This window comes from Hibiscus syriacus, unplaced genomic scaffold (genome assembly GCF_006381635.1).
Source record: "Hibiscus syriacus cultivar Baekdansim isolate YM2019G1 unplaced genomic scaffold, ASM638163v2 tig00000913_pilon, whole genome shotgun sequence".
NCBI classification, from domain to species: Eukaryota; Viridiplantae; Streptophyta; class Magnoliopsida; order Malvales; family Malvaceae; genus Hibiscus; species Hibiscus syriacus.
Window position 1 is genome coordinate 43891 of NW_024061832.1, and position 72089 is coordinate 115979.

At 32.5% G+C, this 72089-nt stretch overlaps 6 protein-coding genes across 6 annotated transcripts; 2 read left to right on the forward strand and 4 right to left on the reverse strand.

Moving 5' to 3' along the window:
* The first annotated feature begins 15458 nt into the window (after positions 1 to 15458).
* Positions 15459 to 18111, forward strand: LOC120116205 (F-box protein At2g26850-like). Its single transcript, XM_039136744.1, has 5 exons — positions 15459 to 16167; positions 16887 to 16966; positions 17078 to 17250; positions 17373 to 17447; positions 17675 to 18111. Exons 1-5 carry the CDS (start codon positions 15520 to 15522, stop codon positions 17860 to 17862), a joined length of 1164 nt encoding a protein of 387 aa, XP_038992675.1. The 5' UTR covers positions 15459 to 15519; the 3' UTR covers positions 17863 to 18111.
* A 2-nt stretch (positions 18112 to 18113) lies between these two features.
* On the reverse strand, positions 18114 to 22988 carry LOC120116214 (dual specificity protein phosphatase 12-like). The gene is made up of 7 exons (XM_039136756.1): positions 22904 to 22988; positions 20348 to 20845; positions 19729 to 19781; positions 19451 to 19515; positions 19263 to 19341; positions 18596 to 18898; positions 18114 to 18469 (listed from the first exon to the last, which is right to left on the reverse strand). Exons 2-7 carry the CDS (start codon positions 20782 to 20784, stop codon positions 18315 to 18317), a joined length of 1092 nt encoding a protein of 363 aa, XP_038992687.1. The 5' UTR covers positions 20785 to 20845; positions 22904 to 22988; the 3' UTR covers positions 18114 to 18314.
* Positions 22989 to 27909: 4921 nt separating this feature from the next.
* Positions 27910 to 31638, forward strand: LOC120116103 (agamous-like MADS-box protein AGL18). Its single transcript, XM_039136654.1, has 8 exons — positions 27910 to 28285; positions 28752 to 28839; positions 29134 to 29198; positions 29508 to 29607; positions 29830 to 29871; positions 30124 to 30165; positions 30251 to 30393; positions 31446 to 31638. The coding sequence occupies exons 1-8, from the start codon at positions 28104 to 28106 to the stop codon at positions 31525 to 31527; spliced, it is 744 nt and encodes a 247-aa protein (XP_038992585.1). The 5' UTR covers positions 27910 to 28103; the 3' UTR covers positions 31528 to 31638.
* An 11076-nt stretch (positions 31639 to 42714) lies between these two features.
* On the reverse strand, positions 42715 to 49232 carry LOC120116222 (villin-3-like). The gene is made up of 23 exons (XM_039136765.1): positions 49111 to 49232; positions 47948 to 48024; positions 47598 to 47697; positions 47444 to 47512; positions 47109 to 47342; positions 46849 to 47026; positions 46615 to 46747; positions 46334 to 46493; positions 46090 to 46240; positions 45894 to 46003; positions 45640 to 45798; positions 45495 to 45563; positions 45358 to 45426; positions 45137 to 45274; positions 44735 to 44863; positions 44494 to 44641; positions 44385 to 44395; positions 44168 to 44308; positions 43965 to 44090; positions 43789 to 43875; positions 43572 to 43673; positions 42948 to 43305; positions 42715 to 42860 (listed from the first exon to the last, which is right to left on the reverse strand). The coding sequence occupies exons 2-23, from the start codon at positions 48001 to 48003 to the stop codon at positions 42730 to 42732; spliced, it is 2859 nt and encodes a 952-aa protein (XP_038992696.1). The 5' UTR covers positions 48004 to 48024; positions 49111 to 49232; the 3' UTR covers positions 42715 to 42729.
* A 5022-nt stretch (positions 49233 to 54254) lies between these two features.
* Positions 54255 to 60067, reverse strand: LOC120116230 (protein SEMI-ROLLED LEAF 2-like). Its single transcript, XM_039136775.1, has 19 exons — positions 59906 to 60067; positions 59592 to 59666; positions 59374 to 59489; positions 58809 to 58923; positions 58587 to 58715; positions 58464 to 58511; positions 58165 to 58355; positions 57877 to 58076; positions 57500 to 57792; positions 57278 to 57427; positions 56791 to 57210; positions 56333 to 56482; positions 56146 to 56221; positions 55857 to 55984; positions 55533 to 55733; positions 55283 to 55420; positions 55063 to 55212; positions 54775 to 54972; positions 54255 to 54641 (listed from the first exon to the last, which is right to left on the reverse strand). The coding sequence occupies exons 1-19, from the start codon at positions 60050 to 60052 to the stop codon at positions 54480 to 54482; spliced, it is 3087 nt and encodes a 1028-aa protein (XP_038992706.1). The 5' UTR covers positions 60053 to 60067; the 3' UTR covers positions 54255 to 54479.
* A 3204-nt stretch (positions 60068 to 63271) lies between these two features.
* On the reverse strand, positions 63272 to 65396 carry LOC120116112 (polygalacturonase-like). The gene is made up of 8 exons (XM_039136665.1): positions 64992 to 65396; positions 64727 to 64897; positions 64589 to 64609; positions 64241 to 64448; positions 64070 to 64151; positions 63873 to 63981; positions 63669 to 63785; positions 63272 to 63574 (listed from the first exon to the last, which is right to left on the reverse strand). Exons 1-8 carry the CDS (start codon positions 65394 to 65396, stop codon positions 63359 to 63361), a joined length of 1329 nt encoding a protein of 442 aa, XP_038992596.1. The 3' UTR covers positions 63272 to 63358.
* Between the last annotated feature and the right edge of the window lie 6693 nt (positions 65397 to 72089).

The window sequence follows — 72089 nt, forward strand, 5'->3', positions numbered from 1 at the left end:
TCTCATCATGAACTTATTGAATTTAAGTGTTTAAAAATGAAAGAATAAAAATTAAAATAATTATTTAATTGAATATTAGATACATTTTGCGAGAAAAAAAAAAGGGAAAGTGTATACAACGCTCTTATTCAAGGCGGTGAAGATTGAACACGAAGGAAGGAGCTAGGGTTATCAGTGTATCAATAATTCCACCACGTGGCCTCCAATGGTAGCCCGGTTAGATGTCCTGACGTCACTGCTTGCCCAACGATTGACGTCATCATACCAATTTTCGGCCAATGGGATTCGAGATGGCACGTCCCGACCGGTTTGGCTCGGCGGAGTCGAATCGACCCGGCTCGGGTGGCTTTAATGAACCGGGTGGATGACCACATTTTGGGTGTACTATGAAATTAAATTCGACAGTTGGCACAACCCTTTGTGTGCTAACTACAATAATAATTTTACCCTTAAATAAAAAAAAATAGTTGACCCTATTTCCATATGTAATGAAATGAGAGAAAGGCAGAATAGTAGGCTGTCCTCAATGTCAGGTTGAGTGCAGCTTCCGTGGAAGACCTCCGACAATCAGAATTATGAATTGCTTACCGTGGGACTCGATCCCACGACCACAAGATTAAAAGCCTTACGCTCTACCAACTGAGCTGGATGAGCAATTTATATCGGTGAAGAAAGACTTCCAATGATGTGATTTGTAAGGTGTTTATAATAATATATTTATATGAAATGACGATAATGTGTTAAAATTTAAAACAATATTACTCCATCTCTCTCTCATTAAATTTGTGGGTAAAGAACGTAAATGGTTTTCAAATATAGGATACTACTCTATTAAGTTTATCGATTGTTAAAAATTATAAAATGGTCATTCGACTATGGAGTGTTGTTTTGTTGAGTCACTCGAATATTAAAAGTTACAAAATGATCGTCAAACTATTCATTATGTTCCAAACTCGTCATTTTCCGTTAAAATTTGACGATATTTTGAGTTGAACGTTAATTTATTGATCGTGAAATAATAAAATTTGGTCTCAAAATCTCAAGCAATCTCAGTCATCATGCTAACATCCAACTTAAAGAATCATCAATTTTTAACGAAAATTGACGAGTCTGGAATATAATGAGTAGTCGGGTGACCATTTTATAACTTTTAATAGTCGAGGGACTCAATAAAATAACACTTCATAGTCGAAGGATCATTTTGTAACTTTAATAGTCAAGAGACTTAATAAAGTAGTACCCAATAGTCGAGGGACCATTTGTTTTCTTTACCCTAAATTTTTCCATTTTAAGTTTTAAAATTATCTCATTCAAAAATATCATATCGAAAAAATCGACAAATAACAACACTTACATTTCTTATTTATCATTATTCTTTTACTCCTATAAAAAAATAAATATATCAAATCTATCTATCACATTTTGAGGAAGATTTTTATCATTTCTCCTATTTTATATATGGTCAAATTTACCTCCTAAAAATTACATGTTTTGTCAACATGAGACATAATAATGGGATAGAGAGAGAAAATTTTTATTCAAAAATAGTGTATATGGTACGTGTTAAAGACATGTATATGTATGAGTTGGGTGATAACATTAACACACATGTATAGTTCTTGACTCTTATCTTATGTCTTAACTAAGGGAGTGTCATTTTTCTAGATATATTAAATTATTTGGGTGCCATTTACTTAAGTAAATACAAATTGTATATTATTCTCACACTATTGCCAATTTACACAAAATGCACACAAAGTTTAAATTAACATGCATTTGACAATTGTAATATATATATATATATTTTAAAAAAAATAAGCCTCTAATATTATTAAAAAAGTGAAAATATTTAAAATTATAATAAGATTTTACGACTATTATTATAAACTAAATATATAATTTGGACATTTTTCCTATAACAATAAAATTAATCACTTTAGATCATATAAGGTTAAAATCAAATCAAAATAATCGAATAAAATATAGATACGAACAAATCCGATTATATCGGCAAATGAACCACAAAAGGAGATTAAGCTATTGAAAGACCACTAAGAACCGCAAATCATAATCGAGTGTCGTGAGAAACTATCCACGAACGCAAAATCGCATATCTAGATTCAATCTAATGATCCATAGCAGAGAAGATCAACAAGATTGCAAATAAACGTCATCACGATCAATCGAGGCGTCGTCAAATCTCACCAAGACCAAGAAATAAAATAAAAAATGTGCCACAAAAACATAATTGTTCGTATTAAAAAGCTTGAAAGAGAAACAAAGAGAAAAGAGAACTGGTGGACAATAATCAATATCGAAACCTGTACTACCGCTGAGCTGAGTAAACAAAATCAAATAAGAAAAAATCAATTCGGTTTGTAAAAAAAAACAACAACAAAAACTCTAAAAGAAAAAGAGGAAAGAGGAAAAAAAACTAGGGTTTTAGTTTTCTCCTAAATTTTTTATAAGATATAAACCTATGCGAGGGAAATTGATTTGCGAATCATTTGACAATTGCAATATTTCAATTTATGGAAGTGTGATATTTTATGTTGGACCGTTTGCATGCATATCATGTTCTTACTTCCAAATACATATATTTTGATATCGGTTTGAAACTTCTAGTCCAGGTGTTTGAAATTCAATATGGAACACAATTTTCCATTGATTTTTGGGGAAAAAGAACAAATAATAATAAGTGTAAGTACATGCATAGTAATGTGTATGCGTGAACGACCAGACCAGCTTGTGTTTTCTATATTTGACTTTTTGCGTTTTTCTTAATAATAATTAGATATATTTTTTTTATCGATAATTGAAGTTCATGTAAATTAAACAATGCTCCACATTAGTTTTTGATTTTTCGGCTTTCTTATCTAATTCAATGGAAAATACCTCTTGAGAGGAAGAAGAAAAGAAAAATGAAATTGTGAGGAAAAATGAAATTAGTATAAATTATGCATTTAATACCTAAATTATCAGTTTTGGTCTATTTTAGTACCTAAACTTTTAGCTTTTTTAAAATCTTACCTAAAGTTCAGTTTTTGTTTCATTTTAGTACATGTTCAAAAATTTAACGATAAGTTTTGAAAAAAATTGAAAATTTAGGTACTAAACCAGACCAAAATTGATAGTTTAAGTACTAAATGCATAAAGTTTTTAACGGTGGGGTATTAAAACAAAACAAAAACTAAATGTTAGATATGTTTTTGAAAAAATTGAAAGTTTAGGTACTAAAATGGATCATAATTGATAGTTTAAGTATTAAATGTGTAGTTTACCCTTAAAAATAACAATGCATGCTAGTTTATGATTTCATTCTTTGAAATTATTATTATTTATATAAATATTAGTATCTCGCTCATTGATCTAATTGATCCATATCAAGTATGGGTGTAGAATTATTACGTGGATGTCCCTCTTAATCTAATTTATTTCATTCATAATATTACGATTCAAATCGTAAATCTTACTCAAGGGATTCATAATGTGAGCGGCACTCTCAACATGTCATTTTTAAAATTACAAACAAGTCATTCAATTAAAATATTGTTACAAACAAATCATTGTTCATCAAAAATTAGATATAAATAGTTATGGGGTTTGATATGGTAATAACTTGTATTCTCAAAACTTACACAAGTTATTAATTTAGTTTTAATTCGAAATAATTCAATAAATTTAGTTCTTCATATTTAAAATTTTTATTATTTTAATCCGTAATAACAGTTTAACCCTTCATATTTTTTTCTCAAATCACTAATTGTAAAATATTTTCTTGATACAATAACAATTTAGCAATAACTTTTTATTACTTTATGACAAAATACAATTATTCAGTCCTTAATAAAAGAAACTCCTAATATTTTGTCATACCACCAACTCTTTGAACCAATGGAGAATTTGCAGGACAATCTTTGGTATGAAATATAAATCTCATTAAACTCGATAAACAATTCAAGTGATAGGCTTCACTTATAGCCTTTTTTTTTTTAAGTTATTGCTTACTAATTGAGTTTTGGTATGAAATGACTCCCTCAATCCTTTTCCGTAAATTAATAATCCAGCTATATTCTAACATTATCATATTTATATATTTTATTATATCATAAATAATTTAATTTTGATGATTTTTAAGTATTTATTTGTGTCAAAATAATATTAATAAGTGTTAAATATAGAAACGGATCCAATAATATTTTTGACGGTGAATATATATATATATTAACAACATACATATTTTATATGGGATATAAATAAAATTTCATGACCAGTACAATAAATAAAATAAATCGATAACTAAAGAAAATCTAGATTTTATAATGAACACATGTTCATCCTAAACATGCAGTAGATTCATACTATTTTGTTCACAACCGATCAAGAAGCCACTTATTTGTTATCATGCTGATATTTCCTGCTATGAATCCTTATATTAGATTTAGATACGTCATTTATGTTCGTGACTATTTTGTTCACTTCGCTACATTCAAAGTTACAATTTGTCATTGGTCTTTCATTAACTTTATCTACTTCGATGGTTTATTTGTCGATGTATTCAGATCTGTTTGTATCTATATTTTATTCAATTATTTAGTTAAAGTTTTAACATTTTTCTTATATGGAGCTTGAGTTATTCGCTCAATTATTTATATCTTATTCTATTTTTTTATAAGTTTATTATATTATATTAATTGTAACTACCAGCATCAATACCACATAAAAAGGTATGGGGGAATAGAAAAAATCTCAATTGCCCTGGGAAGGAGGGCAATAATTCAATGGCAGAAAAGTTGTGACAGCCTGAATACATAGTACATATTGTAAGGAAAGAGTTACTGTCTTTATTTATTTATGGATATTATTAATCATATTGTATAAAAATATTTTAAGGTGTCTTTTTTGGCTTTTGTCGGATTGTTATGTTCCTTTCAATATATTTTATAAATTTTAGTAAAAAATTGTCAGTTCTTGTACATTTTTTAAAAAATAATATGATTTTCGTATTATTTTTTTAATTAAAAAAATAAAACTAATATATCTTTTAATCAATATTTTTTATCTTTGATCATTAGAATGTTAATATGACAATTTATAATGTTAATGTGACGGTCTTTGCTATTGGCATGACAATCCACAATTGTTGATAACGTGGCGGATAACATGACATATGAACTAAATTGATAACTCAAATATGATAGATGGACTATCACATTAGTATCGTGAACCGCTACGTCAGCATCACGAACTGTCACGTCAGCACAATAACGGTCAAATGACGAAAAACGTTGGTCAAAATGACACATTAAGTTTGTTTTTTGAGTTAGAAGGTCACATTAAGAAAACATATAATACGAGAGTTACATTATTTTTTTTCTTCAAAAATACAGAGACCTCTGATGATTTTTTACTTTAAATTTTACAGGCCAAATACTTAAATATTAGTGCAATATTTTAGGAGTAATTTACATGAAAATTTAATTTTTAAAATTGTTGATTGAATATCTGATATTTTTAAATATGATTACATAAATGTTTGATTTTTAAAAACTTTTGAATGAAGGGCTTAACAATTTTGAAAATTCTAAATCTTTATTGAATTGTTTTAAAAGATTTGATTCTTATTTTAATATATTTAGGGAAAAAAATGTAATGGTGCTGTTAAAATATTTTCAGATTCTTTTAAGAGAAATCTATGAAGAGTTATCCGTTGGATAATCAATTAGGAGGGCCTCGTATACTTAACAAAATGTAGGCTTATCGAGAAACATATCCAAGCTTATCCTAAAAGATATAAAGGTATCGTGTTATTTTCTAAATTGATATTTTTAGTTTATATATAAAATAAAATTATAAAATATTATAATTTATAATATTATGATTATTTCTTATAAAATAAAATAAATTAAACATATGAAACTAAGATAATATAACAAAACAACTTTAAAATTGCAACATTTTATTTAAAAATTATCATCCTTCAAACGCTTATAGATGTAAAATCATACTAATATTTTTTTTAAAGTGTAGACCTATCAAATTTTAAGATCTTGCATGACGTATCACATGTTATACTTACCGATAGATGGGCCTGAACATATCATGTACATAGGTTTAAATCTCACCATACGCAACTCTTTGATTTTATCTTTTTATGGATTCGATTATTCAACAAATGATATTTCACGTATTTCTCTCAATTAAATTACTAACTTTGATATACTTATTGTGGTAGGATCTAATTACACCATGTAAAACTCTTTTAGTTTTATATTTTTAAGACCATTGGGTGAAAGAATTAAAGGTTGTGATTAATAGTAAAAAATAAGAAAATATTCATTGAAAAATAAATAAGTAGTTAATCTCAGTATTTGATTTCGCTCAATTCAATAGTCCTAGAAAGAATTTTACACATTGTAAGTGGACCTATATATATATATATATATATATATATATATAAAAGTTTATACTCTTCACTCATTCTTATTCTAGGATGAGTCTACAGGGCATGCCACACTTCGATGTCCACCACTATTAAACAAGGTAAAATCTAGAAATAGTCATTAAACTATGATAAAATTATCTTTTTAGTCATTTAGCTTTTAAAAGTTATAAACTAAATATTAAATTTTAGATTTTGTTAAAAATATAAGCATTGATACATAAATATCATAATATTTAATCATATTTGGTACTCAGTTGTGACTAAAATTTTATTTTGATATTTTTTTTAAATATTTTTAACTAATAATTTAAAAAATTTAAAAATATATTGAATGTGTTCATTTATTTTTGAAATTTTAAATATATTTTTGAAATTATATTTAAACTTATTTAAAAAATTAAATTATTGAATCTAAAAAATTGTCAATTATAAATTTCACAGATTTAATCATAAAAGAATATTTACAAATTAATTTGATGAATTAACAAATTCATAAAGTTATAATTTTAGAAAAATATTTTTATAATTTTAAAAATAAATTGTGAATTTCTACATATTTTTTAAAAAAATGATTTTTAAAATTATTATTTAAAATATTGAAAAATATAGAAAATAAAAATTTATTCAAAATTGATGGGTTAAATGATATTTGTTTTATTAATTTAGTATGGCATATCATTCCTTTAATAATATTTAAGTATGTAGTATTTATTTTATAAAAAAATTTAAATTTAGTGCATGTTATATAACTTTTTTGAAAGTTTAATATCTAAAATAATTATTTTAATATAATTTAATGACCATTTATTGCTTTGTGGCTTCATTTCATTGAGCCAAGTGAGAATCTTCCAAGGCATTTGTTATAGACTTTGTAGCAAGACAACGGGCTACAGTAGCTTTACACTATGATTGATCTACCTTTTATTTATGATAATATGTTTTTAAAAAATAAAAGATATTTATGATAATATGAAAAAAATATACTTTTTTAATAGTACGAGAATATTTTAAGATAGTATCTATTAGGATGGATTCATAAATATTTTTAAGATAGACACATTTATATTAATAACATGATTTTTCGTATGAGGTAGATACAAATAAAATTTCAAGGTTTACAGCATCTGTAAAATGAACTAATAACATAAAGAATTTCAGATTTTAGTGTGAGCACGTGCTCACCATGAGCAAAACCTACCTCCGCCGTTTGTATCTCTCATAATATTTTTTTTAATCATTGACAATGCATACACATCTTACAAACGTAACTAAATTGAATTCATGACCTAAATAGAGAACACCACTCCCGTGGTCACTCACATCAATCAACATGTTGAAAAAACTTATATCAAAATCATCCTAAGTTGATAAAATTATATCATGGTAGAAATTTTATGTTTTAGTTGTCAGTAAAATAATAACATCTTATCAATTTTTTAGGAGATAAAAATTGGAGTTGTTTAATTTTCTGTATCTCTTTTTAAAAGATTGGTAGATTTTAACAAATTTAGCTTTTTTTTTCATCGTGTGTAACTCATTTTTTTCATCTTTGTTGATCGGTGACAACATCAATTTAATATTGATTGTCGACCGTTGGTATTTTTTATTGCTATTTTCTTTTCTGATATTGTATCTCTATTTTTTTATTTTTAATAAGTCTGCCTGTATGACACATTTTCATATGTTTTTATGGCACGCTTTCATATGTCTTTATGACACGTTATCTTATGTCTTTTAGCATGTTTTTCGGTCGTTTACCCTTTTTATTTATCTTTTTAGGGTTGATTTGACATCACCGTGATTGATCAGGATGACGCTTATATAATATATTGTTGATCTTCCCTACTTTGGATCTTCGGATTGTATTTGGATTTCCGTTTTACTTATGTGGATAACTTTTCACGTCGCTTGAGTCTGATTTACGATTTTGTCGGAGATCTTTCATTTTGGTCCACGAAATTTTAATTTCATATCTAACCCAATTCCAATATATAGATATTACAACTCACAATGAGTTATCTTGTATCGTGATGTCCCACCTCATCCCAATTTATATTAATCTCCCATAGAAATTACGCATTGACGAGGCTCCTCTCGACCACGAAAAGCTTATCATGGTCGAGATAAGCCTCGTAAATCCACCGACCTCGCTTCCACTTATCAGTGATAATCTCTATATTATCTGCACAACATTTTAAATCAAGATTGATTTATGAGGTCGTAAGAATAGATCCGCATATAAGGGTGGATATAAGGTGACAATGCAAAAATTTGCAGAAAAGCCTTATCAACCATCTCCGCAAGAAGTTGGACTGACTTTGAAGTAGAGCTGTTTCGGAAAAACCTTTGGATCATTACATTACGAGAGATGCTATCGGATAAACAATCATTACATTGTTTACAATAGCTTAATCCATGCTATGTGTAATTTGCAGCTATTATAAGTGAAAATATCAAGTGAAATATTGTTCTCCCTCATTTTATTCAAAGGCCTTGTTATCTCTTTTCGCTGGCCTGAATTACACATAGCATGGATTGAGAAATTGTAAACAACGATACCGTTCTCATGATGACGGTCAATGGCGGTGTGATATGCTACAATATCGGGTTCGAAACCTCCTCCTTCCATCATCCTTAAAAACATAACAGCTCAATTGGTATCGTCGATCCTAAACAACCCATTTAAGTATAGTACTGTAAGAAATTAAATTAGGTTGAGAACTCACAGCTTGAAGAAACTATTTTGCAAAACTTTGCAGAAAAGCCCCTATCGACCATTTTGCAAGAAGTTGGACTGCTTTTGAAGGTAGACCTGTTCAGAAAAAACATGTATCATTACAATATAAGAGATGCTATCCGGTAAACAATTATTACATTATTTACAATTGTTTAATCCATTTTCTGTGTAATTTGCAGATATTATAAGTGAAAATATCAAGTGGGATACTAAATATATTGCCCTTAACTTTCATTTTAGTGCCATGTCCAAACTTAATATAAGTTTTGAAAAAAATTGAAAGTTTGGGTACAAAAACGGACCAAAGCTGATAGTTTAAGTACTAAACGCGTTAAGTTTTTAAAAGTGTGTACTAAAATGAAACAAAAACTAAATATTATGTATAATTTTGAAAAAATTAAAAGTTAAGAGACTAACACCGGACTAATACTAAACACGTAGTTTACCCTTAAATATACAACTGTAAGCAATTAAGTTAGGTTAATACCCTTTTCAAGCATTTCATCAAACAAACTCACAGCCTGAGAAAACTTAATTTGTTTGCAAGATTCATTAATCAAAGTGGAAAAAAGTTAAAACATATGGTTCAACATATTTGATCTAATTATTATTTAAAATAAGATTATAAAAATAATATAATTAATTTTTTATTTTAAATAATTTATGTTTAGATTTTTAATTAATTTACAATTACACGGTGAATATTTATAATTTTGAAGTTTTATAAATAGTTCAGTTTCTTTTAAGTAAATTTATTTTTAATTAAAAAACATAAAAATATCTATTTATCAATTCACAAATTAGTAGTTCAATTAGGGTTCTTTTTTTGGAAATTAATTAGGATCTGAAGAGTTTATATATAAACGGCAAATGCCATCCTCTGATACCATCTTTGGCATTCTCCCTCTCCGCTTCTCTGGTCTTAGGTGCTCTGTTAATCGTGGTTTCGTTTCAAGCTCAGCTCTTCCTCTTCCATTTTGCTCGATTTCACGGTATGAGCGATCTTAATTCTTTTTCTAGTTCTTCCATTTTGCTACCCAGATCGATGCTTTAAGCAAGAATTCGACTTCCGTCAGGGAAAACCCAAAAATGTAGGATCGGCATTGATATTGTTGATGATGCTTTGGCTTTGTTCAGTAAGATGATTGAGAAATACCCAAAGCCTTCGATTTTAGAATTCACTAAACTATTGGTAGCCATTGCTAGAATGAAACATTTGATTAATGAATTTTGGGTCGAATTCACTAAATTAGGTGGAATTGATTTTAGAATTCACTGAATTTTGTGGCGATGACACAGCGGTGGCGACGACGACAGCAATAGGGACAACAACAGTAGCAACAATGACGACAATAACAACACCAGCGATGATAACATCAGTATCGATGATGACAACGACAATTTCAAAGCAAAAAAAAGAATCATCTATGCTCGTCGAGCGTGATAGAATCATCCATTGTTCTATCATATAATAAGTTAATATGAGAAAAGAAATTAGCTTATTGAGTGACCTACTAATTAAAGAGATAATTAATTATTTTAGAGGTTTTAAGTTTAATTAGTTATATTTACAGTATATGCGTCAATGACAAAAAAAAATTATAAATATATATTATATTATAATTATCATAAATTATAAATATTATATTTTTTGAATTTAATTAAAAAGTGTATAAAACATAACCGAAAGTGATATGTAATTTATCCTAATCAAAATTAGGATTGTCTTCCCAAATCCTATACGTTTTGGGATAGAACATATATGAATTGTTTGTGTAAAAATAAATTAATTTTACGTTTAGCTTATCTTAAAGGTATGGATTTTTAGGAAATTATATTAAAATTTTAAGAAAACTAAAATTAGGTCATAAATAAAAATATTTAAATTATATATGAGTTTATAAATTTTAAAAGGTGTGATCTTCCCAACACATCTCGATCTATCGTGTATATATATATATATAAAATTTTTAAAAAAAATCATATGAGGAATAGATAAAAATTAAAAGTTACAAATACACGATCCATACAGAAAAAATAGAGATTTGAAGTTAGTTTTAAGAATAAATATTTAGATATATATATATATATATATATATATATATATATTAAAATTTATTTCTAAAAGAAAACATTAAAAAAATATTAATATCAATCATGTTTTTTTTCCGAATCTCATATTGGCAAATTAATAAAAAAAATTGAAACTTAAAAGTACATAATACAAGCCTAAGAAAAATTTAGAATTTTAAATTTAATTTTAAGGTAGAAATATTAAGGAACCTAAAATAAAAATTAGAATTAAAGCTATATATATATATATATATATATATAAAAACTACCGGGTTGAATCGGATATCCGGTTATAAAAAATTTTGATCCAGACTCGATCCAACTATCCAAGGAAAATCATAGGTCGGGTACTTGAGTGGGTCAAGTAATTTTTTTTAGAAAATTACCCATTTTTTAGGTTTAGATTGGCAGATTGAGGGCCAGATCAACTCGATCTAATATTTTTAGCACCCCTAATATATATATTATAACGTGAATAAACAATAAAAAATGAGAAGTTGCTTATTAGAAAAACATAAAAAAAAATTATCTCAATCGTCTATTTTCAATTGTTCAATAACCATAAATCTATATAAGACTAATAATTAGTGAATTCAAACATATATATATATATATATATATATATATATGGGAAAGAATTATCATTTTTTTAGGTTCAGATCAGTAGATCGACAAGTTGGATTAATTTGGTCTACTATTTTTTAGCACCCCTAATATATATTATAATGTGAATAAATAGTGAAAAATGAGAAGATGTTTATTAAGAAAAAATAAAATATTAATCTAGATTGTCTATTTTAACTTGTTCAATAACCCTAGATCAATATAAAATTAATGATGAGTGAATTCAAACCTATATGTATTCTTCCTCATATATATGAGTGGACACATGATAATCACATGCAAGTGCATGAACTCGAAAATAGGTATTCTCCACCTGAACCCGACCAGACCTAAAAAATATATATCCTCCACCCGACTCTGATTCGACCTGATTTTTTAGAGTATAAATACGATCCAATATAAAATAAAGATTTAATTTAAAAATAATAAAAATTTAAGAAAATTACATTATTATCATCTGCTTTGACCCGAAAATAGGTATCCTCCACCCGAACCCAAACCAACCTCACTCTTTAAAAAATATGGTCAGACCCGACCCGAATCTGATTTTTTAAAAAAAAATCCAACCCTAACGGATCGACCTGATCGAAACTCGTTAGATTTAGGTAAAGTTGTCATCCCCACTCCCTATAGTCGAGAGATCATTTTATAACTTTTAATAGTCAAGAGATTCAATAAAATAGTATTCTATAGTTAGATGACCACTTATGTACTTTACCCAAAATTTTAACTTCGCAAGTCGAATTAACAAAACTATCAAATACTCCAATTTTTTTTACATATTTTATTTATATACTATATATTAAATGATTTTATAGAAGTAAAAGTATAGAACAACACATTCACATGCATTGCAAGGAGTTTCAATGAAGAATTTGTGGTGTAGGGAGGGTTTGGCGCGGGAGGTTAGCCCAACATAATGAGCGGTTTGGCTTTTATTAATGACATTCTCACCAACCAACCCCCCTTCATGTAATCTTCATTCATTGCGCCCTCTTTAATGGTTAACCATCCACTTCAATAGGCCATTAATTGGCACCAATTCACTTTGGACCCACAAAAAATATGGGTAAACTACACATTCAGTACTTAAACTATCATTTTTGATCCGTTCTACTATATAAACTTTTAACTTTTTCAAAATCATACCTAACCTTTAATTTTCATTTCATTTTAGTATCCCGCTGTTAAAAACTTAACGCGTTTAGTATCTAAACTATCAAATTTAGTCCGTATTAGTACCTAAATTTTCAATTTTTTCAAAACTTAATGTTAAATTTTGAATGGGGTACTAAAATGAAACAAATTAAAGTTTTTAACGGCGGGTACTAAAATGAAACAAAAACTAAACTTTAGACGTGATTTTGAAAAAAAATTAAAAGTTTAGATATTAAAATGAACCAAAAATAAAAGTTTAGGTATAATAATGAAAAAAATAAAAATTTAGGTATTAAAATGAATCAAAACTGATAATTTAAATACTAAACACGTAATTTACCCAAAAGTAATTTCCAAACTCATAAATCAATTAATAATTTCATAAATCTAATCGGCTCATACTTTTTAGAAGGTAGATTGATTAGATTTTGTTAACAACCTATAAACTAAGTGGCTCGGTTGACATGTCCCATTTCTTTGAATTGTGGGTTTAATAAATATATTTTTTGACGTGACTTAATTTTTAATTGAAATTCCAGATTATATTAAAAAAAATGTTTTGCAAAGCATATATGAGATATTATTTTAATAAATAAATTATTAAAACCCAAAGGTTTGGGTAAGCTTAAATCTTGCATGACCATTCGAGATTAATATTTGGTAATCTAATTTTGAGCTAACTTAGATCCCATTTTGAAGCAACCCACCATTATTTGTCAAAGCACCTTTTTTTTCTAGCTTTACAAGACCAAATTCCTAGGTTTTGGACATGTGGGTTCTCACCTTATGTAATTCTTACACAGACACTTGTCTACATTTTATCCTTACATTATTATTAATTTTATATAAATTTTAAACTGTTAGATGAAATAAAAATAAATAACCGGTATAAAAATTGTACACATACAATAACTTTAGTTAAATAAATCTCTTATCACATATTCTATTATAAATCTTTTTATTTCTTCATCAAATGAGATAGAGTTCGATCATTGCCCATATGTTGTACGAGGGAAAAACAATACAACTTTATATCTTTTTAGGATGGTTGGATGAGAGTAAATCGAAGAATAAGATCAATAGTAAAAAATGATAAGATATTCATTGGGGGGAAAAATAAAGAATTAATCACACCATTTGATTTATCCTCATCCAATTGTCATAAATCTGCGTAAAACTAAAACTTTTACATTAGAGGTAAATGGATTAGGATCCACTTATACAATGTAAAACTCTTCAGTTTTACACGGATTAAGGCTAATTAGGTGAATGAAAATGAACGTCTGAAATTGACTCATTTTCCTCGGTAAATATCTTCGCATTTCATACTTTTAATCCCAATCATCTATTTTCACTCATCTAGTAATTTTAAATCTGTATAAATTAAAAGAATTTTATATTATTTAAGTGAATCATGATTCGTGTATATATATATATATATAATTTGGAAACCAAAATTCCAACCGAGCTAACCCCTAAAATTCAACGACCAAGTTAGATGCAATCAACGTTTTATTTCATGGTATTGTCGGCTATCTATGGTGTCGACACTCAAAATATGTCTCGCATTTATTTTATTTATTTAAACTATGTGCTTTGAGAAGTCCACTTTGTTTTTTCACTTGACAACTCCGACCATTTCACTTTCTTTATTTCTATAACAACTTTAAATTGATCAACATAATTATCATGATTAATAAAAAGATAATTATCGATGTTAACTAGGAACGGTAAAAAAGTTAAAAACGGGCATTTTGATATGTTTCAATATGATAAAATTATATTTTTTTAAAGTAAAATTTAACACGGATAATACCATGTTTGTTCAAAAATAATTCTTTAAGTACTTATATTTCTTAAATTTACGGTGTTTGATCTTAAGACCTTACGAAGCAATAATAATTTTTGGATAAACTATACAAATAGTCTCTTTTGTTTAGGGTATGTCTGACTTTAGTCACAAATTTAAAAATTAAGGGTAAATAGTCCCTAACATTATCGGTCCGTACGATTTAAGTCCCTTCGCTGTTAATCCTTAACGAATATGTGACATAGCTGAGGGACTAAAATCGAATGAGAGTTAATGGTTGAGGGACTAAAATCGAACGAATCGATAACGTTAGAGACTAAAATCGAACGAATCAATAACGTTATAGACCATGTACCCTCAATTTTTAAATTAGTGACTAGAGTCGGTCAGGAAAAAAAAACAAAAGAGGCTCTTCACATAGTTTACCTATAATTTTTTTATCATCAAAATCGCTTGGTTGGTGAAGATTATGTCAAATTAAAATATATTAAGAATAAAAATAACCATAATAAAGGGACTAAAACACAATTTAACCAATAATCAAGAAAAGCAAAACACACACACAAAACCAACATTAAAATAGAACAATATAAATACCCCCTGCTATAACATCTCTTTGTTACCCTTCTTCTTCATTTGATTTTTTTAACATAAAAAGCTACAAAAATCCTCATGTTCCTGTTACTAATATCATGTTTCTCCGTCATTCTTCTCTCAAAGTCTTTGTCTTCAAAGATCCACCAAGGGATTCACAGCAAATGGAGATTGTTTCAAAAGGGTAAGCTCGGAATCTTCAGTTTCATCCAAATCACCCCGTTGAAGAAGATGAAGACGAAGCCCGGGTCGTCGGAGAATCAAAACGAAGACCACAATACGTCATCTTCGTCGTCGTCTTTGCTGGACTTGCCGGAGCTGACCCTCGAATGCATTCTGGACCGCCTTTCGCCCGCCGGTCTGTGCGCCATGGCCGGCGTCTGCTCGTCGTTAAGGGATCGTTGTACGAGTGACCATTTATGGGAGAAGCACATGAAGAGAAAATGGAGTAAAGTGATTGGGGATGCAGCTTATAAGGAATTGCAATGGCATATTGCTTCGAAAATGAAACCCAGAAATCTCTTGGATCGAAGTGAACAAAGGAGCTTCATCTGTTCCATTTGTGAATTCGGCCATTTTCTCTCTAAGTTTTGCTTTAAACCCAGAACTGAAAACGGTGAGATTCAGCTCAAGAAGAGTGGTTTGCCGGTCGATTCGATCATTGCTTTGTATCTGGCTCTTGAAACCGGCGAGTTCTGGTTCCCGGCTCAGGTTTATAACCGAGAGGTAATATTAAGATATTTTATTTTTGGTTTCGTTATACTACCAAAAACATCAGTCTTGACAAATTAAAATTTTAGATACCAAAATACATTTAGTATTTAAATCATACTTACGTTTTTTTAAAGAAATTGAAAGTTGTATTGGAACATACTAAAATTGATAGTTTAAGTATTAAACGTCTTAAATTTTTAAGTACTAAAATAAAACAAAAATTAAACGTTAATTATAATTTTGAATAAATTGAAAGTTTAAATATTAAAATAGATAAAAAAAATTAGATACTACCTAACTTTAAAAAGTTTATGAGATTTAAATTAAGATTTTTAAAAATTTTGGAGGGTAACTAACATTTTGAAACTGAGAGGCTTAATGAGAATTTTTTTAAAATTATGGGAAGGGGTTTAATTTAAAACATTTAAAATTTAATCTAAATTTCTAAAAAATTTGAGAGTTAAATAAGTTGTTTTTTGAAAATTTTAAGGATCTAAATTATAATTTGTTAAATTCTGGGGGTCCAGATTGTGTTCCATCACTGCTTATAGGGTGATTATTCGATCTAGTTGATTCGGGTAAAAAATTTGAATTATTCAAGTTAATGAGCTTTAAAAAAATTTGAGTTAAAATTATAGAATTACGTATTAAATAAAAAAAAATTTGATCGGTCGTACTTGTCGATGAAACATTGATTTCGGGTGAACTAATGGTGTGTCTCTGTTTTGCAGAATGGACATGCTGGGTTTTTGTTATCATGTTATGATGCCAAGCTTAGCTATGATTCCAAGACCGATACCTTTCAGGCGAGGTAATTTCGTTGACGGCATATATGTCTGCAATCTCGATAAATTCCAACCCGAAAATGCGACCGGGATTTAGATCTCTGGACTTAATTTATAGATTTGTACTTCTGTTTCAGGTACTCGCCTTACGGACGGCGGATGACGGAGGAGAATATATCATGGGATAGGCTGAGGGTTCCGCCCGTCAATACTTGTTCGTATGATCTTTACAGTTCGGATTCGTTACTTGATTTGAAACCTGGTGACCATATTGAGATCCAATGGAGAAAAACCAACGAATTCCCTTATGGTAAGTTTTTCCTATTCGGTAGTCATCTTGCATCTCGATTGCTTTGAAGTCGAGTCGGATTTGGATTCTAAACATCAGACTTGAAATCGAAACTTGAATGCTTATGCTTGATTTCATTGCAGGGTGGTGGTATGGCGTTGTTGTTCACATGGAATCATGTGGTGGAACTGAGAATCACTGCCGTTGCCCATATACAGGTAAGGAAAAATCACCCTATCCGACTTGCAGTATATAGGTATCAAAGTTCAGGTTAGGCGAAGGATTATAGATGTCGGGATTCATTCTTCGACTCGTTTTTTAAAACCGATTATATGAATCAACTGAGTACTTACAAGGAAAACGAGAAGTCAAGCATTATAGCCGGCGTCGTATATTCCTTAATGACGAGTTTTAAAGCAGAGGCATTGTATTTTTGTTGACACAGACACGGTGATGCTGGAATTCAAGCAGTACCCATCGAGCTCGAGATGGCGGAAAACAACGATAAACAGGAAAGACCACAGAGAAGTAGGCAATGAAGCAGATGGGTTTTATGGTGGCATTAGAAAGCTTTACATAGAAGAAGAGATCTCTATGTGGAAACGTCTTTGTCCTAACCATGAGTTAGAATAGAACAATATCAATGCCATTACCACTTTTTGTTTGGTTTGAGACCTTTGGTGACCGGTAGCCACAAGGACTCCGAATAATTTCGAGCCGAGCCAGGTCAGATCCCAATTAAAGGGTATCGAGCAAGATCATTATCACCCGATCCAGCTAGAGTTGGTTGTTGCCGATTTTTCTCCTTCAATTGTTAATGAGAGAAAATGATGGGTAGAATGACCAAAATGCAAATGACAGATTCAAATGTGTACCACAGTGCAAGACTGCATATTATACAATCTCTCAAATTATTCACAGTTCCTCAAACTTCATAGCTTTGAACTTTTAACAGCTCATTTTGTTCCCTTATATAACAGTAGATCCATATGAACATCTCATATGGGAATTCCGATTCTATAATTTATTATTAAGAAACACCAGCAATCTACGGATTCGGTTTAAGGTATATATGGTAGATGATACTACACCGTGCTTATGTCGACCCGGCTTTTCTGCAGCTGAAAGGCAGGTGTGATCCAGCTTCCACAACTGCATTGGATGCCTGACCAATTGAAATAACCCAAGCGAGCATCGCAATGAGCGCACGATAACTTCCCCTCGATTCCACCTTCTTCAACTGTGTGACAGCGGAAATCGAACAGCTTAACTATCGCTTCAATTTACAATCAAGTGGGTGGAAATGACATGATTCGATTTATAAGTAAAATAGATCCAATACGATTAAACGGAAGTGTTTTCTCACCGATTGTCATCCACCGCAAGGGTTCAACAAATATCGATGAACACTCGGATTGAGCAGACTTGTTGAAAGGGTTACCACTTCTCCGTTTGTGCCACTCAAAAGACATCTCACCCTCGCCGGCAGTATGATCAACAACATTGTCCTGCAATGCCACAATTCTTCGGCATTTCTTGCAACGGTATGCAATGCGGTTAATACCTTCTTTTGGAGACGCCTCAACAACATAGGAACTTTCAATAGGCAAGCCGGGATCAGCACCTAATTTAGAACCATCTATTTTTTCTCCACGGTTATAACAATCACCTGAAAGCATAATACAGAGAAGACCCATCTCAAAAGATGATAATTGTGGAAGAAAATTTTCCATTTGTTTTCAGTCAAATTCAAGACATGATTATTATATACTCTAATAATAACAAATTCTAATTTCTCGTTCAACTCACGTGCACTGCAATAGTAGTTTTATATAGCGATCACCATTTATCTGCTCTAAGTCGACGACTTTCTCTCTACTCTCTATCTTTTTCAACTCAAGATGCTAGAACCGACTACAAAAGCATCGAGTAACAGTGTTTGGGGGAGGGGATTGGTATCTTATCCTACGAAATACTTGGAAAGAACATGCTAGCTGAAGTTAAAATGTTCCGAATGCAGATAGGGAGTGTACCCAACACTTTCAAGCGAAATCTCTTGTATATTGGGCTAGCGTGATCAACCTTGTAACCCATTTCTTCAAACATTTTCAACTGCAATGGTGGACAAATTTGAAACTCTTTAAGAAACTAGAACCATATAGCCACAATGATATGCCTCAAAATATAAATAAATTAGTTTTACAGTGTCCCTTTCAATTACCTGCTCTAAAAACCCATCATTAGGGCAAACGAACTCACAGCTTAGCTTTAGAGATTCAAGGGCATCTGCAAGAGTGGAAATGAAAAAGCGGGAAAGGAAACAAAAGGATAATATATAAGTTTCATTTAAATATCATATACAAATCATTTCAATCTCACCAGTCAAGAAAAAAGAAGATAGAATCCTATTATCTAAAAACGAAGAAGTAATAATAGCAGCCAGCATGTGTGAAATTTGGACCCACATTACTCCCAAATAAACAGCAGATTTGTTCAAACCTTCTTGACATAGTTGCTCGCTTCTCATCAAATATGCCATAATTATAGCCGCACTGCACACAAACAAGCAAAAAAATGTGTAAATCCTGAAGGCTTGATAATTAAGGGAACTGGAATACCTCTTACAATGTATTAATGTTTTAGTGATTTTCTTATAAGCATTGGAACGTTAAAAAATATTCAAGCGTAATATATAATATACATTTTTTCCCATAGGAAGTAGTCTTAATGCAACTTCTGGAACCATTTGAACAAAAGACTGATACCATTCATTCCCTCAACTTGTATGATGTAAAGTGGAGGCAAATTATAATAGGTTGGCACTAATCTAAAAAATTAAAAGTTTAATAGCTACAGTTGTTACTGATACAAAGATTTTATGTCACAAAGGGGAAAAGAGAAATACCAACACTAAATACAAACCTTCAAAACTTGACTACTATTTTACATAATGAAATAACAAGAAATGAAATTATGATCGTTTCCTCTCTTCTCCTCAATGACAAGATTAGAAAGGTTATCCAGCAAAGTGATATGCAATCATCTGTTCTCAAACTAGTATTCCAAGTGAGCCTATTCAAGTAGCATAAGAAGATGACACTAAAGAATATACACGTACCTTCTTGACACTCCAGCAAAGCAATGCACCAAAACAGATCCCTCTTTTCTGCTTTGATCAATGAAATCAAGACATGGCTCTAGATAATCCAACAGATTCTCGCTCTCCATATCTCTAATTGGCACTGCCATTCTCACCAGTTTTAAATCCTTCCCTGCATATTCCAACAAGTACAACAACTTCTGGGGTGCCAAAGAACTCTTAGAATCATCATGTGAATGATGCTCAGGAGCTGCAGCATCACGAGACCCACCTACGTATACCTTTTTAATTTCCTTGGTAGGGATTGTGAGACCACTACGCCATTCAGAGAAAAATGATATTGATGCAGAGCTCAGAACAGATAGAATGTGTGTGATCTCTGTGCTACCATTTTGCAGAACTTCAGCAGCATCCCCTATGTTTCCAATAAATATATTCTCACGAATAAGGTGCATGACAACACCAGACACAAATGACCGTTTGTAATAAAAGCTTGGGTTTCTTTGATTCACTCTCCTGCAAAAATATAGATTACGTAAGTATGTTAACCAATGCCAAAGTGTAATGAGAGAAAAATGATAAGGTAATGTAGTCAAATGATTAAAAAATAGCATTCCCTTAATGCATTAAGTACTACATGTTATTGAAAATAACCAATTAAGGTAACCTCCAAATGGAAACCGAACGCATTGACAATTACTTATCATTATCCAAATAACACCTAACTATTTCATTTTTAATGTTCATTACCACTGGAAATTTGAAAATGGCATACTACTCTGCACTGAAGTCAGGTGACAAAAGCAAGTTCTTTTGCAAAGTGAAAAAGTTGTTTCAACTTTCCATTTTCCTCCAATTTTTCTTTACTTTCTCAGTAACCAAACAGGAAGTGAACTAACAGTAGTCAAATGATGAAAAAAATAACATTACCTGAATGCATTAAGTATATGTTATTGAAAATAACCAATTAAGGGTAATCTCCAAAATAAGAAACCAAACACATTGAGCAATTACTTATCTCACCAAACAGCACTTAATTGTTCCATTTTTAACATTCAAAACCAATGAACACGAAATGCTACCCTTAACTGAACTCAGATGACAAAAGCAGGTTCTTTAGCACAGTAAAACAATTGTTTCAACTTTCAATTTTCCTCCGAATTTTTGTTTACTTTATTGGTAATTAAACAAGAAGTGAATTAATTGTAGTCAAATATGAGAAATGATGTGGTAATGTGGTCGAATGATGAATAAAAACAGCATTGCCCGAATGCATTAAGTACCACGTGTTATTGAAAATAACCAATTTAAGGATAATCTCCTATATGAGATTGACAATCACTTATCATTTTCCAAACAACACCTAATTGTTCCAGTCTTAACATTCAAAACCAATGAACATAAAACACTACCCTTCACTGAACTCAGATGAACAAAAGCAGGTTCTTTAGCACAGTGAAGCAAATGTTTTCAACTTTCCGTTTTCCTCCGATTTTCCTTAACTCTAGCGGTAACCAAATGGGAAGTGAAATAATTGTCATCAAGTGAGAGACAATAAGGTATTGTAGTCAAATGATGAAAAACATATCATTGCCTGAATGCATTAAGTACTACTATATATTATTGAAGAAAAACTAATCAAGTGTAATCTCCAAAATAAGATCGATAATTACTTATCATTTCCCAAACAGAATTCAGTTATTCCGTTTTTAACATTCAAAGCCCATGAAAACAAACTACCACCCTTTCATAAGGCAGATGAACAAAAGCAGGTTCTTTAGCACAGTGAAACAATTGCTTCAAGTTCAACTTTCCATTTTCCTCCAATTTTCACTACTTTCTCGGCAACCAAACAGCTGGTAAGCTCATTGTCTAGCAAAAACAACAGCACTATATACTATTGAAGAAAAACTAATTAAGTGTAATCTCGAAAATAAGATTGAAAATCACTTATAATTTCCCAAACAGAACATAGTTATTCCGTTTTTAGCATTCGAAGCCAATGAAAATAAACTACCACCCTTTCGTAACTCAGATTAACAAAAGCAGCTTCTTCAGCACAGTGAAACAATTGCTTCAACTTTGAATTTTCCACCAATTTTCACTACTTTCTCGGCAACCAAACAGTTGGTAAGCTCATTGTCTAGCAAAAACAACAGCAGTATATACTATTGAAGAAAAACTAATTAAGTGTGATCTCGAAAATAAGATTGAAAATCACTTATCATTTCCCAAACAGAACATAGCTATTCCGTTTTTAACATTCAAAGCCAACGAAAATAAACTATCACCCTTTCGTAACTCAGATGAACAAAAGCAGGTTCTTCAGCACAGTGAAACAACTGCTTCAACTTTCCATTTTTCTCCTATTTTCACTACTTTCTCGGTAAGCAAACAGCTGGTAAACTCATTTTCTAGCAAAAACAACAGACCAACCAGCAATCCAAAGATACATACATAACAATATATATTCACACACGCACACAAAAACTTCTAATTCGTACGCCAATAATAACAAATCAATAATCGATTCCATTTTTCCTTTGTTATTGTACAGTTAAATGAGAATCTAACCTGATAAAAAGGAATGTTCCGGCGAGAAAATCTGATCAGAGTTTGCTGTTCTTTTTATTATTATTATCTTGCGTTTGAATAAGCTTTTACAGGGAGGGTGTCCATTTAATGTTAAAGTGCAGAGTATGAAGAACGCGAATGACACGTGCGGATAAGTTCTTCGTACGTGCGATAAATTATTTGATTATAAACGAATCGGTTCGGGTTGATAATCGGAGGACAAGTGGGTCGGTCGGGACGTGGAGGTTGGGCCGGAAAATGGGGTCCAATAAGAGATGAGGTGGCAGACGGCGCCACTTAATTGAGATGTTTGGCGTTAAATTTGATCCCAAAGTCACACTTATCCTTCGGCATTATATGTATATTAAATATTTTTTTTGACAAAGTATTAAATATTTTTTTGGGTAAATTATATTAAATATTAGCGTAAAATGTACACAAATGATCCACTGACTATTAGATACTATTTCATTAAGTCTATTGACTATTAAAAGTTATAAAATGATCCTCTAACTATAAAGAGTTGTCTTTTTTAGTTCTTCGACTATTAAAAGTTATAAAATAATCACTCGAATATTCATTATGTTCAAAACTCGTCCATTTTCGATAAAAAATAATGGTTATCTGAGCTGGATGTTAACATATTGACTGAGATATGATAGTCGTTTGAGATTATGCAATCAGATTTTATCATATCTTAGTCAGTATGTTAACGTACAACTTAAACTTTCGTCAAAATTTTAACAGAAAATGATGAGTTTGGAACATAATGAATAGTCGAGTGACCATTTTGTAACTTTTAATAGTCGAGTAATCATTTTGTAACTTTTAATAGTCGAGCGACTTAATAAAATAATATTCAATAGTCGAGGACCATTTGTCTACTTTACCCTAAATATTATTGATTTTTTCATCGAATAATTAATACGATTATAGTGTTATTTTTTTATTTTATATGTAATTATATCATTAGTTTATAAACAATTGAATGACATGATAATTTGATGTTGATGGGAATACATTTATTGTATATATCGTTTACAATTTATTCATTTTAGTTTGAATGTATAGTCGCGGTCGATGAAATAATGGTCATTGGCCGATGTATTTCAGTAACAAAAATAAATGCATAACGAGGAATGAATAGGTGAAGGAGAAGGAAATGACTAAACAATTTCTTTTCAATTGCAATCGAAATGTATCTATAGTGACTTTAAATGATGGTATCAAACATAGCGTCATCATACTTCTTATGAGCATGCAGGAACACTCTACAATGCTTATGAAGGGACCTAATCCATCACCTCTTACGTTCGATGTATTAACAATAGGGTGAATTGCACATTTAATATCTAAACTATCGGTTTTGATCTGTTTTAGTACTTAAATTTTTAATTTTTTTCAAAACCATACTTAACGTTTAATTTTTGTTTCATTTTAGTGCTCGTTAAAAATTTGACATTAAATTTTGAAAAAATAAATGAAAGTTTAAGTACTAAACACCTTTGGTTTTGACTACATGGCTAAAAGTTCCATATCTCTTTATAAACAACCTTCTATTTAGTCAATTACTTACGAATTAACAACTTTGGATGATATGAATATGCAAATGCAAGAAAATAAAACCAAAATAAAATAAACACAAAACAAAAATGAGTTAGTACACATAAGATAAACAACAAGATAGTAAGTATTATAAGCATCGAATAAAACCTGCCCTCACAAGTTGACTACCATACATGGTATAATAAATCCTACCCAAATATTCTTTCTACACACATGCTTTGTTATTCACAAAAAATCCTAACCACATGATATCTAATTTTCATGCTTGTTTGAAAAAAAACCTAATCGCATGACATCTAGTTATTAGGTATTTATTCAAAACATCAAATTATTCTACCAAAGACTCATAGAAGATTTTCCTTGTGTACACTCCTCACGAGATTTCTAAGGGTAGGTCAAACTCTATAGTCCAAGGCTAACGATATGTTGGGTTCGTCTTTAAGGCAAGATGTACTCGAATTATCCTTGTTGGTGCCCCCTTGGGCTGCCAGACCCTCAATCCTGGCCCATGATAGGTTTATACGGATCGAGTTCAATTCGAGGAGGTACACTTCCCTATGTCCGTACGAAGGCGATTACCATCACGAGGACTATATGGCGTGTGCCCTGGGAGTGATTAACTATCCCATGCGGAGGTGAAAACCATCACGAGATAGTAGTTTCTCACTCCCACTTAAGTGGGATGAAGCGGTGTTTTAGCTCATGTTATGTAAATGCAACTGTGCAGTGTGAGGAAAAGCGAAAAAAATACAATATAAGCACGCAACACAAAACAGAGATCTCAATTCCTTTGAATATTTATTTAATCTGAAAACATTAGCAAACAAATTAGTATAACTATTTAGTGGTTAATCAAATTATAAACATAAAACAAATCAAAACACCCAAGGGATCTCAAATTAAATTACAGCGAATTTACAATTTTTATTGCAAAGACAACTAATTCATTAATGGACTGACTCTCGAATGTCCCCAGTAGAGTTGTCAAGCTGTCGAGATGTTCCTTTTAAAATCTTGGTATCGATTAAAAATTCGAGATTTTGTAAAAACGTTTGCCTCGGATAATTTGTTGATTTTTGGGATTTGATTTATTTTTTGGTTGTTGGAATAGTGATTCAGTTGAGTTGAGGTGACCGACGCGACGAGAGTAGCTCCCCGGCAGTGACAACGACAACGGTTGGTGAAGAGGATCACTACTTAGGGTTCAAAAACCCTAATTATTTTATGTTAATTGGGCCCTATTGGTTGGGCTTTGGGCCTTTGGGCCTGCAGTTAGGCCCCATTGTAATTGGGCTCATTGTAAAGGCATGCAAAAATAAGAAAGTAATATTAATATTTAATAATTATAATAAAAATAAAAAAATGATAAAAAAATTTAGACAAAACGAGTGTCTACATATACAAAAATGCGTACTTTACCATGATATTTAAGAAAATGCCTTTTATGTATTTATATATAGGGTAAATTATTTTATTTTATTTGATATCTCATTTATTCTCATATTTTCATTTTGGTCATTAAATTATTTCTTTCAAAATCATAATATTATATTAATAATAATTTAAGAATTATTTTAAATTAAAATGAAGAGCAAATTGATATAATTTTTAAATATTGATGATTTATTTAATTATTTTAAATTAAGACAATTTTAACATAATATATAAGTTTTAGGGATTAAAACTATTATCATACTATGTCATATCATCATTTCTATTAAGTCAATGGTCAATTCTAACAACAAGGTATCAAAATAAGAATAATAGGTAATGTTAGGTGTGATTTTTGGAAAAAATAATAGACCAGTGATCAAAATATAAATGCAAAAGATGTGGGGTACCGATAGGTAATTTACCCTATATATTATTTGTTAGGTTTTGATAAAAATATATTATTTGATGTTCATTGAGAATATGATTTTAAAAATGATAGATGGGTGACCAAATTATTTATACGGTCAATTATATATTCATTAGCATAGTTGTTTGATGCTTAATAACATTTTAAATGAACGTATTTATAAATACTAAGATAAATTACATATTTAGTATTTAAATTATCACTTTTAATTTATTTTAGTATATAAATTTTTAATTTTTTCTCAAAATCATACTTAATGTTTAGTTTTCATTTCATTTTAATATTTGTTAAAAATTTAATGCATTTAGTGCCTAAACTATCAGTTTTGATCCTTTTTAGCACTTACACTTTCAATTTTTTTAAAACTTAACGTTAAATTTTGAACGGGACTAAAATGAAATAAAAACTAAAGTTTTTAACAATGAGGTACTAAAATGAAATAAAAACTAAACTTTAGGTATGCTTTTAAAAAAATAAAAGTTTAGGTGCTAAACAAGACCAAAACTGATAATTTAGGTATTAAACATATAATTTACCCTAAATACTAAACAAATATATTATTGAACATTATATGAACAAATATAAATACACTTAATTTTAAATAAACGAACATAAATAAAAATGTTAAATTATTAACTAACATAAATAAGCTTGCATTTACTGAGCGACCTTAATGATTAAGGAATTATTGTTATTCTTTGATATCTCAGATTCAAGCAATAAAAATACGTATGTCCGCGGCGTTAGACTAATAAAAAGAAAGCTTATATATAAACAAACAACTAGAACGAAGTCTATCTGCTCAATCTCGATTCATTTATTAATCTACTTATGTTGGTGGTCTATACATGGTATAATATCAAATTCAACCCTTGATATTTACATCTTTATTCAATTTGAACCCTCCAAAAACAACTTCATCCTCAATCTTTCATTTCGAGCCTAAACTATCATACCTAACGTTTAGTTTTATTTCATTTTAGTACCCATCGTGGAAAACTTAACGCGTTTAATACTTAAACTATCAGTTTTGATCTGTTTTAGTACCTAAACTTTCAATTTTTAAAAAAAATTAATGTTAAATTTTGAACGGGGTACTAAAATGAAACAAAACTAATTTTTTTATCGGTGAGATACTAAAATGAAACAAAAACTAAACTTTATGTATGATTGTGAAAAAATTGAAAATTTATATACTACAACTAATAAATTAAGTATTAAACGTATAATATACCCTAAACGCTAAACAAAATGCTAGACTTCTATTTGGTCATTCTCGTTTCATTTATTAATCTATTTATGTTGGTGGTCTATACATGGTATAATATCAAATTCAACCCTCAATATTTACATTTTCATTCAATTTGAACCCTCCAAAAATAACTTCATCCTCAACCTTTTTCGAGCATACCAAAAAAAAAATTAGAAAAGGGAAATAAAACCCAAGCAAAAATGGAATCCACAGTGAGAGTTTCTGTCCAAAACAGTTGACTAAAAAAGCAAAGAAAATAAGATCGAACACAAATCAACCAAAAAAGAAATAAAAACAGAAAAACAGAAACTAATCCCTATAATAATTAGGCTTTCCATAGTTGGACAAATTGCTACATATAGAATCTTCTGCAATCTCCCCTCCTATATTTCTTGCCTTAGTTTCTTCGCCGTGTTTCTTATTGTTTATAAGCCATTGGTTTTTTTGAATGAAGCTACGAATTCTGGGTTTATCGTTCTTTCTCCTTTTATTTTCCGGGTAAAGAAAGTGAAAACAAACAGATGGGTAGAGGGAAAATCGAGATAAAAAAGATTGAGAATTTGAATAGCAGGCAGGTAACGTTTTCCAAGAGGCGAAATGGGTTGTTGAAGAAGGCTAAAGAATTGTCCATTCTGTGTGATGCAGAGGTTGGTGTTGTGATTTTCTCCAGCACTGGCAAGGTCTATCAATGGTCCAGCACCAGGTATGTATGTATGTATATATGTATATATGTATTTATGTATGTAATTATATTTTATGGGTTTCTTTTGGATGATTTTAGATAATTGAAAACCTGGGTTTTTGGTAAAAATATATCAGAGGTCCCTGTACTTTTTTAAAAAGCTAATGTGTCCATCGCATTATTTGTTCTCTCAATATGACCATCTAACTCATAAAATAAACTTAATGTGGTCCTTTAACCAATGTTTTCTCGTCATTGACCATTACGTTGCTGATTTGAAAGTTCACGGTATTGACGTGGTAGATCAAAATGCTGACATGGTAATTTGAGGGCTACATTGGATTTATTTTCTAAGTTTGAAGGCCAGATTAAGAGTAAAAATAATACGATAACTACATTGAATTTTTGGCAAAAGTACATAGACTTTGAGGCTTTTTTTTTGGCTTGTTTTCTATAAAAAAATTAACATGGCATTGTATTAATGTAGCATGGAACACACTCTTTCAAGATACAACAGAGGCATGGAGGATGATCATCATTCTCAAGAGCATCCTTCTGGTGAACAACAGGCAGAGGTATGTACACAACTGCTGTATTTATACACAAATTTCTACATATTTTATACCGTAAATGATAATCTATGTTACTCGGATTCGGAACATGAGTGTTGAATAAGTGTTTGGATCTCGATGGTAAAGGAATTATTGTTATTCCTTGAGGTTCTCGGGTTCGAAAACAAGGAATACTAGAGTGTGAGCGTTCAATGTCAAATGGTGTAGAATTATCTATGAATAGAGACTGCGAATTCGAAGAACTTAAATGATAATTATCTTTCTTATTTTATTTTTCTCCATTGGTTATATAAGCAGAAGTGTCAAGCAATTGATGTGAACACCATGAAAGAGGAGTACTTGAGGCTACATACAGAATACATGTAAGCCATTTCAATTCTATTGTTTTCTATTTATATATATAACTGAAGAAATCTAGGCAACAACTATGTTAGTCTAGTGGGACGAGATGTTAAATCTTTTAAATAAGATTAGAAGTTCAAATCTTAATGCAGTAGAAATAAATCGAATTCGAGTTCAAGTAGCAGACATAAATATGTTTTCAGTTCCGAGAATTTTATATATTTAAAAGGTTCTTCATGAAAGATCATACATGTATACTCGTATTCGAACATCAATACTTCACGAAAAATAAAGAGTCGGACCAACATAATTCAGTTTGTGATTTGCAGGCAGCTTAATGGCAAGGAATTGGATGGTCTGAGTCTCAAAGAACTAAAACACCTGGAAAATCAATTATGTGAAGGAATATCGTCAGTTAAGCAACAAAAGGTACTGAAATAGCATACTGGAACTTGCAAGTTAAGTGATCTTTTTCGTATTTTATCGTGGACATAGTAAATTTTTTTCTTTCGTTTGTGATTTCTCTCAAAGAGTTTTCCCCGTAAAATCTGTGTGTTTATTTCTATTTTTTTCTATTGTTTTGCGACCGGTTACTCATCGTCACGTGTAACATTATCAAATGTTGTCCCACATGAACTTTTATTCTTGCAGGAGCAAATTCTACTGGAGCAGCTTAAAACATCTAGATTACAGGTAAATTCTGAATTTTTATGTTCCTCTGGCACTTCATCTTCTTTTTGAATTACTCGTATTCGAAACACGTGTCGGATACATTTTCGAGCATATATACATATATAGATATGATCTTCAAAATATGATAAAAACTTCGAAAAATGTAATCATATCGTATCAACATATATCAGTATCTAACACTTACTCGTGTCGGACATATATTCGAAAAATTAATGATTAATACTTTCTGGTTTGGTATTTATGTATTTTCAGGAACAGAAAGCTATTATGGAGAATGAAGCACTACGTAAACAGGTACGTAGACTAAACATCAACTGGTACATGCATACGTATTAAGGTATTGAAACTTGTACGCTCTTCACTGAATGTGTGCTAAAAGGTTGAAGAATTGAGAGAGAAAAGAAGCTCAAATTTACTAGAACTGAATCCTCTGCTGGAAAGAAGACTTGATTCCCCCAATGGTTCAAAGGATGATGATCATAACTTTGCTTCAGATGATGATGACACTTCCTTGCACTTGGGGTATGTATGCTTAAATGAAATATTAGTGTTCATAGCATGTGCCGATAGGGATGGGATGGCTCGGGTTTAGCTTGGGTTCCAATCAACTTGAAACCCGAATCAGACCTGACCCGAACATATAGAGGGATCTTATTGAAATTATCTTTAAATATATAAGGTAAAATTATTTTTTCGGGTTGGGTCTGCTCGGATATTTTTCACCATGAACCCGACTCGAATATAATCTCTAAAAAACCTGACCCAACCCGACTTATTTTTTTTAATCTGACCCAATCGGATCGAGTTGGGTCAAAACCCGACTGGTTCGGGTCCCGTAATCATCCCTATGTACGGACGTAAGATATGCACGAATTTATGAAGTTATATTAGAAATCTAGAGGTAAAAAATTAGATCATCAATAAAAAACACAAAGAAAATATCTAGACTACTCTAGAATTTAAAATTTCTAAGGATGAGACCGCAACCCTCTAGCACCCCTCGATCCATCCCTGATTCATAAGATATATTAATACTTGAGCTAAACGCAGTTTGATCATATACCTAAATAATGTCCAACACCTTGAGAACCCACCGTCAAAAAGGGTGTAATCCAGGTATGGCCTGAGGGGAGTGAGTGGGAGCGGTCTTCTCTTGAAAACTTAAAGTTATTATATATTTTAGATTCTTTTATATATTTTATATTAAAAATTTGTCTTTGTCTCTAGAAATTTTATAAATCCACCTCCTCCTAAAATTTTAGAGGTTCGTTCTCCTAACGTAAAGTATTGCGTCTGTCCTGGTGTAATCAAACAGAACAGAGCTTGAATAGTGACAAAATCAAACTTGATTCAAAACTCATGATCTAATATCAAATTGAACTCGGGAATGAACATGATATTTAATTTCAAGTAAGATTAAAACGATATCCTTTACCGATATACTACAAGATCGATCGACGTAAAGATATGATCTTTCAAATATATAAAAGAACTTCAAAGATACTATTATATTCATGTCGGACACTCACATTTGTCGTCGTGCTGATTGAGGTTATGGATTGTTGATTTCTCAGGTTATTATCGCGAAAGAGAAAAGCTGCAAAGATTGAACCCATCATGACCAATGATTCAGGGAGTCAAGTGGCTTCCGAGTGAATTTTTTTTTTTTTAATTTGTTTCAAAATTAATTGGCAGGTTTAGTCCTTTTGCTGATGCCAATATTCTTATAGTTTCAGCTTCTTTTTCAGGCAGTTGAATTCATATTGGTTCTTTGATTTCATTTATTCATGGCTGCCAAAATTTTACTTCACTCGCCACATTTTAATATGTAAAGGGAAAACTTTCATCGCTCAACTTTGACCATATTCATGTTTGGGTCAATTTTAAATTAATTTAAATGGATCATTAAATTTTTAATTATTTCACTTTTTATTATTATTCAATATAAAAAATAATTTAAAATATAAAATAAAAACAGAAGGTGGCTAAACGCGACTACCAACCATTGTCGACCCTCGTAGTTGGTGATCGTTCGGTTCCAAATTTCATTCATCTGTTCGCCTTGACTCCTTGAGTTTGAATCTCGTGGTTTTATTTCATTTGAAAATGTGCCAGAACGTTAAGATACAGGCTAGCAGCTTGGCTTTCGGCAAAGAACCCCAAAGTTCGCTTCAGGTTGGACTCCCTTATCGGTAACCCATCCTTAGTGGACTCTTGTACAGTTCCGAGGGCTCAGTTATCTCCTTCTTCTCTTTGGATCCCCCCTCCCCAAAGCTAGTGGCGTTGGTGGCTTACCTCACGATTCTTCTAGCATGGTCCTTGGGTCTTTCTCGGAACCTTCAGGGCCTGGTCCCCTTGCATTGGTGGAGCTGGTGGCAATCAAAACTTGGTTACGTTTTCTTGAACTTTCGGAGTGGAGCTCCAAAGGGTGTTTGATCATAGAGAGATATTGCAAGAACTGTGTGGAATGGATTAAGAATCCAGCATTGTGTCCGGCTATATACGTCTCCATGATTAGGGATATAGTTGATAGGGTTATAGAGCGGGGAGTTATTCTCCGTGTTATTTCTAGGACTGCTAATGTAGAGACAGATACCTTAGCCAAAGCTGGAATTGGTTGATCCCTGGTTATCTAATCTTAGGATGGGGTGTTTGTTGGGGTCTTTTTTGTTCAGACATCAGGGTGGTTTTTATTGTACGCAAGCACCTTGCTCTTCTATATTTTAATAAAACTTGAGGTACTCCTGTTTGTTGTAATACCTTTGGTTATGAAAGAATTTTTTAATGAGATCTCCGATTCTAATAAAAAAATATCATTGTCAATCTCACCTACCCGTCTCGCGACCCACAAGACTAAAATTTCATTAGGCTAATCCCTATATATATACCATCTCATTGTTGCTTGTTGATTCATTAGGATATTCCCTAGTTGGAGCAAGTTTCATTTAACGATGGTGTTATGCAGATGATAAATAAGTGTCAGTTTGAGGCTAACTTCTTTTGCAATATAAAGTTTCTTTGTATTGGTTCCTACTTCAGTGGAACGTATGATTACCCAATTTGTTTCCTTCAAAGATTTTACAACCTGGAAACTCTTGAGGTGCTTGGATGCGATCTCGTAGAGCTGTCTCCTTCCGAAGGTGATGCGGGTGAGGATAAAGAAATTATTCCCATTCGGTCACCGGTGGCTTTCGAAAAGGAGAGGAGTGATTTTCAAGAGGAATACCATGTTCACAATTATTCAATAAGACCTATCCTTCCCTTGGGGCCGAAAGTTGTGCAATGGTGCCCTCCAAGCATCCTGCTGTTGAAGTTCAACGTGGATGGTGCATTCCGGATCGAGTATCGATGTGGGGCTGTTGGCTTTTTTGTTCGTAGTAATAGAGGTTTTGTGTGGGGTGGGGGAGCACATTTCGTTCGAGAAGCCCATTCGGCCGAGTTTGTAGAAGCACAAGCGGTGATCCATGAGTTAAAGTTTGCTAGTTCGAAAGGGTTCACGAAAATCATTATAGAATGCGATGCATTCGCGGTGGTTAGCAGATTGAAATGCAAATCACCAGATTTCGCCATGCCGGGCTTGGTTCTTGAAGAGGCGAAACAGTTGATGAATTCCTTCGAGTATGTGTGAGTTTGCTACGTTCATAGGTTGGCCAATAGAGTTGCCTATGCTTTAGCTTCTTTCGGTTTCGACTGTAATCAAGACATATACATACGTAATAAACACGAGCAGCAGCCCAATTTCCTTCTAATAAATTGATGATGGATGAATATTAATTTCTCTTAATAAATCCATTTCTAATGAATTTGAATACATGTAATGTTAATAAATCCCAGAAAAATGTGAATCAAATCCAAAAACAAGTATTATTTACATGGTTTCAACTTTGAAACAAAATCCTCCTATGTTCCCTCACTGGTCCCTTCAATGAATGAAGGAGAGTCACAAACCAGATTGCTTACCAAATTGAACCAGTACCCTTCAATGAAGATTGAAGGAAAATTGCCAATTCCAAAGAAAAATTATGATACAAAGTATCTATTCAAGTATGCAAACGTATCATCAGAGGTTGACCAAGCCAGCATTCCCAATGAGGACGATCCGGCCTCGAAATCATCGCATCGACATCAAGGTTCGGACTTTGTGTCGTCTCTCGGTTTTTTTGGCGCTCGGGGTCCTCTTCATTTTCCGCAACTCCTCCATCACGGCTTTCTCCACCGTATCAATGGAGTTCAAGAGCTTCTCTTGGGGTGTAAGAAGCTCTCCTCCTGACCCGTTCAGCAAAATCTTCGACATGCTTTTGATCGACGGAGGCCAAGGCTTCGATCGGGAAGTCGAAGCTGGTGTAGAGAAATTGTGCTCGAGGTGAGCAACTGATGATACGTTTGAACCAAGAATAGTTTCATTACGGGGCACAGGGGTGGTCTCCGGTGATCGGCCTTCGTCGTCTCGTAACCGTTCTCTCCGCCTTTTGATGGCTTGTTGATCCTCACCGAATTCAGTGAAAAATATTCTATGGTGCTCGAGTTAAGCAGCAGTAAATAATCATTGAAGTTCAGTTTGCAAAGCCATAGATGTCGAGCAAAAGATTCTATCTGGTGCTTGAGTTAAGCACCCAAGGGACCAAATGTGGCTAATTCATAATTTCATAGGATGCTAATAGTATAATGAATAACACAATTCATAAAAGTATTCAACTATAATTTAGATATTTTCTTTGTTTTTTTATTGATACCAATGATTTAAATAACAAGGTCGTATTCTCGGTTGTATTGTGTTTATTATGATTGTAGACATAACAAATGTTATTACAGTCGTTGTGAGTACCAAGCAATAATTTTGTACCATTAAATTTCTATAGTACAAAATCACAAGTCCCTACTCTTAAATTTTATAGAATAAATTATGCATTTAATACTTAAATTATCAGTTTTGATCTATTTTAGTATCTAAAGTTTCATTTTTTTATAATCATATATAATGTTTGTTTTTGTTTCATTTTAATATCTGTCGTTAAACAACTTAATACGTCTAATACCTAAACTATTAATTTTGATCCGTTTTCATACCTAAATTAAAAATTTTAGTCCGTTTAAATATATAAACTATCAGTTTTTGTCCATATTAATACATAAACTATCAATTATCATTTTTTAAAAAATAGATACTAAAGCGGATCAAAACTGATAGTTTAAGTACTAAAGTAGATATTCTACCCAATTTTATATTAGGCCATAAAGTTAAAAGAGGGGGAAAGACCATTAATACACTTACGACCAGGGTATCAAATAGCGTTTTGAAAATGTGATAACGGTTGTGATATTGCGGTAGCACCACCGTTCGAAACCGATTTTCATAGTTTTTGCGATGAGTCACGGATTCACACCAATTTCGGTCAATTACGCCTACAATTTAACGGAAAACAAACGATTACACTGATAACGGGACGCAACAACCATTATTTAACTGTGGTGCAATTTTTTGTTTTGTTTCAGATAATGATGGGAGGAAGAAGGAAGGGAGGAGGAAGGGGAAGGCATAACCATTTTTGTTTCAGACAATGATGGGGAAGGAGGATAGGGAGGCAAAAACAAAAAGATCGAGAAAGGGAAGATTTATTTTTTTTAATAATTTTTAAAATATAATTTTAAATGATATATTAATTTAAGATCTAGAATTTTAATTTACTCACTAAATTTAAAATGTAAACTTTAATTTTTATTTAATTTAACCTTAATTTCAGTAATCTAAATTTATGCAATTTAAATTTTATAATTTTATTTTAATTATATTTATTTTAGTCATTTTAAGGTAAGTTATGTGACATTTAAAAAAATTCATGACCACACCACAATGACATCCGTAACCGTGATAATCGCGAAAAGACAGAAAACTTGACTGCGAATGCAATTTAAAACCCTACTTACGACAACAGTAATATCCCGAAGATGAGTTCTCGGGTACCAAGTGTAACACCCCAATTTAGGGGCTAAAATTAAGAAATTACAAAGTGGTTATTTTTGGAAGAAAGTGGGGACTAAATTGTAAAATTTTAAAGTTGACATACCGTTTTAAGAAGTACAGGAAATTCAGTGGCTAAATCCATGATTTAACCATATTTTTATATGTTGAATTATAAATCTTTCCCGTGCGCAGACTGCATATTTTTCCCAGTTTTTCTCTTCCGTTGACCCAACTTTTAACTCCGATCTACTCGCCGTCCGACCTCCGATCGACAAGCCGAAACCACCATTATGTTCGTTGTTGAGCGAGGAACAAAACCCCTCAAAGCTTTTGTCGTGAATTATCGCCGTTCGTCGTTAATTTCAGTCGGAAGTATCGTCGGTAATAACTCGATTTCAATTGGTTTTTCGTTGATTCACGACGATCCGATGATCCGTTTACGACACCTCCCGCACCATCGTGTTCCTTGCATCGTTCTGAGTCTGCCGGTGTCATCCTTGGTCTCCGTTGACAGCGGCGCGTGAGGAAGTGAAGCAGTCAAAGTTTCCGATTTGTTGAAATCGAGTTCTCCGCCGTTCAAAATTGTGAACCGAACTTTGTAAGTATCTCGAAATCGCTCAAAATAATTTTTAGGAATTTTTCCGGGAATTTAGCTCTGTTCACGCGCCCTCATGCGCCGCCACTACGCGTGGGGAAGGAAAAAGTGACCGGTTTGACTGGTTTTGGAGCTGTTTTGACCGGTTTGACCGGTCACAACCCGACTCGATCCGTTGACCCGACCCGTTGGCCGTTGACCGGCATTGACCACTGTTAACCAAAACTTTGACCGACTTTGACCGGGCATTAAACGACCTTTGACTTTGACCGAATATACTTATCCTGACATTTTTCGACGTTCCAAATCCGATTCTGCAGGTAGTTTTTCGAAATTTGAACCCGAAGGCCTCGAAATTACCGGTCAAACCCGTTGACTTTGATTTTGACCAAAAATTCCAAATTTCTGAAAAGTCATATTTTATGCTTTCGACGTCCTGAATCCTAATCCGAAGTCCGTTTCGCCAAATTCGAACCCGGTAAGCTGTTTTGTACTAATTTATCACCCGATTCGATCCATTTATCGTAATTAAGCTCTGTTTTTATATAATTTATGTTAATATGTATCTGATGAATTATTAGAAGTTGAATTGAAGATCAAAGGCGTTCGAATGTAATTTTTATGGTCGATCAATATTGCACGAAAATTGAGGTAATACTTTACTACCTCTTTATGCTTTATGGAATATGTTGATATTGGTAAATGCATGAATGAGATAATATTGGTCACTTTTGTGGAGTTGATTAATTTATACACTCGATATGATGTGATAGAAATTCTGTAACTGATTACGGATCAAAGGACTAATATAAGAGATTTAGAAATTGTTAGATTAAATTACAAGTTTGTGATTAGTGATAAAGAAATCAGCCATGTATCTGCAACTTATAATTTATTTCATCAAAGGTTAAATGTTAAAGGTACTTGGATGAGAAATTATGAGAATACTCTGGTAGGGTAAAATTATGAAAATACCCTTATATTATAAAAAGACAAGATTTGAATATGGAAGTTAGATAAGAGGATTTTACAGACATATTGATCTGATAAAAATATTGATGTGCATAACAAATGTTAGTTTTATTTGGAAATTATGGATAACCGTTTTAATCCTAGGAGAGTTTGTGAAGGATACTAGAAGTCTGTTAAGAGAACTGTTTCAAGATCAGAGAGTGTTCAAGAAAGCAATTAATCATAGGATCTCTAAATTATATTATTTTCGTTAAGAGCTAATACCAAAATTATCTAGTTAAGAAATTATGGAAATACCCTTGAGAGATAAAATAGTCTGAGTTGACCCTGAATGAGAAAGTACTTTGAGGATTCGTACTTAACTCAATTTAAGTACGTATTTGATTGTTAAGATCCTGACTTAGTTCAGGAAAATTCATGTTTTTCCATTTGTAAAATCTGAGAAGACACTTGACCCAGAAATATCCGAGTTATGAGTAAATACCTGAAGAATAATTTGTCGGGGTGTTCTGTTGTCATAATTGTTCGAAATGACTGAAATAAATGATAAGATTGAATTTAATAGTAAGATCGGACGGAAGGAAATGATTTAAATACGTTGAATCTGTAAAATGACCAAAATACCCTTGTAATGGAAATGATCCAAGAATATCACCAAGCTCAGGAATGATTGGATATCCTTGAGCTCTGAAGTGAATGGAATAAAATTGAATACCAAAATTACCAAAATAACCTTATGGCCTAAACTAAGTAAATGTTTTGGATTAATTAAGGAATTAAAATAAGCATAGGTACTAGACTACCTTTAAAAGTAATGGAAAATAATTTAAGTGAGTAGATCAACCCTAAAGCTATGTCAATACCTGAATGACATATATATTACTGGAATACGTATTCGTCCTCTCAAGTTTGGCTCGATGACAAATTTTGGAAGTATTTAGCTCAGCAAAACTCTAGATCGCATTCAGTGCTAGGAATTGGACGTTTGTTCGACAAATCAACCATGAAGACTAAATTGAATGGAATGGAAGTACAACATGTACTAAAATTCAGTAACATCTAAATTACTCTGAAAAACCCCCCGAAGTAACTGGAATGGACTTGACTGCTAAATAAGCTAAGTAACCTCAATGATTGAGGATTAAGTAAGTGAATTGGATAAGTCTGGAAATTCTGATGAGTTTATAAGATGTACTGTCCTTATGGAACATGAACTATAAATCAAACACGTCAGTATTTCATGATATCGTGGAAGTTTGGAAATGAAATAAAGATCATTGGAAGATCTATTCATCGATGATTCTGAAGATGATCTATGAACAAGAATTTGTGGTATTAAAAAATAAATACCTTGGAAGGAAAATGAATTGACCAGTGGACTTAAATTGTTAAGGTTCTGAATCTTCGTTCTCAAGTTGTTCGATTATCCAATCCATTGACATGGATGTAAAGGATTCTGAATACCCTTCTGATTACGTACAACTTCTGAAAATTTTCCGAATAAGATATGATCCTGATAATTCACATTCTGAATAACTTATGATTCCGTTAGTTATTGAACTTTTTAGAATAGTGATTTTAAATTCCGACATTCTATCGTTATACTGAAAATTCGTGTTTATCTACTTGCTAAGATTATCCAGTACCTCTGAATAATATTTGTAAACTCTGGTGTGTTCCCTAATCATATAATTATTTTATCTGATTTCCGACTTGAATTCTGTTCTGATTTCTGATCTGGATTCTGTTCTGATATCTGTTCTGAATTCTATTTTGATTTTTGATATCTCCGTTTAATGACGGAAAAATGTTTTAATTGGGGGTATTGTTGAAGGAAGAAGTTCCGCAGGTTCCTCGGCTTTGTGCTCAGGGCCTTATATGATGTATTGGGTTAGGTGTATGGTTATGGGGAACCTACACATTTTGATGTGATGGGATAGAGGTATATATATATATATATATATATGTTTTAAAAGATCTGTATCTTTTTACTGGTTTTACGGAAACACACTAGATAACCTATTCTGATCTCCTGAACTCAGTCATTCGAAATATTTGTCTGAACTGAAAGCTTATTGTCTGTTACCATCTGAAATATCAGTAGGATCTCTGCTCAGCATAAAAATCTGTAAATGTTTGAAAATAATAAGGATAAGTATGTTTATTTGTATATGCACGTTCTTCAGTATCATCTGGTAGTTCTGTATTACTGAACTTTTCGAAGCTCACTCTATTACTCACCCTTTTAAGTTAAAATAATTGTATCAGTGCATCTATCGACTTCAGTAAGGGAGTTCTTCCAGCATTGTTGCAGAGTATGGTATATGTAATTAGGGGACATGTAATTGTATTTTGATTTATATACGAGTCTGAAAATCTATTTTATTTTTAAATAGCGACAACTGATTTTTATTAGTTTACATGTACTGATAAAAAAAATATAAATTTTCCGTTATTTTTACAGTGGGTCGCTTCGGTGACTCAAATGTGACACCCCAGATCGGATCTGGTTACCCGCATCGGTCTGGTTACACCAAGAAGATAACAAACTACCTGTACCTCCACCCCTTCCACGGCCCACCGGAATCGGTGTCGGAGCAGTCCCTCTAGCCGTCCGGCCACCCCTAACGGTGGATCTCGGAGTACCTTAACTGCTGCCCCTGCGGAACCCTCCACCACCCAATCCGTCTTCGAGCGAAGACTTCCGCTAAATCGACGCTTCTCACGAGTCTATCTCTCGACTCCACCATTGCTTTACGGATTTCATCACACACAAAAATGCAGAAACAAACGGAAAAGTGAAATGGGTATCATAAATTTCCCAGAAAAATGGAGAAAAAAGCAAGAAAGAAGAAGGAAAAGACCGAGAAGATGAATTCTGCTAAAAACTACCAACCTTAGAAGAAATGGGTGATTGCTTGAAGTATTTAACGGTGAACGATCAAAAAATGGAAGAGAAAGAAAGGCATTGGCAGTTTGGAGAGGACATTTTGGCAATTTTTTCAGTGAAAAAAATGGCGGACTTATAGGGGCTGGTTTCGTTTCTGCAAAACTCTCGACACGCGCGCAACTCGCGTGTTCAATGGCTATTTAAATTTTACTTTTAGGAACTGAAATATGATTTGATCTTTAATCCCGCTTATTTGGTATAATTCAAGTCTTAGTTCCTATATCATGTTATAATTTGCGATACCATTTCCTTACTTTCGTTTTGGCACAATTTGCTTTTTTTTTTTAATAGGGGTGTTCAAACGATTAATTTGTCTACTGACCGAACCGAATTACTATTAACCAAATTAATCAAATTTTTTTAACCGTTAATCGAACCGACCATTTTTTGAAAATATTAACCGTACCGAACAAAGTTCAGTTATTTCGGTCGGTTAACCGAATTAACCGAAATTTTTTATAATTATATTAATTTAAATATAATAGATGTATACTTTTTATTTGAGTTAAAATTTAATTAGATATTAATAATTTAATGAGTCTACAATGGTTAAAAAAATAATCGGGGGTATTAATTCTTAATGGGTTTGAGCTTAAGATATGTATTTAATATATATAATAATAATATATATTATTCGTATGAATTAAGGGTGAGTAAAATTCGATTTGAATCTAAAAAAATTAAGAAATGATAAATTTAAGTTAATTAAATCGTGTTAGTTAAATCGACTCAAATTAGTTTTTCTGTTTTTTGAATTTGATTCGAGTTGAACTTTTATAATTCGAATAAGGATGAGCAAAACTCGACTCAAATTGAAATTTTTTTAAATAAAATTTGACTTATGAAATAAGACTTGAATAAAATTGAAATCTTTAGTAACTAATGGATTGTTTTTCAAGTTCGAGTTGAGTCTCTCCACTCTGCATGATATGCATAATCACATATGAAAAAAAATATACATGTATATTGTATATAATTATAAATAACCTTTAATTTGAATCAATTAGTATCATAATATTATTTATATTTACAATTAAATTTAAATATAAATTCGAATTATTCGACTAGACTCGAAAAAAGTTTCAAATAGAGTTTAAGTTATAAAATACAATTCCTCAATTTGATTAACTTAATTTTTTTACTCAACTCAATCGAATATTCACTTCTAAATTTAAATATAGAAAATAAATTAACAAGTTGATGTATATTATTAAGTCTCATTCAATATTTAAAATGACCAAATTGATAAGTTAATTTAGTTTTTATTAGATTTAAATATTAAGTTATATAATAATTAGGTAAAATGGTAATTTTTTGTTCCTGTAGTAGACTCGAATTATCACTTTTGCTCCTATCGTGTTTTCGCATCAATTTAGCATTCGAAGTTGCTCAATTGCATCATATTATACTCTACCCTAACTTAAAACCCTAAATTATAAACATTAAATCCTAAATCATAACCTCATAACCTCTAAACCATGAATCCTAAATAATAAACCATACTTTAGGGTTCATAATTTAAGATTTTAAGTCAGGAGTAAGATATAGAATGATACAATTTAGCAGATTCGATGGTTAAATTGATGCGAAAATATAATAGGGACGAAAGTAATAAATTGAGTCTACTACAAGCTCAAATGTGACCCTTATGCCTAATAATTAACTATTGAGTTAAATTTAAAATATTTTTTTGAAATATTAATTTTTTTCTTTGAAATATTTTTTTACATACTCTCTAGCTTATGCATTTTGACTTAAAATTTATTTAAATTTGTCAACAAAATTTAAATTTATTCTATTTAATTTTTAAAATTTAATTAAATGAATATATTCGTTATGACTCAAATGTTTTTAAACCCGATAGAAAAAAAATAAAATTTGAATAATAAAATAAAAATAGAGAACAAGTTAAAGGTATACCAATAGAGAGAGACGTTCAATAGATTATAATTGAAGATCAATACAAACACAAATCATATATGCGAGTGATGATTGCAAAGGCAGTGAAATTAAAGATGCAACACAAAGCAATCCAAGCATCTTATATGTGTATATATATACCAGGCCAAACCTCAATTTTCGACGCAGTTGGGTCGTGAGTTAGGTAGTGATGAATGCAGCCATGGTTGTAGAATAGATCCACTCGCTTCTTCTCGGCATCTCGCTTCCGCTTTGGCAATTTATAGAATGCTTTCTTCTCGGTCCCGAATACCGTCTTGGAACTCCGCATCTGATAAATAAGCCTGGAATCAGAGTATGAACTATGAATATGAACATCAGAGGGGAAAAGAAAACAACAGAGCAAACCCTTCAGATTGAAATCGATCCAAGTCACGAGGTTTTCGGAACTGGTCATCGGTTTATCGTATTTGAATGTGCTTAGAGGGCTGTAAGCACCTCATCCTGGTCCTGCTCTATCTGTTCCTTTGGTTCCGAATGTTCGTCGTTGGTTTTAGCAACCTCTGCAGAATCCTCTGCTTCAGAAGGGTCCGCTGGACTCTTTTCCGCGGCTGTACGATTTCAATGCATTAGATATAGTTTCAGAATCATATGAAATGTACCGAATTCAATGGTTGACGGAGTACAAGTGTTCTTACGAGGTGGGCTGGTTATCGGGGAAGTGCTCCTAGAGTGTTTCTCAGGTGACAAGGCAGGCGGTTGTTTCTTACATTCAGCAGTGAGAACAGAGGAAAGAGCGGCTATTGCGGCCGCTCTTTGTGATGCCTGACGAAAACTGATACGCTTTGGAGCTGAGGTTTTGGTTTCGGATGAAGGATTAAATGCAGATTCTAAAGCTGCCAAAGCTGAAGCTCTTTGCGATCCCTGACTAGAACTGGGAGGCTTTGGAGATGAGGTTTTGGGTTCATCTGATGGATTTAATGCAGTCATTAAAGCTGCTAAAGCTGCAGATCTTTGTGTCGGTCCACTCGGATCTCCCTGGGAGCGATCCTGGGCCTACAATAACGACGCATGTCGAACAAGTTAACTCATAAGCAATGTAATGAATGGTTTGAATTCTGAAGAAAACAGGCACAACGAACTTCATTCATAATCATTATGTAAGAAAACAATATTCGGGTTTGCTTGTAACACAAAGAACTGGCTGCAAACGCCAAAGGAAACAATAATAAGGCTCATCTATGTCGAACCACAGATACATACATACATACATACACTGAAGAAGTTCAGAAAATAGTAAAGTGGCATAAGCAGGTTATTACCGAAGAGGTCGATTTGGCCGGAGATGGATTGAATGCAGAAGATAAGGCGGCTAACGCCGCAGCCCTTTGAGTCTTACCCCCTTGGAACCCCATGGACATGTCCTGTCTCGAGAGAATAAATTCCATCATTCAGGGAACAGTTAAATCTAATTAACCTGTTAAATTGAATTGATTAAACCAGAATTTTAACTTCATGTGAATTAAAGAAAGAATTTACCTCTGCAGCATGGCTAGCTCCCAAGAGCAATGTCAGGCTAGCTCCAAAGAGCAATGCCATCTTCTTCTGGTATGAGTTTCCTTGCACCTGTGCTCCAAAGAACAATGTCAATTGAAGATTTCTTAACCCTCAAGCAACGAAAAAGGTACCATAATTAAAGATTTCTTAACACATACGGCAGCTCGATGGGGATCCCATGAAAAGAATGTTCTGAAGAAGCAGGGTTCATTTCCTTCAGTAACCTTGTAAAGTGGAACAGTAGGAGACAAACCATCCAGACATGCAGCCCTGTCGATATATTTCTGCAAAGAACTTCTAGAATGAATAATGAGCATACTGGAACAATAACAAGACAAAGGGATCGATGATTGTTCGTCACCTGACCGATTTCGAAAACGCTTTGCTTATCTAGTACATCTACACACTGACCAACCCAGACAAACACTTCTGCATGTGTGTCAAGTATCAAGATATCTTCTGTCAAGAGATCATCCTGTGAGAAATTATAGATTTCCTCCACCTGCAGAAAAAAATGTAAACTTACACATTGAATACACTCGATACCTGTAGGAACAATATCAATTACATCGACTCACCTCGAACTTTCCTGAGGCATCCACGAGGAAACAAACGATCGTCGAAAGAAGAATAGTTAGAAAGCTAAAAAGCTTCATTAATAACTTCATTTATGAATAAGAAACAAACCCTTTTTAAGGGAGAAAGTGAACAAGTGGGGATCCCTGGCACTCCCAAAAGATGCTTTTTCACTGGTATAACTTCGTTTCCCCCCGAGTGCGAGCCAGAAGGAATTGCTCTCTTTTCCTTCTCTAGCATTTTTAACAGAAACTCCAGGCTAAATGCAAACAAGATTATTACATTAATTGACATGGATTTTTAACAGTAAATCCTAGTATCCTACAACTAAACAACTTTCTATAATATCTACCTTAAAAAATGCAGCAATTTTTGCAGCTAATTGCTTCTGTCCATTGGTGCTTTCGTTTCCTTGCCATAAGAAAATTGTTTGTTCAGATTGCAGGAGGAAACACTCACTCGAGTTCAACAGAGTTGCCGCCTGAAAATTAACCGTAAAAACAAGGAGGTATTGGCATTAGGACACAAAAGGAGTAGGTAATCATGCTGCAGGCATCATAACAATATAGTAGCTTGTATCTCACTATTTATAAGACAATATTATATCATACGTTTAATGATGGTAATTGGAAATACCAGGGTCTAAAAAGTACTGGCATGCAAAAGAAAATCGATTCTTCATGTCCATGTGAGTTTCGAGGAAAAACACATTCAAGCATTCGACGTTTAAAACTGAGTAACCGACCAAACATACCGTATCGACTTGCAGTACTTTATTATTGTGCACATCAGTTCCTGATATACGAAATAGAGCAAAAGAATCGGCTGTGTAGGTTTCATCTGTCAAGCCTTTGTCAGATAAACTCTTTTTGTAACCAGTGCTTTGACCACCCTAAATTGGAGTCCACAAGAAAATTACTTGATAACCAAGCAATCGAAAACGAGATTCTTAAACTTCAAGGTAGAATCAAATACCTTAAGGACCACCATAGATTGAAAAAGTGCAATGAATTGGGGTGGTTCGTTACCTTCAAACACTCGACCCTGTGAGAAGCATCTATTAGAAACAAAAGCATTAGAATCATAGTACATAGTCAAATTCAATATGATACCTGAACAGGCCTCCCCTTTAACGAGTTACAAAATGTAGTAGCGTACTTATATGCCGTCTGTCGGTCCTCCTGAATCAAGAAATGGATATACTTTTAGAGAGTAGAACACTAGAATCAAGTACATCAAGACTAAGAACATAATTACCTCAATGCTATCGTTCCCAATCCAACAGCACAGGAAGTAATCTTCTTTCTTCTCATCTGAGTGGTAGGTATAAAGCACAATGTAACAGTCTCCGCTGTAGAATTTACCGATATCATCGTTCGGCAATGGTGTCTTGAGACTGTCATTAATGCACCATACCTGAAAAACAAGCAACACCACCATAGCCATATAAATAGTTAGTGCCTTTAAGTCCAGTGCCAAAAAACCAACTAAAAGCACAAAATTCTCTCAACCTCCATCTTTCCACCGCCTTTGAGCAAAGGAGGGACTTCTACATTTACAGGAACAGGAGTGCTAATTTTGCTCATTCCCTTGGCACCAACTCCTTGTTTCTTCAGAAAAGCTAAGGAGTAGAAAAAACATACCATTCAATGAAGTTAGCCATAAAAACATGTTATCTGTAGCTTATTAAGTAGTCATAACTCATACCGGCTACTTTTCCTCTTCCCTCCTCAACACTAGGGGCTGTTGACCCTACCGGCCAAGAATCAAAGTTGCACTTGAATGAATTAGTTTCATATCCTTGGATGACACGGGTCATACGTGCTGTTTGTGCTCTATTCTCCCTAGTGATAAAATCCTGGAGATAAAAAGGTTCGAAACGGGAATTAACATTCTTTAAATACATGAATCACGAAGAAATCAAGATAAAGCCTCTAGGCTCTAGTTCTACCTCAACAACTGGACTGGCAGCTTTTCTGTCATCTACTTGTGTCGCCCGTCCAATCCAAACAAAAACCTCAGCACCACAGTCTAGTAGGTAGCATTTTTTGTTTTCCAAAAGGTCTTTTGATAGTTTGCCTTCAACAGGCTTCAGCTCACCATCAGTTATGCTACAGGAACCCATGATTCCAGTTTAGCAATTAATAAAGACATATACCTTTTTAGACATAACAAAATCTTCATGTCCCTACTTGTAGAAAAAAAAAATAGAAGACACAATTACGGAATTACCTATAAAGTTTAGCAGGAGCAGTATCAAGAATATCATCATCTTCACTGGTAACCTTCTTGCCTAATGGAGCAAAACCACCAAAGAAGACCCAAAACTCATCAGAGTTGGATTCGGAGCCCAATTTCCCATCATCTAGCAAGGTGATTATATTTATGCATATATAAGTGAGAAGTAGAGAACTAGAAAAGCTGGAGAAACAACATTGTTTATATTGTGAATGCATGGATCCTCACCAACAATTGAAACATCACACTTTTCGTCGTGATACTTTTCCTTTAAAAACTGAGTAACTTCTAATGCCTTTGCCCTTTCCTGAATATTAGAATTTGCACCATTGAACTGATAAATCTTGTTTTGAGTGTCCAGGATAAATACATTGTCATGATTCAGTGAAGACCGAGCAAAAGGAATCTGAAACATCATAATAGAAAATGGTATTTTCCCAGATCTATAATAGTCTCATAAAATACATCATGTAAAGAGCTTCTTCTACCTGTTTCAATTTCACAGCTCGCTTTCCTCTGCACACGTATAAACGCGTCTCGAACTCTCCTTCGGGTTCTTTAATTCCAGAAGCAAAGCCACCCTCCAGTGGTATAAGGCAAGGTTTAAAGTAGGACAAAAATTGGTCAGATTCGTGACCTTGAAGTTCCCTGTGCTGCACAGCACGCCCTCCTAATGCTGCATCTAGCTCAATGGCTTTAATAGCAGCTGTTCCAGCTTCGTCCTGCATGTGTCAACACCATCTCAAATGATTTTCTAGTTCATTTGGAAGAAAATTTAAATCCTCAAAAAAGTTAAGTAGAAGAAAATGAAGCAAAAGCCCACCTGACTGGTATCTTTCCCGATCCAGAAGTGTATATCATACAGATTTGAACCGCCTTTTCCTGATGTTGTCTACAAATATATAAATGAAAATACATTCATCCAGGCTCAGAAATATATGTTGTGGGTGTGAATCCATACAAGAGAGAGAAAGCACCTGTAAGACAATGTAAGAATCGCCCGTATAGAATTTTCCATAGTCAGACTTCGGCAAAGGAACCGGCTGCAAATTCTCAATACGCCAAATTTCAGTCCCACTAGAAGATGTCAAGGCAACAGCCTTAAGGTAAAAAAAATATTAGGACATATATGAAACATAAGCACACATCTTAAAATGAAACAAGAGCATTTGCATTATCCTTTTTCTTTCTGTGATTGGACAAAACTTAGTGATTGATTCCATTCTCTCTTTTCAATAAAAAATTCCAATACACATATATAATGAAAAAGCTAAAAGAAAAGAGGTTCATAACATCACAACTTATATGCCCTTTATTTTAAGGATACGGTTTCTGACCCACTCCATGAAATGCAGGATCCAGAAGTTTTCCAGCGCTAGACATTTCTTGGAGTTTTCCTTGTCACTGTTTCTTAAGCAAAAGCTCAACTTTAGAATCCAACCTTTGGCAATATGGAAGTAAAAAACTTACAAGAGATAATACAGGTACCAGGTCATGCAAGGAGGACAAAAAATTAATTTAGAGGACAAAATGAAGACAGCCTTTTTAACAATGCTGACAACAATTCAAGCTGTCTAAAAATATGTTCCTCTTTTCGAAAATCGTTATATAAGCAGAAAACAAAAGATGTGAGTCTAGTACTCAGTAAAAAAGAAAAAAAAATAGTTTGGCCTTCAATAACAGCATCAATTCAAAAAGAAGTCCCGGTTTTTACAATCTTCAGCAACAAGCTGGTATTGGCAGCACATATGAACTATCACTGCCCAATATTAAGAAATTTCACACAACCTGCATGATAGTTTTATTAGAACCATGGACTTTCTAAAGTTATTAATGAGTGCATTGCATGAAGGTGAGCAAACAAATTACAAATATATATATAGCAAACAAATTACAAATATTTTCAGCTTAAATGAAGGTGAGCAATGTATTCTGTCCATGCTAACAATGCTGAATTCAAAACATCAAGATGATGTTCCCATAATCAACTATCTAATCAGCATTCTTCATTAAAGCAAAAATAATCATCTTACCCTCTATGCACAGATTTTCCGACGCTACATGATCCTATACTCGTATTCCTCATGCCAAAAAATAAAACAAACTCCTGTTCTTTAAACTAAGAAAGGACAACTTACCCCAAAATGGCCTAGTCTCAAAAGTTTGCTTGCAGTTGTTCCAAGCCTTTAGAGAATAACCACTTCAATCTTTCTCAAAACACGGGGGCATCCTAGAAAAACTCATAATGAACGCTCCGAGTGAAGCTATGTACTGTTGATTTGATCACACAAATATTGAAGTTTGCAAGCCATTCATCTTAGCATCATTTAACATGATCAATCACGGGAATTAAAAGCAAGAAAAAACGCAAATCCCATTAAAATGAAGACAAAATCAAGCATACCCAGAACAAAAAACATCAAATCAAACAGGAACAACATGAAGAACCGAAAGAATTATAAACTAAAAAAAACAAAAACAACATCATACCGCTGACACCTCCTTCGAAGCTTTTATAAAAAAGGAGAAAGATCTTTGGGTTTGAGGAAGAGAAGGGACAGAACCAAACAGAGCTGGCAAATTAAAAGGTGGGAACGAAAAGGAAATAAACTTGGAAAAATAAACGTGAATTATATTGCACTGGTTAATGTTGGGTGAGTGCTTCTCTTTCTAACTGTTATCTAATTATTGTTGCTTTTTTTTCGAGCTTTTTCCGAGATTATTGAATTAGGAAACGGAAAAATGATTGAATGGACTATGATGGTTAAGACAGGTAACGAGAACCTTGGGTTTCTGTTTGGATGGTGGGAAAAATATTTTTGGGAGGCAGAGGCGCTATTTTAGGCAAAAACAAATGTCATGCGACGATGACACTCGTCCTTTTATAGTTTGTGCTTTTCTCTTTCTTAGGATGGAGCTAAATTTATTTTAATTTAAGTTTAGATTTATTAGGGTAAACTACGTGTTTAGTACCTAAATTATTACTTTTGATATGTTTTAGTATTTAAACATTATTTTTTTAAATCATACATAAAATCTAGTTTTTGTTTCACTTTAGTACCACGTTAAAAACTTAACGTTATGTTTTGAAAAAAATTGAAAGTTTAGGTACTAGAACGAACTAAAACTCATAGTTTAGGTATTAAATGCGTTAAGTTTCTAATAGCAATGTATTAAAATGAAACAAAAACTAAACTTTATGAATGATTTTAAAAAAATTGAAAGTTTAGGTATTGAAATAGACCAAAACTGATAGTTTAGGTACTAAACATATAATTTACCCTTTATTTTTAGGTAAATTACACAAATAGTCATCGATTATAGAGTGTTGTTTTGTTGAGTCATTTAACTATTAAAAGTTATGAAATAATCCTTTGATTATAGAGCATTGCTTTGTTGAGTCCCCTGACTATTAAAAGTTACAAAATGGTCAGCAAACTATTTATATGTTCCAAACTCATCATTTTTTGTTAAACAACTGATGGTAGTTTGAGTTGGATGTTAAACTGTTGATTGTGATATGATAAAATCTAATCTCAAAATCTCAAACGACTATCATATCTCAATCAACAGATTAAGTACAACTCAGTCTATCATCAATCTTTTAAAGAAAAATGACACATTTGGAATATATGAATAGTGGGTGCATGTTTTGCAACTTTTAATAGTTAATAGACTTAACAAAATAACACTTTATAATCGAGAGATCATTTTGTAATTTTTAATAATAAGATGACTCAACAAAATAGATTCTACAACCATTTGTAAACTTTACCATTTATTTTAATATTAATTTCTTAATAATTAAATGAATTATTAACGATTTAATAGTTCATATCCAACTTGATAAAATGTTCAAATTTTAAGGATTAAAAATGTTTTGTATCAAGTAAGGTCTAGAGTTCGAGTATTTGTGTATGCAAAAAATTTCTTGTTAAGAGACTCACCCACCAAAATCATGCGTGCGACGCGAGTTGATTCGAATTAGTCAAGACAAAGCCTTAGAATCGGGAGGGCAACAAAAAAAATATTTTGTATCATGTCACATCTCTATTTACGTTAAGTCACATCTCCATTTACATTAAGTCAATGATAAAACTTAACATAAGAGTGTGAACATAAAAACAAAACGTAACATTAGTACAAAGGCGGACGCAATATTTTATTATAGGGGCGAACATGAATTTTTAGAATTCCAAGGGACAAACTTGAATTTATAAATTGTAGAGGGGAAAACAGATTTTCAATATAAAATACATAGAATAAATCTAAAATGCAAGGTAATTTTAAATTTTTAGAGAAGACGACGCCCCTACCCGTCCCCTTATCCATCCCTCATTTTAGATGACTTAAATAATGGAATAATCAATATAAGTATTATAAATGAAAAAATAATATTGAGAGAATTGAATTCTCATTTAAGAATCTAACTCTACTCCATTTATATAACCCATATTAATGTAACTACGCATACGGAAATTTCCTTTTGACATAAGGCAGCCCGCCAATTTTCAGACGATGGCTACGTTTCCATCTCCTCTTGAGCGAACAGTGGCTTCGGCTCTTCTCGTCCTTTCCACTCAGTCTCCCAAGTAAGTTCAAACGAAGATGAAATTTCAAATTCTCGATCTATATATATAAATATTTAGTAACAAGTGTTTTATTTTATAAAAAAACATGAATTAAACAAGATTAAATATACACAAAATGAAACAAGGTAATTTAATGGATTAATTTGTAAAAAGTGGAAATCTACAGGTACTCTTGACTCATTTTACCCTAATATTCTATTTTATAACTAATCATGTGTACTGACTAAAACAAAAAAGCATACAATTTGGAGGATTTGATGTAAATATAGCAGATTCATGCAAGAAAAAAGGACTAAAATCGAATAATTATCAAATTCACAAGCCAAACCGAATATTTAACCATGAAATTTAAATATATATGCGATGACAAAAATGTAAACATGGAAACACTTGAAACCTGGAATCGTAAATAGACCATTACATTTCATGACCACGACAGAATGTTTCAAAGCATGAGGGACCTAAACTTCCCCCCTTTAAAAGCAAAAACACGGGTGGTGAGAGCCAAAATGACGTTGTTTTAGCCGGTTTTTATACCCTATTTCATCTCAAAACACGAGTGAATAAGGTATAATACCCTATTTGGCGAATGCAGAGGCAGTCGTGCCGGTGGAGGTGACAGATATGGCAGTGCAACAAGGCTTGGCGGCGGCGGCTACCCCCTTAAGGTCATGATGAAAACCCTAGATCTCCATCTCATCTGCGTTGTTGGATCAAGGACAGATCCTTATGACTGTGGTGATTATAGGAAACCCTAAATTATTGGGTTGGTCCGATTGGGCTCTCTGTCTTGGGCCTGGTGATTTTTTGGGCCTACAAATAAATAAAAGTAAATATTTATTTATAAATATATATAGTTATTTACAAATTAATTATAATCGATATAATTAACACTATTAATTCCCACAATTAATGACACATTTAATATTCACAACTAATACCACAATGACATAATTAATAACACCATTAACCATCTTAATTAATAACTCAATTAATAACATAATTAACTAGTATAATTAATGACCCAATTAATATTTCAATTGCTAACATAATTAACCATCATAATTAATGACCCAATTAATATTCCAATTACTAACCTAATTAACCATCATAATTAATGACCTAATTAATAATCACAACTAATATATATTTATTTATATACATAAGCTTGGACAAAAAACAGTGTCTTATTTTCTTTATAACTTTTATTATAATTTTGTTCACCTAAGGGGTATGCCTACTTAGGCATGGGGCCTATATTCAGAAAAGGGTAAATTATTTATTCAGACACCTATTTATTATTTAGTTTTTATTTTGATCATTTAATTATTTTTTATTTTAAATCATACTTAATGTTATATTTTGGTTCTTGTTTTGGTCACTCATCTTTAAAAGATTAGTGGTGATGTTGACGTATCATCATAAGATAATGATGCATCATGATTTAAAAAAGTTAATTAAAAATGTCATATTAACATCATTCTTAATTTTTTAACGACGGGTGATCAAAATAAAATAAAATCGTAAGGTTGACTATGCTTTTGAAAATAATAATAGTTATGTGACCAAAATATAAATTAAATAATATGTGGGGTTACCAAATAGTTAGTTTACCCTAAATAAAAAATGTAAAAATTATGTTAAGAAAATGATATTAGTCCAATTAATATACTATTTTTAGATTTAATCCATATATATATATATATATATAATTATTATATTTTTAATTAAATATATATGAATGATATCATATAAAGTTTTATTTTGTTTATATTAGCCCGACCAATAAAGTAGAAAACTTTCTCGAGCCGACTCATGAATAAAGGTGGCAAATGTGTCATTTAGATTGTGTTTGGGTTGGATCATTTCGGGTCTATATTATTTTCGGTTTAATTTTATTCGGATCGAGTCGGATATGGTTCGGATCTAGTTTGAGTGTACGGTAAATCGGATCGGGTCATGTATCGACTCTGGTCAATTTTTGAGTAGGGTGATTATCGAATCAGTTGTTTTTCGATTCGGATCAATATCAAATTAGTTGATTTTTAGCTCACGTTAATATCGGATCGGTTAGATTTTGGGTTGGGTCAATATCAGATCGGTTGATTTTTGGTTAAGTCAACCTTTAAATCAGGTCAATTCGGATTGAATTGATTGAGTCTAATTAAGTATATATAGAATTATTAATATATGTTTGTAAAAAAATATGTCTTCTTGTTTGTTAATCTTATCATTTAGGTCTAATTTTAATTCTCAACCATTCAATATTTTTAATTAAACCAACAATTACAGATGATAAATCGATAATTTGACACAAATACGATCCTATAATGCGTGTTAGAATTTTTTATCAAAATTTTATATTAATCTTGTATGAAAAGTTTATAATGAGAACTATTTGATAAAGAAATAAAAATTTTATTATTATTTTTTTTCAATTATAAATTTAAATTTTTTTTATTAAATTTTTAAAAATAATACATAACTTTATTTGTTAAGTTTTAGTCGTAATATAAGTAAACTTTATATTATTTTTATTATATATAAAATATTATTTCCTTTGTTATATTTGTTTTCTATTATTTTTATTATAAATATAATATTTTTAATAAATTATTAATTTTATTTAAATTAATTTATTATTCGGTTCGGGTTAGTTTCTCTTCAGGTTGCTTTCGGGTCTGGTTAAATTCAGTTCATGTTGCTTTTGGCTCAGATTAGAATTCGGTTTGGGTTTTTTTCGGTTTTGCTAAATTTTGGTTTGAGTATGGTTCGGATTGCGTATGGGTCGGGTATCAGATCAAATTTGATTATCATATTCGGGTTAATATCAGGTATTAGATCGGGTAAATCGGTTCGTGTAATCGGTTCGAGTCAAGTTTGCCAGGTCTGCTCATGAACTTCTCTAATGGAAAATAAGGCAATTCCCAGAAATCAAACTGCTCTATTCTACATTACTGTCCATCACAATGCTAAAGAACAAGAACTGAGAGTGCAGAACTCTTGGTATCTCTTGCAAACCAAACATTTAAAGGAGGAAAATGGGGTAAAAATGAATGAATTAAATGCTAATCAGTCACAAACTCAACCAATCTAAATCACAAATGCTTCCCTAAACATACCAAGAACCAACAATTCTAATTTGTTGAAGCTGTGAAATCTTTGAGCTTTAAAATAATTAGTTGTAAATCCTTTTCCGTCTTCCTCATGGAACGATCGCCGGAATTTCGTGCTAAAAAATTTAACTCTATATGTACTTCTGGAGGATCAACATCCGGCAGCTTTTAGAAAGTTATCATATGGAGTCGAGGCTGGTAAACTGAAGAATGGGGGATGATTATGGTACTCAGTTGCACACGGCATCGGAAGAACGTCAACCAGTTGTTTGAATGGATTAGTACTGTTGATTTGCTCGAGGACCGGTTCCACCTGCATTTTCAGTTCAGTTGTGAATTCGATCAATTCGTGTTCTTAGGGCCTCAAAACATGTACTTTTCTTGCGTAGAACGCAACGAAATTTCGAAGTAACGAGGCATGTTCGTGGTGCATATGACATGTTTACCTGTATTGCCATGTTATCTGGATGTTGAAAAGAGAAACTAATCGAGCTTTCTTGTCTCGGTCGGGTATTCATCAGAGGAGACATCTTTTGTTGCTTCCCCGTCATGAGTTCTTCGCAATGACAGGCTATTTCCTTGTAAGACATGTCCAGACCTGTGGAGACCGGACTTCTTCCGAACTGATATGCCGTCTCCAATACCTGTGCAGATAAAGAAAATAATTATGCTGTTCTAATAGGTGCTCCTCGTGTTCCCGTACATTGTAAAATCGAATTTCATGGCGGACATACCGATTCCAGGAGTTGATTGACACCATCAAGTCTAGAAATTTCTCCAGAAAACTCTGAACTATCCTTGGCTTGACTTTCAAATGGTTCTAGAAAAGCATCGTCGTCGTAGTCGTCGTCGTAGTCATCATCTATTGACAAAATCGAAGCTCCCTGCCGAAGAAATCACTTGAATTCGAAGCATTGGAAGATAAAATTTAGAAGGTGATGCAAGGATATTTACCTCAATAGACTTATTCTCTCCTGCTCCAGCTTTATATACTCTATGCTGAGCATCCATAGGTAACTGAGCACCTAGTGGACACACATCGTCGGGCGAGAATTCGCTCAGCAGCTGCACCTGTATAACGGACAATTCAGGCTGCCGTATAGTTCATCGAATATTAGTGTAAAGTAATTACAATAGAAAATACTAGTTCTTTGATAATGCATTGGGGTGAAAGATTCTTGAAATTTGGGTTAAAATGTTTTACCTCAAACAAATCTCCCAAGCTTTTCATGATTTCAGAGGCAAGAGTTTCCCTACTTTGTTCCGGGGTTATCCGAATTTCCGAGAGAGTTTTTAAAGCCGAAGTTTCATCTTCTTTAGATCCATAAACGTTTGTAGGCTGGTCGGGGATGGTGTTAACCGCCCGTAGCTTTCGGTCATCCACCAAGCGCAAAAATGGATCAACCTATGAAACATAGAACGATGACATCACAACAAGATATCTTGTTTTTGCATAGAAAAGATAGAATCTTCAACCGTATTCTGGAAGGAAAAGCAAGCGCGGTCTCATGAACGATAAGTTACGTACCGTTATTTCTGTAAGAGCAGCCTTGATGCAATCGACAATAGGAAGAATATTAAATGCCTTCGATGAGAAGAGGATCATTGAAGTAGCTAAGGTGAACAGAGATCTACGACGTGATGGAGGAAGTGTACCTGCAGTAGTAGTAGGAGAAACCTCAGTGTCATCCATGTATACATACACTAAACATATGTGACCAATGTTTATTATAATCACGGATTGAATAGATAATTCGATTGCAGACGCTGTAAAAATAATTTGATTACAAAAGACAGCTACAACTTCGGATGCTCACCTCCTTCATCGAGAGAGATGCTTCTCAGTGACAAAGCTAGCTGGAAACTACGAACAAGAGCCTCGTTACTAGAATTCTGCATTACATAAATACGAATATACAAAAATTGAACTCGTTAAGAGAATGAATCGGAGCTAGATGCTATTGAGGCAGCAATCGATGAAACCGCAACAATCGAGCAATTTACCTTGGCTCGAGAGAAGAGCAACACGAGGCTGTACGTATGAGCGATTGCTTCATAGTTTTGTGGTGTATTTTGAGGAGAAATAGACTGTGCCCAAATCGATGAAAGCAAGAGACTAATCTGAGTGCTACTGAGCCGTAAGGAATTTGCCTCCTGAGGTTTGACAAATAGAAATAGCCACATAAAAATATCATACAAATCATAGGTTTCATTTAAACCATTCATTTTACATGGAGCTTCAAGCATATAGGTAAAGAGCAAATCATTGCTGCCCAAATCAGGTACTATTTTACTCGAACTCGGATGAGAATGCCGGAAACGGGTTTGTATCCAACACGGGTATGTCGATTTCTTTTCAAGATTTTCATGTATTTGGAGGGTCCTTGGAAGGTCATATCCATATACTTATGTTTGGATATGTATTAACCAAGAAAGAGTAGAGGAGATTTTGAAAGACTCACATATGCTGTATTTGAATTGCTTGGAGGATTTTCGTCTATTGCCGAAGAAACCAGCGGACTTCTTGAACCGTATGCTCTACTGTAAGACTTTAACTTGATCAGAATCCCATTTTGACTGTTTACTTGTTGCTCCTCATTCGCAGCAGTCTCTTTATTCACTAGACAAGCATTCTCCCTTGAGAAGGATTTCTCTTTCCTTAGCTTCTCGAAAAGGGCAGCTGAAGAAGAAAACACGGAGACAGTTCTTGAAAGCGTTCTCGGAATGCCAGAGGCTTTCTTCATTAATCCAGAGGATGGTTGAGGGCAAACTGAAGATGGCACAAGAACAACAGAAAAGATACGGTGCGCTCCAATCCGTATTTCATGGTCAGGGTGAACCATAGCCGGGAGTAATTGATGGAACAAAGCCTCGGGAAATGCCTTCGGGGACAAGAAAACATTTAGAAATGTTCGTGAACAAAAACGAATCAATGATTATGATCATTACCTTGTTTAGATAGGATGGATTAGGAAGTGAGGCTATGATTTGAGCGGTGCGATAGACGACGCGGATCGTAGTTCTTGCTATAACTGTAACATTCGGGATGTTCTCCAACATCACAGCCATAGCATCAAGAATTGGACCTGCATCACCAACCTGTTCACAAGAACAAAAACATGAGTTAAACCATTGAGTAATTAGCTTAGTTGATCTGAAAAAGGATCTCGCCTTATGCGATAGCTGTACAAGACAATCATCCACTGCTTCTTTGAAGTTCTTGTTCCAATTTATGATTTCAGTTCCCATAGTTGCATCGTCAAGTGAACAATGTATGCTTTTTCGTAAATGCCTCATAACATCGCTAACTGCACTAAGTATAGCTACCGACGCCTCGACTTTCAAATCTCGAGCAAGGGATGTTATAACCTCCACAATTTGAAGTTGCACGTCAGGTTGTTTTAGGACGTTTTTGTGATCGAGATGCTTAACAAGTACGGACAGCAGAAAGTGTGCATTCTGTCCTGCAAACATCGGAAAACAGATAGTATCGGTTTCGTATCGTTTAAAGGTCATTTATTTTTTAGGAAAAGCAGAACAATGAGTACCAGAACCATCGATTAAAATCTGCATTTCCCTCAAGACCAGCAAGGCGAGACCGTCCTCTTGAGCGGACCATAACTTTTCCTTATCAAAGTACCGGAACACAGACTCATGAACACGTCGTGTTGTAGTAGCTTCCTTTGCAAGTTTCGCCATGTTATGCAAGCAAACCCTGGACCAGAAGCAGGGATTCCGGGTGTCTTCCCTGTGAGGGGGGAAAAAAGAAATTCATTTCAAGGCCAAAGTTCGAATCAAATGCAAAACCAAATCCGAAACTCGAGTCACGGGATTACTCTGCAACGTTTAGTTCGCCCTTGTCGTTTATGATTCTCCGCCATGAAGGAACTTCTACGAGAACTTTTCGCGAGGGAGTGACACGACTCTCCGTTCTTTGCACTTCTTGCACCCATCGAGTTTGGCCACCATTAAGGTCCTCTACATTTTTCTTTGGGACTCCATAGTTTTCCAAGACAATTGAAACAATCTGTGGGTTGATAATTGAAAACCCCTTCAATGCAAAATGGTACTAAAAAACGTTCCCTAAACTAAGATAAACTTGGTAGTGTATTTTAAAAACTCTGAGTCAACTTACATTATCAAATTCCACTGAAATGTGCGAGAGTTCAGCCATTAACCAAATCTACACCAGAAGACAGAAAATCGAACGTATGTAAGAGTTCTTATATATACAATTTGGACAGTGAGAAAGATGTACCAATGAAGAAATTGCTTGCAGGCCAGCTGAACGTAGATTTGTCTCCCTTTCACCTTCGCCAATTTCTTGAGCTAACTGACAAACTTTCGGAATAAAGCCTTCTAAGTTCGACAAAAAAGTACTATCCTTCTGCAGAATTTGGTAAGATAAAACTCAGTTTGAAGCCTGTTTCCACAAGCATGATAACTAATCAAAGTAACAAGTAAAGCTAAAAGTACCAACCTGATTAATTACAAAGTCGAAAAGAGTCTGACATCCTAGAATTTGCATCTCATACTGCCGTGATTGATCCAGCAGAGTCTGTATAATGCTCTGTAAACTAGTAGCAAATAGTGTCCTATAACAAAAGGATTGATTAATAACCAGAAATCAAGTGAGTTCAAGGGAACACTAAAAGTAGAAAGACAATTAAAGTTTCTTTCAGCACGTTCGATTGAGATATTCTCAAATGCTGGACCGAACTAGGTAATTACAGGGAAGAATCCATAAAGGTATAACAAGTTTCAGCAATAAGAGTATCATACTGATAAGAGGAGGCCTTTTCATTACTGCATGAAGAGTACTTTCCTAGTTGAACTAGACATACAATCTCATCTAAGAATTTGGACAGTACTATAAAATACATATTAGATAAGAATTTGGACAATTGAGGTTACTTGTTTTCATTATAACAGTGGTTAAAAATGGAATGCCAAAATCACTTGGATAAGGAAATGACAACATAAAAACAGAAGATCCCATGATGCAATGGTCTAGTATTCTGTAGAGTTTGCAACAGAAAACTCACAGTTGGTCCGGACAAGAGAGCAACAACTTCTTGTAAATGCAAACGACGACTTTCACCGACAGAAAATTCTCATTTCTCAACTCCTTGTAGAACCTTTGCTCAAGGGAATCAGTGATCTGCTCATAAAATGTGCAACAACTGGTTATAAAAACAGTAAGATTTTGAAAGCAATATTAACACGTCAAAAGCATATACTTGGGGTTACAAACATATTATACCTTTGGGATGCGTAAAGGATTTTTTGAAACATATTCACACAGTTTTTCGATCTTGCGATCATTTGGTCCGTCCTCCTACGACATAAAAAATTCAACTTATGTGATCAAAAAAGTGGAAGGACATAGCTTAAAACAAAAGACAAACCTATGGTAAAGATGCAAATCCTCATTCATTATAAAGATAGAGAATGACTAAAATGAGTGAATCACCATCTTATGATTAATGTTTGCCTAGCTAACCATCTTACAAAGTAGCAGATACACTACAGTATACATATGGAAATTTACATTTACATAACTCAAAAAGTTCGAACCTTGTTGCGAGGAAATATTTCGGCAATCAACCTCTTATACCTCTTGACCGGCTGCCGGGACCGTGCGCGCAACGAAGGGCAAAAGACACACATCCGGCCACATGCCGGAAAGATTTGCCTCGAAATCACGCCGGAGATTACACTCATTTTCTTTTTCCTTAATACTTTTAAGATTTTTGAACTGACTAGCTAATGTAACTTCTCAAAAATGCTTTCTTTCCCTTCTAAATCAACAGAAATGCTTGGACTTCAATTCCCAGAAGGGAAAGAAAGCTTGAAAAAGAACAACGGGATACCTTTGAAACCCAATCACCAACCTGTCAACAATACGAAATTATACAGAACTGTCAACTTAAGAAGTTATATTAGAAATTTCGAGGGTAGAACTAAAACATTTCAGGAGTACGAAATTAGATCATCAACAAAACGATTTGAAATTTTCCGGGATAGGACCCCATCACTCCCTCGTTCATCCAAAATCCGAACCGAAACCTCAAGAAAAAAAAAAGGTGTCAACAGAAAACTACGTGGAACACAACATTTGATGGCAACCCAACAAAAAACTGGATTGATCAGACAAAATTAACAAAAGGTTATCTAAAAAAACCGCAGATTTCGATCAAATTAATGGGAAATGATCGATTGAAAAACTGGGTTTTCATCAGAAACGAAAAAAAGGAAACAATTTCGAAGTTACCTTGAATGATCAATGCCAGAAAGAGCAGAACAGAGGCTGGAAATTCGTCTAAGCCATGCGAAACAATATCCTATTTTCCAGCCTTCCCCTATCGAATAAATTTGCTGCTTTTTCTTTCTAAAATTATGTGCTGGAATTAAATCAAAATATGTAATTTGATTCTCTTAATGCTATAATTCAGTTCAGCCTTGCCGGCTGCCATTCTATATATATTGATCGCAGGCACAGCACTCATTGTATGAACAAATCAAATCATATTAATTAATGCTAACATTTTAAGGTATTTATTTTGAAATTATCTCTTGTTTTAATTATTAATTATTTTTTATGTTAGTTCCCCGCGCTAACGTGCTGTGATGTCTTTTCTTCGCTCATGATCGACCGTTAATTACCGGTCACTTGTTTTATTTTTAAGGTAATATTGTACTTTTGGTCCCTATGCTGTGCTGAAATACGGGATTTTATCTCTGTTTTTATTAATTTGTTAGAATTTGATCTATTATTCTTAGTCAAAAAGGCATAAGAAGTCCATGTATTTTTTTAAAAAATAATGTGGTCATCTTATTATTTTTTTCTCTCAATGTGATCCTCAAACTCAGAAAACAAATATAATGTGACCCTTTGACCAATATTTTTCGTCATTGATCATTACAATATTGGCGTGTCAATTCATGGTGTTGACGTGACAGTCTATCTGCCAAGTTTGAATTACCAATTTAGCCAATCTATCATGTCATATGCCATGTTAATTTACCACCTGGAATGTCATATCAATGCCGTGGACTGTCATGTCAACATTGTGGACTACCAGATTAGCATCATAAAGATCAAAGAAGAAAAAACATTGGTTATAGGGTCGCATTGAGTTTATTTTTTGAGTTGAAGGGCCAAATAGAAAAAATAATATAAGGCTCAAATTGGTTTTTTTTCTCAAAATTACATAGATATCTGATGCATTTTTGTCTTTTATTTTTAAGGTAAAAATGTACTTTTGGTCCCTATGCTATTATGAAATATGGGATTTTATCTTTTTTTTTATTTTGTTATAATTTGATCTTTTATTATTATGTTGTCATTGGTTAGCTTAAATAGTTAACACTGATATAATTTTCAAGTTGAGATATTAACGTAGGGGCTTGGTCTGATAAAAATCTCTATTTAAATCCTTAATAGAATTTTGCAAATGAAAATGGTAAAATTACCGGGAACAAAAAATAAAAATTTGCAAAAAGGCATCAGAGGTCCCTATACTTTTGAAAAAAACGATGTGGCCCTTGTATTATTTTTTCTCTTAATGTGGCCCTCCAACCCAGAAAACATACCCAATGTGATCTTTTGACCAATGTTTTTCTGTCGTTCACCGTTACGGTGTTGGTGTGACAATTCACGGTGCTGACATGACGATCAACGGTGCTGACGTATCAGTCTATCTGAAATGTTTGAGTTACCAATTTAACCCATTTGTCATGTTATCAACCACCATGAACTGTGTCGTCACTATAGTGAACTGTCACGTCAGCATCGTAATGGTTCAATAACGGAAAACGTTGGTCAAAGGGCCCCATTGGATTTCTTTTCTTCGTTGGAGGGTCATATTGAGAGAGAAAATAATATGATGGTCACATTGATTTTTATTTCAAAGTATAGGGAACTTTGATGCATTTTTGCCATAAAAGTTTGATGTCGAAAAAGAGGCAAAGGAATATTTAAAGATAAAATGACTTTTTAAAAAGTTTTGAGGGTGAAAAATATCATTAGACCAAAAATTTTCTTGCAAGCATAACAAATTGGAAGAGAGTTAATGTTATTAGTTGATAACAATATAAAAGTGAAGTCATCAAGTGAAAGACAATAATTAAAGTACCACTTCCTTTTTCTTTTTTCACCTTTGAAGGTAAGCTTCCTTCATTTAAATCTAATGATTTATTCATTAAATTAAACATCATTTTAAGACCATTGTAATTATTGGGTTAACTTTAACTAACTTGGAAGAAATCAAATACTATAGAATATTCACTTTGACCCTCAATGTTTTATTTTCGAGTAAAAAGGGTCTTATTTTGAAATGTTAATTAGGTGTTACCAAACAGTTGACATCTATAAAGGGGACTTTTTGTCTCAAAATGAAATATTGGGGTCAAAATGGTCCAAAAAAGACAGGGGCCAAAATAAACATTTTAGTAAATATTGGGGCTAATTTTGGCATTATGTGAATATTAATAACCTAAAAACAATTATTCATCAAAGTTTGGGAGGGCGATTGTCTCTCTCACTTACAACATAGGTTAAAGATCGAACTCTTAAAAGAGAGTGTTATTATCCTTAAAGATCGTACCATCCTAAGTTCAACCGCTTATAAACTAACTTAATGGGACTAAACTCGAAAATTCCGATTTTATGTCGAGTCAAACTCAAATTCAAACAATAATATTTGATCGTGCTCAAATCAAAATTCAAGTAATAAATTTCAATCGAATTCAAATTTTCTACTATTAAACTCGACTCAGCTCGAATACAATAGAATGTCATGACTTTATTCAAATTCAATCAGAAGATCATATTTTTACAACAATGTTATTGAATATCTCCCAAATATACAATAAACTGTTTCGTTTTATTCTTTAACATAGATGTATTTACAGTCAACCTAGCCATTGTAATGATGTATCTGTATCTGTATTTGTATTCGTAACTGTATATGTATATGTATATGTATATGCATTCGTATATGCAAATAGTTTTAAATGTAAAGGCCTCTAAGGGCATTTCGGAACAGTGTCCCCTTCCTTCAATTTGACATTGTTGCAGACAGCTTTGGCTGCTCCATCGTCTTGGTACTGCAAGTTCACATTTTGAAGCACAATCCCTTGGCAAGGACGATTCTTGCTGCAATCGAAATCGATCGCAACTTCAGAAGAACTGGTCCCTTTAATGTTGTTGTACACCACGTCTTTAATCTGAACAGCCGAGCTCTGCAACATATTTTAAAGAGAAAAAAAAGCACCAATCAGTTCGAGGATTACTCTTTGGAACAAATAAACAAACAGTTGGTGTGCGTGGTCTTACCTGTTCGTCGCATGGCTTGCTTTGATCACAATAGTTCTGGTCTATGATGATTGGGTTCTTCACATTGCTCATCTCGATGTTTTGGAATTTGATGTTGCTTGCTGTTCCTGACCCTCCCTGCAAATCATATTCGGTTTTTTTTTTCAGTTATTTTAAGGATAGTAATCCAGTATCCGTATTTGGAAATGTTACGAATATGAGTACCTGCCATGTCTTGATCCTAACTCCATTTGTTGTCCCTGAAAGTTTAGCTCCATCAACTGTCACACCGGAGACAAGGGCCTTTGAATTTTTAGATCCTAAGCTTCCAATACTGAGTTTCATTCGTCACAAACAGATTAATGTAAGTAAATTCATATATATAGATAGATAGATACATAGATAATGTCGAGTTAAAAGACCTAATTCCGTGACCTGGACCGCAAGTTATGTCGGTAGCTTGCACATTCTGAGATCCGCTTACAATGGATATGCAATCATCACCTTCGTTAACAAACAAGAACATTTTAAGTGTTCAGACTTGAAGTTCGAATCTCACTATATGTAACTCGTAACGAATGAAGAGACCGTACCGGTTCCTATGACGGAGCTTTTGACTTGAATGTTCTTCGTATTCGTGATGTGAATCCCATCGGTGTTCGGACTTTCCTCCGGGGATGTTATCTTAAAACCGGATGCTCGAACACCGGTGCATCTTTCAAAAGAGACATGAATTTGTTGAGCATCTTGGATGTTCAAGTTCCGAACTCTCAAGTTCTTGCTCTTGTAGAAGGTGAGAGCCTGCAACATATAGGGTTTTACAAATACTCAGTTATAGTCATAACATTTTATCGATTAGACCAACCGCTATACCGACAACTAGTTGACGATTTTAATGACGGATTTCGATAAAGAAAATAAAGGTGAAAACTTTAACCTACCGTCGGAGCACCCTTGCATGGCTGCAAAACAATGCAAAAAATAAAAAAAGTCAGCATGCATTTGATCGGAGAAACAAATATAAAATTAAAAGAAAATTTAAAATTTTCAGACATACGATTGTCTCGTAATAAGCTTACGAGATTTTTGTTAATTTTGCAAGAATTTTGCCACCAAATCTTCCCATTGCCATCAAGCTTCCCTCCACCACCTTCGACCAACAAATTATCAACTCTATCAAACACAAGCCAGTGTCTGCTATCTTCCTCGTAATCCGATCTATCATCCGATGCCGCAACGTTCCCATACATCTACAATTCCAACAGTAAACACGAGTCATGTTGGTCGGGTACATGCGTCGATCGGATACATAAAATGAAGACGCGGAACAACATCGAGACTAACCTGTATAGTAAGATTAGACTTGCAGGGACCTGAGAATCGAATAGGCTTAAGAACATAGTTCTTCCCTTGAGGAACAAGTAGAACAACAGCACCTTTCGACGAGCAAGCTTTCATCCAAGCTTTCTCGAATGCCTCGGTATCGCGAGTCTTATCACCGGTTGTACCAAAATCATCGACGTTAACAACAGTTCCAGTTAAAGCCGATGCGACTGTGTATCGCTGGAAGCTCGACGACATCATCGAACCGTCGAGCTTCCCGTAATACCAAGGGTATCGTGGATCATATGCCCCACCCATTTCTTCTTCAAAATAATGATTTAGGTCATCCTTAAAAGCATTGTAACGTGAGAATAAAGAAAAAGAAGCAAGGAATAATACTAGTATTTGTCTAATTTGTGGAGCCATTTTTGTGAATAAAAATAGAGAAATGGGTCTGGTTTCTGAGTTAGCTCAATGATGATAATTTATATTTATAGAGGAAAAGAGAAACAAATGGATAATGCTTTGTCTTTTGGACAAAACTCCTCGAGGTATGGTCCATGATGTACGAGGTTTATACGAATTAATCTCTTGAGGGTTGCTTCTAGCTTTTGCTTAATGTGTATATATATATTATTTAAACGGTTTCGATTACAGACAATCAATTGATCTAGTTGGATAATACACTAAATTTATAAGCAAGATTAAAAGTTTAAACTCTTATGTTTACGAATGAAATAAATTAAGTTGTAATGGCCTCTACTAAATTTAATTCGAAATAGTGTATTATCATATTGAATTTAGAAATTTTGGGAGTTTGACTAATTTATAAACATTATATCAAAATAATACTAATTTTGCATTAATTGCCTAATATTGTGAGTTTCTAAAGATTAGGGAGGGCAACGGGTCGGGTTTTTGTTCGACTCGACCCGACCCGAAAATATGCATATTCTACATGAATCCGATCCGACCCAAAAATTATATATTTTCCATCTGACTAGATCCGACCTAAAAAGTATATATCCTCCTCCCAATTTTATTAATATTGAAATACATACATTTACAACAATTTTTATTATACTAATTGAATTAGATATTTAAATTTATTTAATATATATCTGAACCATATTACTGGGACGAAGTTACAAGAGCCCCTCCCAAATTTTTTTATTTAATAGCATTTTAGGTCTTTATCAATTTAAATTTAAGTAAAATTCGGCTTTTGCCCTTTAAAATTTTTAGATTAAATACGTAATAAGTCCTTATTATTTTAAAATTAAGTATTTTGTCCCTCCCAATATTTGATCCTGACTCCATCATTGCCATATCGGTCATAGATTTGCTCTAAAAGGTTGAGATAAATTCCAATTTTGAACATGATAATTATATAGTTCATGTAAGAGAGTTGGGCACATAATCTAAATAATTTGTGGTCATTATGTTAACCACCTTGAATTTAACGTGAATATGAACTCAGATGCCAATGCCACCAAGTGCCCATGCCACCAAGTGCCCATGCCTTTGATCTTCAAACATGCTAGACCAGGGAAAGTAATTAATCAACTTACATATATTATTAGTTATGTAATTAATTGCTTGTACAAATAGAAAACCCGAAGGTGTCGCTTCGGGATTGGTCGATATATGCCACGTAATCTACAAAACGTGCATCTTTGGCACACTTCAAGTTAAAGATGTTTTATCATCACATGGTGTTGAGGTCATAATTTTTGGTGTGATAAAGAAGACAGTTTATGACAAGAAATATTGGTCAATATAGTTATTGTATTATATTTTTTTATAATGTGATTTTCTGATTAAAAAATTAATGCGATCATTTTATTAATATTTTTCATTATTAATGAATATCTTTGTTAATTACTATTGATGTTGTACGTCAAGCAAACTGACGTCTTTCGTTTAATGTTAATTGAACCCTCCATTTAATACTGACTGAACGTCTTTTGAATTTATATTAAATTAGGTTTAGAAACCCAAAAGGTGTCTCATCAACATTAAATGGAGGGCAATAGTTTGTTTGACGTGCCACATCAGCAAAATTAACGGAGGACGTTGGTTAATTTTGAAAAACATTGATCAAAGAATCATATTAAATTATTTTTTGACTTGAAGGGTCACATTGAGAAAGAAAATAGTACTAGAGCCACATTAATTTTTTTTTAAAGTACATGGGTTTCGCATACGCTTTTACCTTTTTTTAATAGTACAAGGTAATTACGTAATAGTATATGTTCATAATATTATTTTTTAATTATTGATAACATACATCCTGTGAACGTATCTGCTCGAATTCAAGATTTCTAAAGAGAATAATATTTTTTCTAATCACTAAAATCACTTGATAGATTAAATATTTGAAAATATATTGAACATGCATTTATTTGTACTTATAATATATAAATTATTTATATGTCGCGAAGTATTTTTTTCTAGAGATATAATTACCAATATTCTCTTAAATATTGGAAATGTTTGAACTATTTTTCGGAAGAGATTTTGTTTTTATATTTTTAATAGATTAATATTCTCAAATATTAGAATTTTATCTTATTGTCTTAAAAGTCAGAGAATTTAATATTACTCTGGATAGTTTAAGAATTTTGTACTAATCTAAAATACATTAAATATTGTCGGACTATACTAAATCAAAAGGATAAATAATAAATTTCATCACCCTATTTCACATTCAATTTTATTTTGACCAGTAAAGTTTTGAAATTTTCAATTTAATCATTCAACTTTAGACATTAATTTTTTTTAGTTACCCAACTGTTATCTCTCTATCTTTATGCTGACTTTGCACAACATATATTCATTCAAGCTCCATCAATTGCCGGATGAAGGAGATCGAAGAATAAGAAATTGATGTATACAACACTAGATTCATAGAATTTAGGGTGTTTTTCGATTTAATAAACATTGAATTTGCATTTAGAAAGGGAAAAATGTTTGGTAAGATATTTTCGAAGAATTAGGTTTCTTGTTGGCAATAATAACATCAATAAAACAAAATAATGATATAAAAGAATTATATAATTATTTCGATTTTCACATCAGTTTATACCAACCATATAAACTTATGTTTATCAATATCGATAAATATCAAACACAACAAGCGATTTTGGTGACTAAAGATGTTGTTTTTCTTAAATATCTCAGGTTCGAGCAGATGTATCAGTAAGGTGTGTGCGCAGTGTCATTGCCTAAAAAAATTCTAAACAAATACTATCTTATAATTTATCTTAATCTATTCAAACAAGTCTATGTCAAGAATATTAAGAAGACTATAGGTTTCTGTTATTAACATTTGGGAAGCAAATCTGGTACATGCATAATAAATATGGTTATTCTTTTTTCTTACATCAAAAAGGGGAAAAAAGAACAAGACACATTCCTTGATTGTGTTTGTCAAATTGTTTTCGGCCAAAATAAGGTAGTATGATACAAAATATTCAATTGGAATATCTAATTGCCATTTGCCCATACCATGAAGTTCTTGGCAACTTGAGTTACACATCAACAAGAAGTCCAATTCTTGGATCTTAATTTGATGGGGATTCACCAAGAATACCTAATTTATTATCATAGTCATGTCATAAATTTATGGGTAAACTATATCAGTGCCCATCCAACTATATCCCCTTTTCATTTTGACCACCATTTTTGAATTTTTGTCAATCAGGTCACATAACTATTAAATGCATTCAATCAGGCCACTTTCCGTTAAAATGGAGTGGTAGTTAATAAAATTGATATAATTACATATTTGGTCACCCTTATATTTTCTATCAATTTGGTCATAATTTTAATAGATTAAAATAAAATTAATCTCCCAATAGGATGCTACCATGTGTCACCATTCAATTTGATGATCAAATTTAATTTAATTTAAATTATTTATTTAAATTTAATATATTTATTTTCTACCAATCAACCCAGGCTAATTGGATAAGATAAGAGGAAAGAAGACCAACCACTCGGTCAGGTTGGTTGTTGGGTTTAAAGTTTACTACATAAAATATATAGCTTATATCTAAGCCAAGAAAAAGTTAAGCTTATTGTTGGAATCGTACCCAAGCTAACATTTAAAATATATTTAAATATATTTTATCTTAACATTAACATTAAAAATAAATATATTTTTATTTTATATATTGAAAATATATTGAAAAATATATTTTTATTTTTATACATTTAAAATATATTAAAAACATATTTTTAATGTTAATATATGAATTAAATTTAATATATTAATTTAAGATACAAAATTTTTTTTAAAATATTAAGATATTAATTAAATTTAACCTATGAATTTAAGATAAAAATAAAATTTATTTTTCAATGTTAGCTCGGGTTTAATTCCAAACAATAAGCTTTAATTTTCTTGGCCTTATTTACATATATTATGTAGTAGCCTTTAAAGAAAACAGTTAGCTTGGTTGAGTGGTTGGTCTTCCTTTCTCTTATACAACAAACCTTTGTTCAATTCCCTTGGGCCTCATCTTTGTTCTTTGGTTTTCTTTCCACCATAGGGGTGCTATTACCCTCGGATTGGTAGAAAATAAATAAATTAAATTAAACTAAATTTGATCATCAAATTAAATGGTTACACATGGCAACATCTCATTGAAAGATTAATTTTATTTTAATTTATTAAAATTAGGATCAAATTAATAGAAAATATAAATAAGAGTGACCAAATATGTAATTATACCAATTTTACTATATTAACGACAACTGTCCTGATTGAATCAATTTAAATAGTTAGATAACATGATTAACAAGAATTCAAAAATAATGGTCAAAATGAAAATGAACTATAATTGGGTGATCACTGTTATATTTTACCCTAAATTTATTTATATAATTTATATTTTAATTTTTTAGTATAATCATATGTGTATAATTTATTGATCGATTTATTCAGAATAAACATCGTAGAAGTTCGTTATAAGAGTGATTCTTTCAATTAAGTCTTATTCGTTCAAAATATCAAGATTCAAACTAATACACCAATTACTAGTGGATAATTTATTTACAATTAATACACGTATACACAATCATTATCTCTTTCATAATTAATCAACAGTACTAAAAATATAAAGGGTAAATTACATGTTTAGTATCTAAATTATTAGTTTTAATTCATTTTAGTACCTAAATTTTTATTTTTTAAAAAACATACCTAAAGTTTAGTTTTTGTTTCATTTTAGTATCCGTACAAAATTTAACGTTAAGTTTTTAAAAAAATTAAAAGTTTAGCTACTAAACCGGACCAAAACTGATAGTTTAGATACTAAGTGTATTAAGTTTTTAACGGCGGGGTTCTAAAATAATATGAAAATTGAATGTTATGTATGGTTTTGAAAAAATTGAAAGTTGAGATACTAAAATAGACCAAAATTGATAGTTTATGTACTAAATGTGTGATTTACCCAAATATAAAACAAACGAGTTTATGCCAAGAAGATGAAGTTCGTTTTTTTTCCCCTTTCTATTATAAGTAACATTTGAGAAGCAAATCTGGTGGCAACACATGTTCATTGCAACCTTAAATTCATGACAACACATCTCCTTATGCTTTTTCTTTTTCTTACATTGAAAGGGGAAAAGGAACAAGAAACATTACTTGATTGTTTTTGTCAAATTGTTTTCGACCAAAATAAGGTAGTATGGTTACAAAGTATTCAATTTGAATAAGACATTAACCAGGTATTTTGATTTTTTTTTTAATCTGGGAAGAATATAATATGATATATGTTTAAAGACACTAAATCATTTGACGATGTACACTTATATCCTAGAGTACACAATACATGAATCCAATACCTCAAAGAATAACAATCGATTTATTGACCAATAAGATCACTTACTTAGTGAAAGAATGCCTACTTTAGTATAATATTGTTGGATTGAAATCCAAAATTATGCACAGGTATATATAATGTTATCATAAAATATGACATAAAATTAGGTGACAAATTATATTATACATGTTATAAGATATCAGAAGTATCATAGAAATAAAAAGAGTAGATAACATTAAAATTATATTTATAATTTGATGAGGGCGGAGTTATAAATACTTACACAACTGATTCTTAAATAAGTTATATAAAGAGATAGTAGCCACCAAGAAATATGTCAACTTGAACGTTCTTTTATCTCGTCAGAGAGATTATACTTCAAGGTAATCTTCAATATCTAAACCTTATGAATTCAGGAAACGCTCACGTGCGACGCCTTAGTATACAGCTAAAATAAGGCGGTGCCGATTTTGTTATTATTTTAAATAACAAAACCGGTAAAAAAATGGCCGAAAACATCATTATTTTGACCGGTTATAATTACCTATATAGGTAAACACGGTAGAAAAAGAAAATGATGTTTTAGGTAGCGCTTTACCGAAAACATATTTTTTGACCAGATTTTTACCGTGTTTACCTATATAGGTAATTATAACCGGTCAAAATAATGATGTTTTCGGTCATTTTTTACCTGTTTTATCATTTAAAATAATAACAAAACTGATATCACCTTATTTTAGCCGTATACTAAGGCGCCGCACCGCAAAACTGCCATGAATTCATGTATGCTTTCGAAAATCTAATATTTTTATTCTTGATGATTTGACATGATTTGAACTTGAATTTTGATTGATATTTATTATGTTTTTGTTCTAACAAACATAACTTAAGGGTTTAATCTTTTGAAATGTTCATAGAAAGGTCTAATGTTTTTAAATCTACTCAAATAAGGATATAATCTTTCAAACATGACAAATAAGGGCTTGTATTTATGGATGACGAAGGGTGGTCTTACCAAAAACCAATTTGATTAATGGGTTCATTTAGTTTTCGAAATTATATGGTCTTATTTATTCAGCCCAATGTCAAGAGGAAATTACATATTTAATCTCTTGGCAAATTTGGTAGAATAATCCGAGCTTCGAAGTTATTTTGGGAGACGCTGCGGGTGAAAATTATTTAGAGATTTATGATATATTGTATATTCGATTAGGAACTCATCGTGTATGAATAATGAATTTTATAAAATATAATTTTTACTGAAATCTATTGGGTAGACATGACGGGT

Bases quoted from the DNA above. Each gene is read 5' to 3' on its own strand.
- LOC120116230 (XM_039136775.1), bottom strand. From the start codon at position 60,052: ATGAGTGTAATCTCCGGCGTGATTTCGAGGCAAATCTTTCCGGCATGT. The intron at 58,924-59,373 runs GTGAGTTTTCTG...CTTTTGTTATAG, and splicing joins CTCTCTTGTCCGGACCAACT to GACACTATTTGCTACTAGTT. The intron at 57,211-57,277 runs GTAATGATCATA...TTGTCCCCGAAG, and splicing joins ATCCATCCTATCTAAACAAG to GCATTTCCCGAGGCTTTGTT.
- LOC120116112 (XM_039136665.1), bottom strand. From the start codon at position 65,396: ATGGCTCCACAAATTAGACAAATACTAGTATTATTCCTTGCTTCTTTT. The intron at 64,898-64,991 runs GTTAGTCTCGAT...TTGGAATTGTAG, and splicing joins AGTCTAATCTTACTATACAG to ATGTATGGGAACGTTGCGGC. The intron at 63,982-64,069 runs GTCTTTTAACTC...AATGAAACTCAG, and splicing joins GGTCCAGGTCACGGAATTAG to TATTGGAAGCTTAGGATCTA.
- LOC120116205 (XM_039136744.1), top strand. From the start codon at position 15,520: ATGTTCCTGTTACTAATATCATGTTTCTCCGTCATTCTTCTCTCAAAG. The intron at 17,251-17,372 runs GTAAGTTTTTCC...ATTTCATTGCAG, and splicing joins AACCAACGAATTCCCTTATG to GGTGGTGGTATGGCGTTGTT. The intron at 17,448-17,674 runs GTAAGGAAAAAT...TTGTTGACACAG, and splicing joins CTGCCGTTGCCCATATACAG to ACACGGTGATGCTGGAATTC.
- LOC120116103 (XM_039136654.1), top strand. From the start codon at position 28,104: ATGGGTAGAGGGAAAATCGAGATAAAAAAGATTGAGAATTTGAATAGC. The intron at 28,840-29,133 runs GTATGTACACAA...TTATATAAGCAG, and splicing joins CTGGTGAACAACAGGCAGAG to AAGTGTCAAGCAATTGATGT. The intron at 29,872-30,123 runs GTAAATTCTGAA...ATGTATTTTCAG, and splicing joins TTAAAACATCTAGATTACAG to GAACAGAAAGCTATTATGGA.
- LOC120116214 (XM_039136756.1), bottom strand. From the start codon at position 20,784: ATGCACCTTATTCGTGAGAATATATTTATTGGAAACATAGGGGATGCT. The intron at 19,516-19,728 runs GTTTGAACAAAT...CCACTCTTGCAG, and splicing joins CGAGCAACTATGTCAAGAAG to ATGCCCTTGAATCTCTAAAG. The intron at 19,342-19,450 runs GTAATTGAAAGG...CCACCATTGCAG, and splicing joins ATGATGGGTTTTTAGAGCAG to TTGAAAATGTTTGAAGAAAT.
- LOC120116222 (XM_039136765.1), bottom strand. From the start codon at position 48,003: ATGTCTAGCGCTGGAAAACTTCTGGATCCTGCATTTCATGGAGTGGGT. The intron at 45,799-45,893 runs GTTGAGAGAATT...CTTGTTTTTCAG, and splicing joins AAGGCGGTGGAAAGATGGAG to GTATGGTGCATTAATGACAG. The intron at 45,427-45,494 runs GTATCATATTGA...TGCTTCTCACAG, and splicing joins TAAAGGGGAGGCCTGTTCAG to GGTCGAGTGTTTGAAGGTAA.